The sequence below is a fragment of the Mytilus californianus genome, unplaced genomic scaffold (genome assembly GCF_021869535.1).
Source record: "Mytilus californianus isolate M0D057914Y unplaced genomic scaffold, xbMytCali1.0.p SCAF_22, whole genome shotgun sequence".
Taxonomy (NCBI): Eukaryota; Metazoa; Mollusca; class Bivalvia; order Mytilida; family Mytilidae; genus Mytilus; species Mytilus californianus.
In genome coordinates this window covers 7,927,496-7,999,584 of record NW_026262671.1, presented here as the reverse complement: position 1 = coordinate 7,999,584, position 72,089 = coordinate 7,927,496, and the positions used below count along the sequence as shown (strand labels likewise).

Sequence of the window (72,089 nt, the reverse complement as noted above, 5' to 3'; positions counted from 1 at the left end):
CCTTTCCTTTGTGATATGGAACCTTGTGGTACAATGTCAGAGAGATCCATACACTTACACACAAGTTATTGTCTGGAAGTTACAAAAATGCTTATTTTTGGCCCCTTTTTGGCCCCTAATTCCTTAACTGTTGGTACCATAACCCCCAAAATCAATCCCAACCTTCCTTTCGTGGTATTGAACCTTATGGTAAAATTTCATGGAGATCCATTCACTTAAACTAAAGTTAGAGTGCGAAAACCAATGTGTCTTCGGACGACGCCAGACGACGACGACGACGACGACGACGACGCCGGACGACGACGACGCCAACGTCATACCAATATACGACCAAAAATTTTTTAATTTTTGCGGTCGTATAAAAATCTAAACGCATGTTTAGATTCAGCATATCAAAGAACCCCAATAATTCAATTTTTGCTAAAATCAAACTAAGTTTAATTTTGGACCCTTTGGACCTTAATGTAGACCAATTTAAAAAACGGGACTTAAAATTAAAAATCTAAATACACAGTTAGATTTGGAATATCAAAGAACCCCAATAATTCAATTTTTGATGAAATCAAACAAAGTTTAATTTTGGACCCTTTTGACCTCAATATGAACCAATTTGATAGCGGGGCCCACAAATAAAAAGTCTAAATTCATGGTTAGATTCAGCATATGAAAGAACCCCATATATTCAATTTTTGTTGAAATAAAAAAAAGTTTAATTTTGGACCCCAACTTGGACCAACTTGAATACTGGGCCCATAATCAAAAATCTAAACACATGTTTAGATTTAGCATATCAAAGAACCCTAAGAATTCAATTTTTGTTAAAATCAAACTAAGTTTAATTTTGGACCCTTTGGACCTCAATGAAGACCAATTTTAAAAAATGGGACCCAAATTAAAAATCTAAAAACACGGTTAGATTTGGCATATCAAAGAACCCCAATAATTCAATTTTTGATGAAATCAAACAAAGTTTAATTTTAGACCCTTTTGACCTCAATATGAACCAATTTGATAGCGGGGCCCACAAATAAAAAATCTAAATACATTGTTAGATTCAGCATATCAAAGAACCTCATATATTCAATTTTTGTTGAAATCAAACAAAGTTTAATTTTGGACCCCAATTTGGACCAACTTGAAAACTGGGCCCATAATCAAAAATCTAAATACATGTTTAGATTCAGCATATCAAAGAACCCCATATATTCAATTTTTGTTGAAATCAAACAAAGTTTAAATACTGGACCCTTTGGACCTCAATGAAGACCAATTTTAAACTAGAGGCTCTCAAGAGCCTGTGTCGCTCACCTGTATTTACTGATGCTTTGGAAATCATGTAAAATAAGGTTAAAATCATAATTAATAGTATTAGATATAAGTTATTATAATGATATCTAAGATAATAACAAAAAACTTCAAAATTTTTGTAAAATTACTAACTCAGGGTCAGCAACCCAACAACGGGTCGTCGGATTTGTCTGAAAATTTCAGGGCAGGTAAATCTAAATCTGATGACCATTTTTGCCACCTGTCAGATTTGCTCTAAATGCTTTAGTTTCAGAGATATAAACCAAAAACTGCATTTTACCCCTATGTTCTATTTTTAGCCATGGCGGCCATCTTGGTTGGTTGGCGGGGTCATCGGACAAATTTTTTAAACTAGATACCCTAATAATGATTATGGCCAAGTATGGTTAAATTTGTATCAGTAGTTTCAGAGAAGAAGATTTTTGTAAAAGATTACAAAAATTTACAAAAAATTGTTAAAAATTGATTATTAAGGGCAATAACTCCTAAAGGGGTCGACTGACAATTTTGGTCATGACAACTTATTTGTAGATCTTACTTTGCTGAACATTATTACTGTTTACAGTTTATCTCTATCTATAATAATATTCAAGATAACCAAAAACTGCAAAATTTCCTTAAAATTACCAATTCAGGGGCAGCAACCCAACAACAGGTTGTCAGATTTATCTGAAAATTTCAGGGCAGATAGATCTTGACCTGATAATCAGTTTTACCCTATGTCAGATTTCCTCTTAATGCTTTGGTTTCAGAGATATAAGCCAAAATCTACATTTTACCCCTATGTTCTATTTTTAGCCATGGCGGCCATCTTGGTTGGTTGGCGGGGTCATCGGACACATTTTTTAAACTAGATACCCTAATGATGATTGTGGCCAAGTTTGGTTAAATTTGGCCCAGTGGTTTCAGAGGAGAAGATTTTTGTAAAAAGCAAACGACGACGGACGACGACGACGGACGACGGACGCCAAGTGATGAGAAAAGCTCACTTGACCCTTCGGGTCAGGTGAGCTAAAAATGGGACCCAAATTAAAAATCTAAAAACACGGTTAGATTTGGCATATCAAAGAACCCCAATAATTCAATTTTTGATGAAATCAAACAAAGTTTAATTTTAGACCCTTTTGACCTCAATATGAACCAATTTGATAGCGGGGCCCACAAATAAAAAATCTAAATACATGGTTAGATTCAGCATATCAAAGAACCTCATATATTCAATTTTTGTTGAAATCAAACAAAGTTTAATTTTGGACCCCAATTTGGACCAACTTGAAAACTGGGCCCATAATCAATAAAATGCTCTGCAGGGCGCAGCTTGATACGACAGCAGAGGTCGAACCCTGAACAGTTAGGGGAAGTATGGACACAACATTCAAGCTTGATACAGCTTTGGATTTGGATTGTGATTAAATATTTGACACAGCATAGGTTTCTAACACAGATTGAATGTGGTCTAAGAACTTAAAAATTTTAAATTGGACATTCACCTATTATGGTCCAATATCCAAAATCTAAATACATGGTTAGATTCAGCATATCAAAGAACCCCAAGAATTCAATTTTTGATGAAATCAAACAAAGTTTAATTTTGGACCCTTTTGACCTCAATGTGGACAAAGTTGAAAATGGGGCCCAAAAATCAAAAATCTAAATACATGGTTAGATTCAGCATATCAAAGAACCCCATATATTCAATTTTTGTTGAAATCAAACAAAGTTTAATTTTGGACCCCGATTTGGACCAACTTGAAAACTGGGCCCATAATCAAAAATCTAAATACATGTTTAGATTCAGCATATCAAAGAACCCTAAGAATTCAATTTTTGTTAAAATCAAACTAAGTTTAATTTTGGACCCTTTGGACCTTAATGTAGACCAATTTGAAAACGGAACCAAAAATTAAGAATCTAAATACACGGTTAGATTCGGCATATCAAAGAACCCCAATAATTCAATTTTTGATGAAATCAAACAAAGTTTAATTTTGGACCCTTTTGACCTCAATGTGGACAAAGTTGATAACGGGGCCCAAAAATCAAAAATCTAAATACATGGTTAGATTCAGCATATCAAAGAACCCCATATATTCAATTTTTGTTGAAATCAAACAAAGTTTAATTTTGGACCCCGATTTGGACCAACTTGAAAACTGGGCCCATAATCAAAAATCTAAATACATGTTTAGATTCAGCATATCAAAGAACCCTAAGAATTCAATTTTTGTTAAAATCAAACTAAGTTTAATTTTGGACCCTGTGGACCTTAATGTAGACCAATTTGAAAACGGAACCAAAATTTAAGAATCTAAATACACAGTTAGATTCGGCATATCAAAGAACCCCAATAATTCAATTTTTGATGAAGTCAAACAAAGTTTAATTTTGGACCCTTTGGACCTCAATGTGGACCAATTTAAAAACGGGGCCAAAAATCCAAAAACTAAATACACGGTTAGATTCAGCATATTAAAGAACCCCATGAAATCAAGAATAAAACCCCATTGAAATTGGTCAAGAAATAAGCAATTTATAGGAAGTATCTTCTTTTGCACAATCCTGTGCTATTAAATATTTCTTGCTATTGCGCAATACTGTACAATTGACAATTTCTTGCTATTGCGCAATATTGTGCTATTGGATATTTCTTGCTATTGCGCAATACTGTGCAATTGAAGATTTCTTGCTATTGCGCAATACTGTGCAATTGAAGATTTCTTGCTATTGTGCAATACTGTGCAATTGAAAATTTCTTGCTATTGCACAATACTTATTATATAATAATTTACACATCCTGTTTGGTGTGTATCTCCTACCATATCATTATTATTTGATTTTAAATATAAATCAGAAATAACCAACTTAAAATGGAAAATTTTAAAAGAAACAAAAAAGGAAAAAAAGAAAAAAAGGAAAAAAAAATAAATCCCCCCCCCAAAATTTTTTGAACCCCCATTATGATTCATCACCCCCAAACTCAATCCCAGCCTTCCCTTTGTGGTATGGTACCTTGCAGTACAATTTCAGAGAGATCCATACACTTGAACACAAGTTATTGTCTGGAAACTAGAAAAAAATGTGTTTTTTGGCCCCTTTTTGGCCCCAAATTCCTAAACGTTTAGGGCAATTACCCCCAAACTCAAACCCAGCTTTCCCTTTGTGATATGGAACCTTGTAGTACAATTTCAGAAAGATCCATACACTTACACACAAGTTATTGTCATGAAACTAGAAAAATGCTTGTTTTTTGCCCCTTTTTTGGCCCCTAATTCCTAAAATTTGGAGGCAATTACCCCCAAAATCAATCCCAGCATTCCTTTAGTGATATGGAACCTTGTGGTACAATGTCAGAGAGATCCATACACTAACACACAAGTTATGTCTGGAAGTTACAAAAATGCTTATTTTTGGCCCCTTTTTGGCCCCTAATTCCTTTACTGTTATTACCATAACCCCCAAAATCAATCCCAACCTTCCTTTTGTGGTATTGAACCTTGTGGTAAAATTTCATAAAGATCCATTCACTTAAACTAAAGTTAGAGTGCGAAAACCAAGTGTCTTCAGACGACGCTGGACGACGCCTGACGACGACGACGAGGCCGGACGACGACGACGACAACGACACCAACGTCATATCAATATACGACCACAAAATTTTTAGGCGGTCGTAGAAAAATCTAAATACATGTTTAGATTCAGCATATCAAAGAACCCCATATATTCAATTTTTGTTGAAATCAAACAAAGTTTAAATACTGGACCCCATCTTGGACCAACTTGAAAACTGGGCCCATAATCAAAAATCTAAACACATGTTTAGATTCAGCATATCAAAGAACCCCAAGAATTCAATTTTTGTTAAAATCAAACTAAGTTTAATTTTGGACCCTTTGGACCTCAATGTGGACCAATTTAAAAACGGGGCCAAAAATCCAAAAACTAAATACACGGTTAGATTCAGCATATTAAAGAACCCCATGAAATCAAGAATAAAACCCCATTGAAATTGGTCAAGAAATAAGCAATTTATAGGAAGTATCTTCTTTTGCACAATCCTGTGCTATTAAATATTTCTTGCTATTGCGCAATACTGTACAATTGACAATTTCTTGCTATTGCGCAATATTGTGCTATTGGATATTTCTTGCTATTGCGCAATACTGTGCAATTGAAGATTTCTTGCTATTGCGCAATACTGTGCAATTGAAGATTTCTTGCTATTGTGCAATACTGTGCAATTGAAAATTTCTTGCTATTGCACAATACTTATTATATAATAATTTACACATCCTGTTTGGTGTGTATCTCCTACCATATCATTATTATTTGATTTTAAATATAAATCAGAAATAACCAACTTAAAATGGAAAATTTTAAAAGAAACAAAAAAGGAAAAAAAGAAAAAAAGGAAAAAAAAATAAATCCCCCCCCCAAAATTTTTTGAACCCCCATTATGATTCATCACCCCCAAACTCAATCCCAGCCTTCCCTTTGTGGTATGGTACCTTGCAGTACAATTTCAGAGAGATCCATACACTTGAACACAAGTTATTGTCTGGAAACTAGAAAAAAATGTGTTTTTTGGCCCCTTTTTGGCCCCAAATTCCTAAACGTTTAGGGCAATTACCCCCAAACTCAAACCCAGCTTTCCCTTTGTGATATGGAACCTTGTAGTACAATTTCAGAAAGATCCATACACTTACACACAAGTTATTGTCATGAAACTAGAAAAATGCTTGTTTTTTGCCCCTTTTTTGGCCCCTAATTCCTAAAATTTGGAGGCAATTACCCCCAAAATCAATCCCAGCATTCCTTTAGTGATATGGAACCTTGTGGTACAATGTCAGAGAGATCCATACACTAACACACAAGTTATGTCTGGAAGTTACAAAAATGCTTATTTTTGGCCCCTTTTTGGCCCCTAATTCCTTTACTGTTATTACCATAACCCCCAAAATCAATCCCAACCTTCCTTTTGTGGTATTGAACCTTGTGGTAAAATTTCATAAAGATCCATTCACTTAAACTAAAGTTAGAGTGCGAAAACCAAGTGTCTTCAGACGACGCTGGACGACGCCTGACGACGACGACGAGGCCGGACGACGACGACGACAACGACACCAACGTCATATCAATATACGACCACAAAATTTTTAGGCGGTCGTAGAAAAATCTAAATACATGTTTAGATTCAGCATATCAAAGAACCCCATATATTCAATTTTTGTTGAAATCAAACAAAGTTTAAATACTGGACCCCATCTTGGACCAACTTGAAAACTGGGCCCATAATCAAAAATCTAAACACATGTTTAGATTCAGCATATCAAAGAACCCCAAGAATTCAATTTTTGTTAAAATCAAACTAAGTTTAATTTTGGACCCTTTGGACCTTAATGTAGACCAATTTAAAAAACAGGACCCAAAATTAAAAATCTAAATACACGGTTAGATTTGGAATATCAAAGAACCCCAATAATTCAATTTTAGATGAAATCAAACAAAGTTTAATTTTGGACCCTTTTGACCTCAATATGAACCAATTTGATAACGGGGTCCACAAATAAAAAATCTAAATACATGGTAAGATTCAGCATATGAAAGAACCCCATATATTCAATTTTTGTTGAAATCAAACAAAGTTTAATTTTGGACCCCAATTTGGACCAACTTGAAAACTGGGCCAAAAATCAAAAATCTAAATACATGTTTAGATTCAGCATATCAAAGAACCTCATGTATTCAATTTTTGCTAAAATCAAACAAAGTTTAATTTTGGACCCTTTGGACCTTAATGTAGACCAATTTGAAAACTGGACCCAAAATTAAAAATCTAAATACACTGTTAGATTCGGCATAACAAATAAATAAATGTGATCAAAGATTTTACAAATCTAATGCGCCATACTGTGCAATTAAAGATTACTTCTTGAAATTTTTCAATATTTGAAATTTGAAAAAAAAATAATATTTGAAGAATAATTCTTTTTAATTTCTGAAATCTGAAATGAGAAAAAATTGACCCCCCACAATTTCTTTTTATCCCCCTCCCCCCCCTTTTTTCCCCAAAAAAATTCTTTCCCTCAAGATATGGTCATAATCTCAATTCAAATTTCCAATGGAGTTGGCAACCATAATTACCCATTTAAATTTACCATAGTGCTAACTTAATCTATTTTATAATAGAATTAAAAATATAGTGTCAAATCTTTCATATGGATTTTTTTGTAAAAAAAAAAAGATGCAAATTTTGCAGATATTTTTACTGGTCTTCCTTTATAAATATGTATTTCTTTAAACATAATTTAAAAGCAGTGTAAGGGAAGTAACCAAAATGTTGTATTTGGATTACCTCCCTTACACTGTTTTAAATTATCTTTATTGTTCATTAACCATTACTTTATACATAATTTAAAAGCAGTGTAAGGGAGATAATTTCAATGATGTATTTGATTTATCTCCCTTACACTGCTTTAATTAAATTATGTTTTGTACTAAAGTATTTGTCCATTAACCAGGACAACCTTGTTTTTCCCCCTTTTTTGCCCCTAATTCCTAAACGGTTTGAGCCATAACCCCCCAAAGCAAATCCTAACCATCCCTTTGTGGTATGGAAACTTGTAGTATAATTTCAGAGAGATCCATACACCGTTCCACAGTTATTGTCTGGAAACTAGAAAATGCTTATTTTTGGCCCCTTTTTGGCCCCTAATTCCTTAACTGTTGGTACCATAACCCCCAAAATCAATCCCAACCTTCCTTTTGTGGTATTTAACCTTATGGTCAAATTTCAAAAAGATCCATTCACTTAAACTAAAGTTAGAGTGCGAAAACCAATGTGTCTTCGGACGACGACGCCGGACGACGACGACGACGACGCCAACGTCATACCAATATACGACCACAAAATTTTTTTGCGGTCGTATAAAAATGACAAATGGATTAGACACAAGTTTTTCAACACAAGGTTGCACGTATGCAGACTAGAACAAAACCAAAAAATTTAATTTTCACGAAAAAATACAAGTTTTCATCAATCCAAAAAAACTGATACCCATGAAAATAAATGAATCCACAGTAACTGTTATTGCTAAAGACAAAAGCCTGAAATTTCTACAAAAATCAGTGGAGCAGACCCAAAAACATAAACTCAATCTGTTAAACATCAAAGTAGACTCACATACTTGAAGCAACTAAATATGTGAAGGTGTTAAGAAAAAAGTCTGTATAACTGTTGTGAAATAATGGATAAAGATAACACTACATGTAAAATCACAAAACTTCATATCATACCCTTAAATCCATTGTCATTATCATCTACATGTACTGCCTCTTCATCTCTTTCCTCATCATCACTCTAAAAATTAAAAAGAAAAAGTTAAGATAATAAAATTGAGAATGGAAATGGGGCATGTGTCAAGGAGACAACAACCCGACCAAAAAGTAGAAAACAGCCGGAATCCACCAATGGGTCTTTAACACAGTGAGAAAATCCCGCACCCAGAGGCGTGCTTGTGTAACAAAAAGTACAAAGTCAATTGAAATCTACAAAGATTATTATAATATTGATAATCAAAGTTGTTAATAATGTGATCCAGACAATTTTACATGAACATCAACACATGTATGAAAACTATAACATAAAATCATTTCTTTATCAAGGTTTTACTCAAAACAGCATTGTTGAAAGAGTTTTCAAGAATTCATGTGACTTACTTAACTACATGATATTGAATTGTCAACCTAACAGGGCTCATTAATCTTTTTAGCCATCTAGGTATTTGTATAGACATCATTTTTTTTCACTATATAAACTCTTGTTACAATAAGGCATACATTTTTTGACAAGAAATTCCATCTGTTGAATTGAACATAAATCATTTTTGTCAAATGTGAGTACACATCACATGCATGGACAGGAACAATATTTTCACTTACTTGTTAATCTTTCAATAACTACAACATTCATAAAATTTTTAATAAATAATTGCCTTTGGACAAAAAAATAGTTCATCTATGCTTACAATTTGTTTTGATTGAAGGAAATTGCAAAGTAAACATTTTAATTGTTGCACACTTTTAATCAGAAGGGATAACACTAATTAACCAGAGATCAAATGATCTGAAAACAGATTGCCAATCATCAAAGGTGATACTTGGGCCATTTACGTATCAATTAAATCTCTTTGGCTAACTCGGCTGTGAATTTTTATGTGCTGGTTTGTTGTTTTATGTATCCGTTTTTATGCTAGAGACTATACTAAATTGAGGTAAATTATATGGCCTTCCAAATACTGTTTCGATTCCTAACATCACTGAAGAGACATTAATTGTCGAAATCCGGATATGGTGTACAAATTTGTGCACTTCATGTTTGCGCTATACCATCTTTTCTGCAAGTTTATTGTTTTCTGTTTGGTAATAAATTAATAATAAGATCTATTTTGTTACATCTTGTGATCCGTTTATTTGGCAATCGCCAATAGCAGTAAGCAGGGTTTAAGAACATCAGTTGTTCGACCTGCTAGTCAAATGCATTTTGTTAAAATATACTTTTTTACTCATTTGGTCTTTTAGAAAATGTTGTTTGTGTTGTATTATTTAGACCCCTCTACCAAGAAATTTGTTTTGCATGCACACGTATAAAAATTGCGGTTTTTATCCAACGCAATCATAGGTTTGAACATTGTTTTCAATTTAGACTTGTTTACAGCTACTATTTGAATATACATTTTAAAGCTCGGCTATTTTATTTATTAACTGGGAATACAATGAAATATACATAATTTTTTCATAACCATTTTGCAAATCCCAGTTTCTACAAACCAGATGTCTAATGCAAATTGCACAAACCAATAGCAATATACATTTAACCACTCAGTTTGCTATATAATCAGGATGCATTTATTTTATCTGTCAAATCTTTATATTTTGTTTCCTGCATGCCGTGGATGCCTTCAAATACTCAACTCATTATTGAAGCTGTATGAACTCATGGTAGATGTTGTACAGATAAACTTAAGTCCAATTTCCATTTGAAGTGAAACCCTGTGGCATGCAACTTATAAGAAGGTTTGGTATATTTTTCTAAAGAGTAACACACCAGCTTCATTGTACGGTGTTTATATTTCACAACTCGTTCGCTATGCCAGTATCTGTTGTGACGTTTTTGATTTTAACGAACGTAATCTATGTATCACTGGTAAATTATTAAGCCAGGGATTGCGTTACCACAAATTACTTAAAACCTTTACTAAATTCTTCCACAGATATAAAGATTTGGTTCTGAAGTTCGGTTGTACCTGTAGAAAACTTATTTCAAACTGGATTGCACATCCTCATTTTTCACGGCAATATTGTTTACCGTGCCCGGAAATTTAGAAATGATCCTGGTAAACTTATTCTTAAAGGTTACCAATTCAACACTATAATTAGATAATTAAATATTGTTTTTATTGGTACTAATATTGATTTTGTTATCAGTAAATTAAAAGCAAACTAAATATTATTGTTATATACATATACACATTCATGGATCTACAATCTGTTGATACCTGTATCTTGGCATTGCACGAGGTCATGTTTTTCTCTGACTGTTTATGATGTCTTTACACTAAATCCATTGGATGTTGGATGTGTACGGATTGATAATTTAGTCTTAGATGCATGATTTTTTTTATTAGTTGTTAGTTGCTTTGAACTAGCTGTCAGTAACTGCGAGTACTCTCAGATCTGTACTTAGGTGTATTTTTGTTGTTTGAATGTACAACTATCCGGCCACGTCCACTTGTATTTGTAGTATTTGTATTTTATCCATCCGATGAGTTAAGCCTCTTTCAACTGATTTTTATAGTTCATTCTTATATTGTACTGTTACACCACTGTCCCAGGTTAGGGGGAGGATTGGGATCCCGCTAACATGTTTAACCCGCCACATTCTATATGTGCCTGTCCCAAGTCAGGAGCCTGTAATTCAGTGGTTGTTGCTGTTGATCATATGCGTAATTTGTTTATTGTTTTGTACAGTTGTTGTAGTGTTTTGTTGCACCACTGACCCAGGATTAGGGAGATGGTTGGGATCTAGCTAACATGTTTAACCCCGCCACATTCTATATGTGCCTGTCCCAAGTCAGCAGCCTGTAATTCAGTGGTTGTCGTTTGTTTATGTGTTACATATTTGTTATTCGTTCATTTTTGTACAGAAATTAGGCCGTTAGTTTTCTCGTTTGAATTGTTTTACATTGTCATTTTGGGGCCTTTTATAGCTGACTGTGCGGTATGGGCTTTGCTCATTGTTGAAGGCCGTACAGTGACCTATAGTTGTTAATTTCTGTGTCATTTGGTCTCTTGTGGAGAGTTGTCTCATTGGTAATCATACCACATCTTCTTTTTTATACAGACATCGCCATCTATGACATTTGAGTGCTTTAAAAATGATGCCTGATCATATCTTACTAGCATGTTTCATTATGCTTCAGACAGAAATCCATTGCCAATATCGTTAAGAAATAGTACAAATATGCTCCGTGTTTAAGGCCGTACCTTGACCTATAATGGTTTACTTTTATAAATTGTAACTTGGATGGAGAGTTGTCTCATTGGCACTCATACCACATCTTCCTATATCTACTTAACTTCTTATCTAGCACAGGCAATCATACAGTTCACTACTACACACAGCTGATTAGTTAGCTACTGCAGCTGATTTGTAGGTTAACTACCAGAGATAATTTGCAGTGTGAGAATTTTTACAGCGGTGTAATCAGTACTCTAATCAAATATGAAATTATTAAGCAATTACTGTATAGAAATAAAAAATAAAAAAATGTGGATAGTGTCCACATGTGGACACAGATGATGCCCCCGCTTGCATATCATATAGTTATAAAGGGACATAACTGAAGACCGGTAAAAGTGGCGCTACCCAAATTTGAACTTGATCTGAGTTTTGCGGTAATAAGCATTGTGTATCAGTTTCATAACATTTGGTTGAGGCAAACTTAAGTTAGAGAACGGAAACTAAAAATTTTGCAATTTTTCCTTTTATAAAGGGGCATAACTCTAGATCGGTTAAAGTGATGCCACCAAAATTCAAACTTGATCTGTGTTTTGTGGTAATAAGCATTGTGTATAAGTTTCATAACATTTGGTTAAGGCAAACTTAAGTTAGAGAACGGAAACTAAATATTTTGCAATTTTTCTTTTTATAAAGGGGCATAACTCTAGATCGGTTAAAGTGACGCCACCAAAATTCAAACTTGATCTGTATTTTGTGGTAATAAGCATTGTGTATAAATTTCATAACATTTGGTTGAGGCAAACTTAAGTTAGAGAACGGAAACTAATTTCGGGACGTATGTACGTACGTACACACGGACAAGGGTAAAACTTAATGCCCCCTCCGCTACGGTGGGGGCATAAAAATGCATTTAACTCAAAATTGTTTGAATTTTTATATTCCTGATTTTAATCCAGTTATGGTCACTAATTAATCCAATAAAATATGTTGAAACACAAAATTTTGTTATAATTATATATAATCTCCTAAAAATTCCAATATATATTCCAATTTATATACATGAATAATGCCACAGCTTCACTTTAACAGTTCCTCATGGTATTTGAAAAAGCAGTCATTCTTAATGCAAAGTTTTACATTGCACTGTTTGCAGCCAATTGAAACTTCATGTCTTCTATTTTGCTTGAGATATTGTTTGCATCTGCCTGGTTTTTCAAACTGAAAGGGCCAGTGTGCCAGTCCACAGTTTCCAGTCACTGGTGGAGCTTTTCATCTCAACTGCAGTTGTTTCAACCCACACTTTGTCAGGTTTTGTTAATATGCTTTTACGTGCATATGAATTTGTTTCTTCCGCTAATTTTTCAACAAGTGCAAAAGGAAAGAATTTGTGAAAGAAATCTATTGCTTTCTTTTCCTTTTCGAGATTAAAAGCTGCCCCAAACGGTTGTGAAAACTCAGTGACTGGGGGTTTATACAAATTATTTGTCCAAATGTCATTATCTAACTCCGGTTCCTCGTCCTCAGATGACTTGCTTTCTATTTCCGATAAACTGATATCACTGCCAACACTTCCAACTTCACTTTCGTCAATATCAGACTGCGTAAACCCTTCAAACTCATTCCGCAAACAAAAACATGTGTAAAAAACAATGTATTTTAATGTAAACATATTACCTTTTAATGAAAAGGAATATAGGAGGAGAAAGTTTATTCATTTGTAAAACCGAATTTGATTGGTTCATTTCGGTATTGTCCAATCTAAAGGGTTTTAACAGTGGTATATTTTACGGGAATATCCGTCACCGCGACTGCGCATGCCGTTGTTTACAGAGGATAGATCAGTCACTGCGAATACACAGATGATTTGGCAAGCAGATTTATCAGTCACTACGAACTAAACGGTGATAAATACTGCGTATATATCCGTCAGTGGTAGATAAAGAGTTAATTCTTTCAAACACAAAATAACATAATTTCTTCACCTAAAGCTTTCAAACTTTTGTGTTTTCTATCATGATTTTCTTTATAGAGAGTTGATTCTCACAAGAAAGCTATCAAACCAAGATTTCCAAGTGGTGAAGTTGAACATTTCCCATAAATTTTATGGAAGCCATCATGAGTTGGTAAACTGTTATGAAATATCCTTTTCACAGATGACAAAGGATAAGTTTTCAAATGTAGTATAAACTACACTCCTGTACATTTTTTCCAAAAAGTACACTACCAAATTAGATTATCACAATCTTTGTGCTAACATGATCAACATGATGGGTGCCACATGTAGAGAAGGATCTGAATACTTTCCCAGAGCACCTGAGTTCACCCCCTGTTTTTAATGGGGTTTGTGTTGCTTAGTCTGTAGTTTTCTATGTTGTGTTTTGTGTACTGTTTTTTGTCTGTTGGTCCTATTCTTTTTAGCAATAGTGTTGTTAAGACCATTTAATGTGACTTAACAATTAGAATTATTCCTGAATTTGTACTTAAAGGAGCAAGAAAATGGTTTCAACATGTGGGGCATGACATGCTAAAGCAACTGAGTTTACCATTAGTTTTGTTTTAAAGGGGAGTGTGTTGCCCTTGCTTCAGTTTTTAGTTTTGTACTATGTAATTTTTAAATTTCAATATCTCTGTTGTTTAAACCAGTAACAGTGTTGTCTATCCTTTGTCAAGACAAACAAGTTTCTTTATCAAATTTTCACAGTCGATCAAGTTTCAAGATTAGAACATTTACCTTACCAATGGTTTATCAATTTGGTGATGTCTTAGGGTAGGTTAAGAAGCAATTACCAATGCACATTTTTGTAATACTATAGCATTTGATATTTATCAATGCATTTTATAGCAGTAGCATGACAGGTGTTGAATGTGAAGCACCTGTGATCATCCTTGTAAATTGTACCATCAAGTACACAGCGATCATAATGATAAACTTTGCCTTGAATTAAAAACACCCTACATATTCTTATTTCAGATTCAAAGTGACAATTATACATTTTAAACATACTCTCCGGGTCTTTTAATGCCGCTTAAATGTGTCATCATCCATTACATCTCCACTTATCAGTTATGATCCTAGTTCCTTGTTTAGTTCAGCAGCTGGTTACTGCACATTCTCCAAACTTGAAATCTCCTGATAAATATAAAATCAATCATTTTGAATTAATTATTCAATTATAGTTTGGTTACCTAATAGTAATACATAAACAATTGTCAATTGTCATGAAGGTTAAGAATTTAAACATGCTTCTGATTATTTAAAAAAAAAAACTTGATTCTCCATGTCCTTTTTAATGACTATTTACTCAGTGTAATTGTACCATGAAGTACACAGCTATCAAATTGTTGAACTTTGCCTTGAATTGTTATCATAGTTATACATTGTAAGTTTAAAAAGAGACAGTTTTACAATGGTCTATACTCTTCAACAATAAAATTAAGAATGGATATGGGGAATGTGTCAAAGAGATAACAACCTGACCAAAGAGCATAAAACAGCCAAAGGCCATCAATGAATCTTCAACACAGCTAGAAAATCCTGCACCCAGAGGCATGCTTCAGCTGGCCCCTAAACAAAAATGTGTACTAGTTCAGAGATAATGGACATCATACTAAACTCCAAAATATATAAATGAACAAAAAATAAAAATCATACAAGACTAACAAAGGTCAGAGGCTCTTGACATGGGACAGGTGCAAAAATGCGGCAGGGTTAAACATGTTTTGTGAGATCTCAACCCTCCCCTATACCTCTAGCCAATGAAGAAAAAACAGACGCACAGCAAAACACACAGGAAAACTCAGTTTAAAAGATGTCAGAGTCTGTTGTCACAATAGGTAACAAAAGAAACTAAACAAAATGACAATGATACATAAATTAAAATTTGTAAGGGTTCCGCAGAACCCAGCGTCTTGCCTACTTGAGCTGTTAACCGCAGGCTCTTAAAAAATGAGGAAAAAAATTAATAAAAATATTCCTCTCTATATTATCTTTTGATTGTAAGTAGCTTCTGTCCAAGTTGGGTAAAAATCCAGGATAGTTTATGAATCTAATAAATGTTTTAAAAACTTAAACTGCAGACTGTATGTAATGTTAACTGGAAGAAAAACTAAGTCCATTTATAAGTCTGTTGTCAGAATAGGTAACAAAAGAAACTAAACAAAATGACAATGATACATAAATTAACAAAGGACTACTAGCAGTTACTGACATGCAAGCTCCAGCCCTCAATTTAACTGATTGAAAGATTATGTCTTCGTCATATGAATATCTAGCAAAATCTCTCCCATTAGTGGTTAAGTATCATACTATCATAAAATATACGAGAACATAACACGTATCATGCCAACAACTGGTTTTAGAATAGACTGATAAGGAACGACTTGTAATCAAAGCACCAAGGGGGCTATAGGCAGTTAATTAAAAAACCCCAAGGCAAATGTGGCAGAAGCTTAAGTTAAGATGAATATTGTGGAATAATTGGATTAATTATTTATCTCAGCTATTTCAAGTTAAAAAAATGTTTGTACCTTAATGTTTTCCCTATCCAATCCAACCATTTTCAAGTTATTTTTAATTTATCTTTAATATGTTTCCTTTAAAATGAGCCTTAAATGAAAATTTTATAGGCCCAGAAATAACTCAAAAAATAAATAAAGTAAATTTATCTAGACTTATTTTTTGCATCAATTAAATTCTATAATAAACATTGATTGATTGATTGTTGGTTGCTTAACGTCCAGTGGCAAATATTTCATGCATTTTCAGGACGAGAACAAATTAACAATAAATACAATAGGTAGGTTCTGTAATAGGGGCGTCCAGGATTAAGGTCGGAGAAATTTAGACTACCACGGGAAATGAGGGTATATTGGATAGGGACAGAAATTTAGCCTTGCAACAGGCTAGGTCACCTACGGACCCCTCAAAGCGTTGTTGCAAGGGTTCTGAACGTGCAAAGAGCGTAGCACTCCCTTCACACGAGGCATCGGATTTAACTACCCCATTCTGACTGGACATGGCTGCAAATTTGTACATCCCGCACAGCCAAACGGACGCCCCACTTTAGCAAGGGTTTTACTGCCAGTCGAAGGAAGACCAATGGTGACCATACTTCTATTCCCCAGTCACCCTTGGGGGCTATAATAAACAAGAGTTAATTGAAACAGGATACTGTTACGAAGTCTCCCAAACAAAGCTCCTATAATTGGTCATTCCCATGGTCGCCTGACATTGGGCCGAGTCCAGTACAAATTGGTTTGGTCAAGTAAAGTGATATGCATATGTGACGCCTAGGAGATTGACCCTGTATGTCATTTAAACATTCTTGAGTTAACGAACAGGAATATATATGGTTTAGGGGTGGGGATCTCGACCGTTTTCAAGTTCTCAAAAGGTGAGGGTTGATCCCCATGGGACTCTCCCTTTATTTCATTTGATTTGTTTTAATGCCCAATACAAAAATATATATGGTTTCGGGGTGGGGATCTCGACCGTTTGCAAATTTTCAAAAAGAGGAGTGGGGTGACCCCCATTGACTAATCCCCTATATTTTATTTTATTAGTTTTATTGTCCCATACAAGAATATATATGGTGTAGGGGTGGGGATTTCGACCGTTAACAAGTTCTCAAACCGGAGTGGGAAGGGTTAAACCTGTGGACTCCCCCTATATTTCATTTTATTTGTTTTATTGTACCATACAAGAATATGTATGGTTTAGGGGTGGGGATCTAGACCATTAACAAGTTCTCAATCAGGAGGGGGTGGAGTTGACCCCCTGTGGACTCCCCCTGTATTTCATTTTATTTGTTTTATTGTGCCATGCAAGACTATGTATGGTTTAGGGGCGTGGATCTCAACTGTTAACAAGTTCTTAACAGAAAGGGGTGGGGTTGACCCCCAGGGACTCCCACTATATTTCATTTGATTTGTTATATTGTCCCATACATGAACATATATGGTTTAGGGGTGGGGATTCTCGACCATTTACAAGTTCTTAAACAGAAGGGATAGGGGTGACACCTGGAACCTCAAATTATAGCGATGTTCGCCGTGACGTCACCAAAAAGTCACGTGACTAATTGGATGGCAACATATTGTTTACATGTTGAGGCTCATTACGAGAGTTAATTAATGATCAACTGTTCATTACGATGGTTCTGTCGTGTTGTGTTATTAATTGTACAAGTAGATTTGGACAATTTAGTTTCTATCGTGTGCCTAAAAAACCTTTGGAAAAAAGAAAATTGTGGATAGAAGCAATTAAACGAGAGGGGGAGAATGGAACTGTATGGGAACCCTCAGATTACGACCGTGTATGTTCTCGTCATTTCATCACTGGTAAGTTTAAAATTTAAATCTTAATATTTTGTTATGATCTTTAACATTTAAATATTCATTATGTTGAAATAATTTCCATTGTATAACCTGTTTAAACCTCGATTTCTACACCACAAGACAAGATAAGTGACATCTCACATGTCATGGAACTCTGGCATTACACTTTTTTTTTTGCAAAATGTCAATGATTTCGTACATGAATACATATTGGCTAATGCAATATTTTTTGTTGTTTACAACAGAAAAGTCAATACAGGAAATCTGGACACAATTTTGTTTAATAAAATCTATATTAAATATATTCAAAACTTTTTTACATGTACATTTCTGGCCTAAATCTCACTCACTTTACTAGTGTAAAAAATAAAATGTGATATGATTGCCAATGAGAAATCTCTACACCCAAGACAAAATTTTGTTGAATGTTGGTATAAGCTAGATTTTATAAATGTTATATATTTTTCAGGCCAAAAAAGTAATGACCAAGAGAACCCAGATTATGTCCCATCTATTCATATGGGTACCATAGACATGCAGACAGATGGTCCACAGAGATTTGCAAGATATGAGAGGTACCAAAAAAGAGATGATGAAAGGAAGACAGCAGCAGTAGCACTTCAAGAGATGTCACTGAATGTTCCGCCAACACCAGGTACACTTATTATTTCATATTTATAAACATATCAATTATATGATATATTAATAATTTGTGTGAATTTTTTTATTGCATCATTTTGTTTTCATAAAAATTAATCTTAATATACTTATATATATTTTACTTTGATCTTTTATACTATTTAATACTCCTAATTAACCTAGTTACCTTTGATCATGTTAATTATAGTAATTCATTAATTGTAAAATTATTTTTTGTTAATGATGATTAAAACAGTAAACCATCAAAGAAAATGTGTATACAAATTACTTGTTAATCACATAATGTATGAAATCAATTAATTCATCAGTTAATGGTAACACAAATTTCAATATAACCATATTTTGCCAATTTTTCCCCTGTTATCAGATTTATTTTATATGTTAGTATGAAATATTATTAATGACTGTCATTGCCTTTGTTTGAGATATTAAAAATGTGTATCTTCTTTTTTCAGAAAAACCTTCAGTCCATGATAGCTGTATTAAGACCATTGCTAGCCTGCGTTTAGAAAATCAACAACTTTATACAGAGCTAAATAGGTTGCAATGTGACAACACACATCTGAAAACAGAACTGCTCAACCTAAAATTTGAAGATAGTGCAGTGGCTACGGACAGCAAGACAACATTTTATACGGGTATTCCTTCTAAAGCTTTATTTATGTGGGTTTTGAGTTTTTGTTCAACTGTGCTTCCTTCGTCTCGTGTCGTCTCTCCAAAAGGTGTGTTACTGTGCCTACTCATTAAGCTGAGACTAAATCTACATTTAGAAGACATTGCTTTCCGCCTGAATATTTCAAAGACAACTGTGTCAGACATTCTCAATCAAGGATTACCTGCCTTAGCCAAGAAGTTGAATTTTTTAGTACAGTGGCCAGACAAAGACAGTCTAATCAAAAACATGCCAGTAATTTTCAAAAAGACTTATCCTCAATGTGTAAGCATCATAGATTGTTTTGAGGTTTTTATAAATCGACCAGGTCACCTTACAGCAAGAGCTCAAACATGGTCCAACTACAAACACCATAACACCATTAAGTTTCTTGTTTCGATCACACCAACTGGTGCCATATCCTATGTTTCACGTGCATTCGGTGGAAGGACATCAGATAAGGTAATTACTCAACGCAGTGGGTATCTAGACAAATTAGAACATAATGACCAAGTTTTAGCTGACCGTGGATTTCTTATTTCTGAAGAATTAGCTAGTCATGGAGCTACCTTGATCATCCCAGCATTTACTCGGGGAAAATCTCAACTAAGTGCAAAAGAGATTGAACTCACAAGACAGATTGCTCATGTACGCATACATGTTGAACGTGCCATAGAAAGAGTAAAAAACTTTAACATTCTTAGTACCAACATGAACCTTCATCTTGTACCACATTCAGACAGTATTGTGACTATTTGTTCTTGTATTTGTAATTTACAACCAGCTCTTGTTTCCTAATTTGTATAAATGTGTATTCAAAAAGAAATTTGAAGATATTGTATAGTGTTCATTTATTTTTGTACAAAATCATATCATAGTCATCATAACATCTATATATAAGAATATTCATTGAATCAAATTAAATATAATATATGATAATGTATAAACATATGTACATGTGCAATAGAAAACTTTAACAATTTGAGTTGTAATTTTTCTAGATCAAATTAGTTCATCATGTTCAGAACAAAGTAAAGTGTTATAAGATCCTGTTTTTTCAGGCTGAAATTTGTGTAATATAACTTAATCAATAATAGTAGCTTTTATCATATTTATCTTAAACAATAGCCTTTTCTGAAATAGTAGCTCTTGTCAAAATTTATCACAAAAAGTAATACATGTACATGTATGATGTAGTAGTAACATAACTTATGCTTAAACCTAAATAGTAGCTTTTCCAATGTCTGATGTTACTGGTTTTTTTTTCTCAGATGAAAACTTATTTACCATATTATAATGTTATATATATAACAAACATTATTTACTTGTTAGATAGTGCTCATTTGTCACAATATAAAACATAAGCATGTTATTTGTACTGTTATCTATATCATGTATATATGTACTTTTATTTTTCCCATGAAAAATAAATGATATAATTACAACAACTAATGTCTATTATTAAAAAGTTGATTGAATGCCTTTTTGACATCTGCTGTTTCAAAGTCTTTTGATTATGGTTCACAACTAATACAGTACCATTTACCCCTTGGCTTTCTTCTAACGTTGACACATTTATAATGGAACCATTGGTATGGGCATTCTCGGTTGTCACATTTAATCATTCGGCCATATTCTGGTTCTGCGCAAAGACACCATGTAGACGGCTGGTCATTATTGTTCATAGTTTCAGTGGTGCATGTTGACTGTTGTGTAACTGGCATATTGTTTAACTTCTGTGTAATTAGTTCATGTATAACATGGTCTTTGACAAAGGAGTCACATTTACTTAGCAGAGTTTTACAGAAGTCTAAGTCCAAGTTCAACCTAACAATAACCATACTTGGTGGATCACATTTGGTATACACAACAAAGTCACTATAACTGCTTTCTGTAAGGTACATTTGAAGTTGTACTTGGGTGTAGTAACGGTGGTTCTGTTTCAGTTGCAGCATATTGTCCAAACAAAAGTTAGAGTCTTTGGCAGGAACTTTGTCAATAGGTGTGTCTTTATGCTTAAACGGGCACTTGACTTCAAGGGTACCTTTACCACAGCAATCACAAGTAGTTATTCCGTCTGGACTTGCTCCAACAAATGGATGCTTGGAGTTAACAAAGAATCCTGCAAGTTTACATTCAAAGTTTATATGTGTGGTTTTCTGGTGACTGATATAGGCTATACGGGCTTCATCTTCGTGTTCAATACCCCAACGGACTGCATCTTTTCTAGATAGGTCATAGCTGTTGTAGCCACAAACTCGTCTCACTAAATTATCTGGTGATGTTTGTTCTCTCATGCGAAGTACATCATGTGCTTTAGAGGCAGTTACGCGCCCTTTCCTATGTTCGAACCATAACGGGCTCACTGCCTGATTGCGTGTTGCTTCTTCAAGGTGATAGGCCTGAGAATCTGTGACGGTGTATTTATGATAAGTGTCATTAATGTATTCTGAATTTGGAGCAGTATCAGGCTGATGAAGGCTAGTTAATAGTTTTGGAAATTTGTCTGTGGGTTGTGGTTTCTTTACTGGAGGTAGCATTTCTATACCTGGTATAGTAACGGAGGTAAAAAAGACTGACTTTGGTGCAATGGCATAAAGAAGTTGAAGGTCTGATGTTGATGGTAAAGGTGATGAGCCATGAGCATGAACATTAGGGACATCTTTCTTGCGTCTGCCTTTTATTTGGTCATAAATTTCTGTCACTGTTGCTGGAGTGACCTACAAAAACATAACTTATTAGAATTTTTTTCATTACTGAATGGAAATTAAATAACTGACAATCTAAATAGAGCAAATTCAAATAATTTATGTTAAAAAAACAAAAGAGCAATCGAACAAATTATTTTTATCATATTCATGATATTATATTCCACCAATTACAAAATCAGTTGGTTATTTTAAAACTACAAGTAATGCATAACCTTGAAAGCATGAGTGCTGAGGTCTTCAATTCAACGCCATATATTTTACATATTTTTAATTCAAGCATCACAGCAGGTCCATTTAAGAGGAAACTTTGTGTCTGGCATACAAAATTATAACCATGTAATCTTACAATATTTTTTATGAATATTTTGGCATTTCCTAATTATGGTTGAGAGTATAAGTTTAAAGACTGTACTTTTCAATTTGAGGTTATATGAAATGCAAAAAAAATTTGAACAATAAAAACAAAGTTGCAATAAATGTAATACCTCTTTCCGAAATTTGCTATTCCACTGACAAGCTGTACTGGTAGATGATGTCTTTGTCATACCAATTTTTACACCCATTTCCACCTTAAATAAAAGTGCTCCGACATGGCTGCATACTTCACCCAACCTACAATGGAAAACAAAGTTTTAACAACAATGATAAAAGACTACAAATTATTTGCACTTCATTACATCAGGGAATCAGAGATCTATATTTATTGATGACAAGAAGCATGAAATAGCACAATATAATCATCAGGAAAAAAAAGACATCATTTAGTCTCTTGTGGAGAGTTGTCTCATTGGCAATCATACCTCATCTTCTTTTTTATATGTACATTGACAATGACTTACAAGATATACATATATTCTCTTAAAATAAATTGTTCAAAAATTGTTTTACTGTGTTCCTTGACGTGCTTGAAATTGCAAGTTTGACATTAAATACTGACACATATGTAAATATTCTTTACGACAAAAACTGGAATTTTTCTTTAAAGATTAATATTTACTACAGAAACTTTATATACATTAAGTATGCAATACATTGACACCTACCCTGCCATGCAGGTACAATGGGCACAATAGACAGTTCCTGTCTTCTTCTCTAAATAAACCCAAGGCTCATGTGGCTTGTCTCTGGCCCTTTGTGAGGGTGTGACTTTAGACGACAGTGCAACATATGGACAGTCATTCGAAATCTGATGTGACAATACAACACGGACATGACCACTTACAACATATCTGCAATGATTAAAACATAAAATAATTTAATTTAAAAAAAAAAAAAAAAAAAATCACCTCATACAATGAACATGATACAAATCAAATATATTTTACTGTCAATTAATGATACATGTGAAAGACTCTTCATTTAAACTTAAGATTTATAGAAACACGGTACTGGTAGGAATGGTCAAAGCAAATGTCTTTAGATATTGAATTCATGTCAAATTATTTTTCATTTAAAAATAATAATATACATTCTTGGCATACAGGTCCATAAAAATGTGTATTACTCTCATAATGTTTTTTTTTTTTAATAATATTTCTATCAAAATTTAATTTTTCTTTTGCTTTCAGTTTTTGTTACTTTATATTACAAGTGTGAAGTAATCACTCTTAAGGTTTTATTTAATATATACTACAACACTGATTACAGTACTATAACTCAGGTAAATTTCCATTGATAGTTGGGCATGTCCATATAAGGATACCACGTGGTGTAAACAACGCGTCACCTGTAAATAATGTGTATTGCAGTACAGGTGGGGGAATTCAGACTTTTCCGCGATAATAAAAGCAAACTGAAGGTTGAAATACGGCAATAATTAATGTTTATGTACTTACTTGTATGCCTCTAATGATTTATATGCCTTCATGGACTCTTTCGTAAAGATTGATGGAGTATCTATCAGATACAGGTAGATGTCCCCAAATGTGAGATCTGGCCATGTGTTCGGGTCAGTGCTCCATTTCTCAGTCAAAACATATGGATCAGGTAAACTTTTGGTACCGGCATCATAAAATAACTTTGTTGAATATCTATTCTTAGCGTCATTTGGAAGGGAATGGTAATAAGTCGAAAATTTGGACTTTCCATCGTTATCACTTGCAATTTTGTCATCCATTTTTCTTTTGCCATCCAAAAATTTTCCGTGACGTCACATCCGGAAATCCCGAACATCGCTATTTTCATTTGATTTGTTTTATTGTCCCATACAAGTATATATATGGTTTAGGGGTGGGGATCATAACCGTTTACAAGATAAAAACACATTTTCAAATTGAAGGGGGTGGGATGACCCCCAGGGACTCATCCTATATTTTATTTTATTTTATTTGTTCTATTGTACTGTTATCATTACTGAAGATTGTGTGTGTCTATCACTTACTGTTTTCAAGTAAATGTCACTAGAACACACCCGCGAAATCGCGGGCATTTAGTGTGTGGTTGAAAGTATGTAAACTGTTGTGGAATGAATTTTTGTAAAAGATTTTATGACTGGAGAATTTCAGGAGAGGTATCAAAAGCTATAGGTACTTGGTGAAAGGACAATTTTGTTTAGCCCTACCCCTTTTTTCCAAAGTCCGTTATTTTTTGGTTTCTCACAGTTTTTCTGTATACTATGAACATACATATACTATAAATAAAGTGTATTTGCTATTTACTATCAATTCCTAATTGTAAACCTATCCTAGGCGGTATAGTCATTTATATAGAGACTCTCTATATAATATATCAGTGACAGCCGCAGAAAGTAAACTTTGAATTGATAGTATATAGCAAATACACTTTATTTATAGAATATGTATGATCATGGTATACAGAAAAACGTGAAAATATTTGTCCTGTCCCCAAGTATTTATGTGTAATATTTTATAAACAGTCCTAAACGGAAGTCTTGTCTATGACTTAAAAGTCTGTCCGATGACGAAACAATATACGTACGCCTTTATTTTCGTTTTCCTCCCAAAATATATCAAACTGAATAATCATAAGCGAGGATGACAAATGCGACTATGCATGGTACCTACAAGACACAGAGGCATGACGATTAATTTATTATGGAAGGAAGAGAAGCGACACACAAAATGAGGACTTCTCATTTAAATATATAGATTTGAAAATTGAAAAAAATTGTAAACCCCTCCCTTATTTAGGCCCTAAAAATACCCCTAAATACACCCCAATGCACAAACGAAAGATTGATAACTCTGCTAGACATGTTAGTCTAACATTTTATGAAACCCAAGTAAATCTGACAAGCAGTCAGTGGACTCAGTCCGACTTGTCTCGAGGACGAGTTGTCCACATTTCTTAAAACATCCCATCAACGACGATTTTCGGATCTTTTTCATTTATATAAAACAACATTCATAAAAACAACAACTGCCAAGGTCAGTGATAAACGGTATAATCATATAATATTATAAAAGAAAGTAATTTAAATGTGCATACATTTAATTGAAATAAATAAAATAATCACAATCTTCTTAAACGAAAAGAACATCATTATTAGCAAAACTTACTTTAAAACACCAGAATACTTACCTTACGTTTTGTATAAGTTAAAATTACTGCCAACTTAGACATCTACATATAACTTTATTTCCTTTATCATAGAGATTAAATGTACATGAAAAATATTCCTGCGCCTTTGGCCATTTGAAAAATGTAAACGACTTGTAATTACAGATTTTCGGCGATGAAATATTTCATACAATTGTTCTTTGACGTCTTAGCCAAAAGCACATGGGATGATAAACTACGTACGGATTTCTATTGAGCACTACTTCCTATGTGCAACTTCAAAAGTTTTGGGTAGTTCGACAATCATTTAAGGTTTTTCTGGTCATATTTTTTGTATTCCAGAATTGAAAGCATGAAAAAAGTGCCATATTAGTTATTAATAACATATTAGCCAGCTAGATAATAACAATAGCACCTTTTACACCATTCAGTGAGAAGATCACAAATCTAGGGTGGTAGCATAAGGCAGCTTAACTGCCTAAAAATCTTAATTTGTATATATACAGTCCGCCAAAAGTTAAGCACCACCTAAATATAACTGGCAATATTTTTTTAACTATTGCGAACACAATATTTATGTTTGGTGTTATGAATTGCCTATAACATACACTAAGAAAATTCATTATGACAAAAAAAATAAACTCCGATAAACAGGACAGGCAATTTTTTATTAAAGGTCATCTGCACTTTTTCGAATACACTGTTTCGATGCCTTTAAATCATCTTCCTACTGTCCCGCGTACAGGTGAAATTTGGCCTTCACCAAGTTACTGTGAAATATGGCAAGGGGTAAGTTATATGTGACTAAACCTTGACAAGCAATTGACATGTCAAATGCCGGTAGGAGCACTAGTTGCATAGGTAACCATTTCAATGTTAAACACACCGTCATTGTCAGATTTTTACAACGTCATGTTGACACAGGAACTGTAAATGATAGACCAAGGTCCGGAAGACCCCGTTAAACTACCGATTGTGATGACAGACTCATTATTGGTTGTGCTAAAGCCAACCCATTTACTCCTGCCCCACAACTTAGACACCACTGGCATCAAGGTGGTAATGTTAGTGTTTGAATATTGGTCCGTCGACTTCATAGAGGCTACCTAAGAGCACGTCGTGTTGTCAAGAGACCTGCCCTAACAGCCAGGCACTGTATAATCAGGTTTTAAAGTGCTAATGACCATCTACGCTGGAACATGAGAAGCTGGCAAAATGTTCATTGGTCAAATGAGAGTCAGTTTCTGTTACGACCAATAGACGGCAGAATACGAGTTTGTCGTGGAAATAAAACTGCTAATGACCAAAACAACATTTGCCCAACAACTGCATACGTTGCTGGATTCTTCTCATACTGTTGTAAGGTGGGTATGCATATTCTGCAGGGTAACATGAACGGACAGACATACAGGGATTTGGTGCTTAGAAACATTGTAGTCCCTCATTTTGATAATCCTCCACTTGCTTCAAGACCCTTGCGCATGTACGACAATGCTAGACCACACAGGGCAAGTATTGTAACCGAGTACAAAGAGTACAAAGAGCAAGAAGCCATTGACACTATCTTTTGGCCTTCCGTGTCTTCAGATATGAACCCTATCGAACATGTCTGGGATGCCATTGGAAGAAATCTCAATCACAGAGATCCACCTTTGCAAAATCTTAGCGATTTAAGAAGCGCAATTGTTGCTGAATGGAATAAATTTGCTCAAGTAAAGTTCAGAAGGCTTGTACAGAGTTTGAGACTCCCTGTTATGGATCTGTACCGGAAGAGAAGGTGTTACACATCCTATTGACTCAAATATTGACATTAAATTTGCCGAACATACCAAATATTATTTGTAGAGACTTTTAATGATATTGGGTAATTAATTGTGGTAAAAAAATAAAATGACAGTGAAACTTAATTCCATTTCTGATTTGTGTAATTTTCACTATTTCTATGAACGCAAATTTCAAATGCATAGAACCTGCATACGTGAACAAACTTAAGTCTATGGTTTGTTTATGGTATATGTAAGCAAAATTGCTACATGAACATTTTCTCTTTTTAGATGCAATAAAAAATTTCGATGCAATAAAAATAGGTAGTGCTTAACTTTTGGCGAACTGCATATTTAATTATACAACTTAAAGTCATAACTAAAATCTTCCAGCATGGTTAGTAAATGTTTCAGATATATGGTGTCAAAGATAACTAGTGCCACAGATTAAAGCTAGTTTCCTAAAGCAATGACATATTCAAACCCTGCTTTCCAAATTGTGTGAAGTCTTTCACTTCCTTCTTAAACTTGGGTGAACTGTTGTTTCTGTTGCTCAGTTTTTAGTATTCTATGTTGTGTTTCATATCCTGTTGGTAGTTGGATGCTTAAAATTTTTTTATTTTGTGTTTTAGTTTAAAATAGTCTACAAATGCAAAAGGATGTTACATGTTGAGATAGATCTGCTTACCCTTCTGGAGCAACTGAGATTATCCCAGTTTTTGGTGTTGTTTGTGTTGCTCAGTCTTTAGCACTCTAATTTATGTTTCATATCCTGTTGGAAGTTGGACAGTTAAAATGTTTTATTGTGTGTTATAGTTTAATACGGTCTACAAATGCAAAAGGATGTTACATGTTGAGATAGATCTGCTTACCCTTCTGGAGCACCTGAGATCATCCCAGTTTTCGGTGTTGTTTGTGTTGCTCGGTCTTTAGTTTTTTTATGAAGTGTTTTGTGTACTGTTGTTTGTCTGCTGGTCTTTTAATTAGCCGTAGCATTATCACTTTATCTTCAACCTATGAGATGGAATGTTCCTTTGGTATCTTATAAAAAAGTGAAAAAAGATGAATTAAAAAAGAAGGACCAAAGATACCAGAGGGATAGTCAAACTCATAGATCGAAAACAAACTGACAATGCTATGGCCTATAACACCCTACTTATACTTATTTCAGTTTCAAGGTAACAATTATATATTTCAAACATACTCTCCTGGTCTTTTAGTGCCGCTTAACTGTGTCATCATCCATTACATCTCCACTTATTAGTTATGAAAATAGTTCCTCTTTTAATTCAGTAGCTGGTTACTGCACAGTCTCCAAACTTGAAATCTCCTGATAAATATAAAATCAATCATTTTGAATTAATTATTCAATTATAAGTTTGGATTTCTAATATTTGTACATAGACAATTGTCAATTTTTAGGAATTCAAACTAAATTGCTTATGTTTATCAACAAAAAAAATAGAACTTTATTCACCATGTCCTTTTTAATGACTTGTTACTCAGTGTAAATTGTACCATGAAGTACACAGCGATCAAATTGATAAAGTTTGCCTTGAATTGTTATCATAGTTATACATTGTAAGTTTAAAAAGAGAAAGTTTTATAATGGTCTATACTCTTCAACAATATTTATTTATTTATTGGTGTTTTAAAGCCATTTTTAAGCATCGCTTTTGGGCTATTTCATGGCGGCCAGTTTTTATTGGTGGAGGAAGCTGGAGTACCGGGAGAAAACCACCGACCTTCGATAAGAAAACTGACAATCCTAGTCAATTAAGATTGGAGTCGAGTGCACCTGCATGAGCGGGGTTCGAACTCACAACCTCAGTGTTGACTGGCTAGTGATTACAGTAGTAACTACTTAGACCACTCGGCCACCAAGGCCCATCTCTTCAACAATAAAAGTAAGAATGGATATGGGGAATGTTTTAATGAGATATCAACCTGACCAAAGAGCAGAAAACAGCTGAAGGCCATCAATGGGTCTTCAACACAGCCAGAAAATCATGCACCCTCAATCGTGCTTCAGCTGGCCCCTAAACGAAAATGTGTACTAGTTCAGTGATAATGGACATCATACTAAACTCCAAAATATATAAATGAACTAAAATTAAAATCATACAAGACTAACAAATGCTAGAGGCTCCTGACATGGGACAGGTGCAAAAATGCGGCAGGATTAAACATGTTTTGTGAGATCTCAACCCTCCCCTATACCTCTAGCCAATGTAGAAAAAACAGACGCACAGCAAAACGCACAGCAAAACTCAGTTTAAAAGAAGTCAGAGTCTGTTGTCACAATAGGTAACAAAAAAAAACTAAACAAAATGACAATGATACATAAATTAACAAAGGACTACTAGCAGTTACTGACATGCAAGCTCCAGACCTCAATTAAACTGATTGAAAGATTATGTCTTCATCATATGAATATCTAGCACAATCTCTCCCATTAGTGGTTAAGTATCATACTATCATAAAATATATGAGAACATAACCCGTATCATGCCAACAACTGGTTTTAGAATAGACTGATAAGGAAAGACTTGTAAAAATCTTAATTTGTATAATACGACTTGAAGTCATAACTAAAAGCTTCCAGCATGATTAGTATATGTTTCAGATATATGGTGTCAAAGATAACTAGTGCCTCAGATTTAAGCTAGTTTCCTAAAGCAATGACATATTCAAACCCTGCTTTCAAAATTGTGTGTAGTCTTTCACTTCCTTAATAAACTTTGGTGAATTGTTGTTTGTGTTGTTCAGTCTTTAGTATTCTATGTTGTGTTTCATATACTGTTGGTAGTTGGATGGTTAATTTTTTTTTATTTTGTGTTTTAGTTTAATATGGTCTACAAATGCAAAAGGATGTTACATGTTGAGATAGATCTGCTTACCCTTCTGGAGCACCTGAGATCATCCCAGTTTTCGGTGTTGTTTGTGTTGCTCGGTCTTTAGTTTTTTAATGAAGTGTTTTGTGTACTGTTGTTTGTCTGCTGGTCTTTTAATTAGCCGTAGCATTATCACTTTATCTTCAACCTATGAGATGGAATGTTCCTTTGGTATCTTATAAAAAAGTGAAAAAAGATGAATTAAAAAAGAAGGACCAAAGATCCCAGAGGGATAGTCAAACTCATAGATCGAAAACAAACTGACAATGCTATGGCCTAAAACACCCTACTTATACTTATTTCAGTTTCAAGGTCACAACTATATAATTCAAACATACTCTCCTGGTCTTTTAGTGCCGCTTAACTGTGTCATCATCCATTATCTCTCCACTCATTAGTGATGAAAATAGTTCCTCTTAATTCAGTAGCTGGTTACTGCACAGTCTTAAAACTTGAAATCTCCTGATAAATATAAAATCAATCATTTTGAATTAATTATTCAATTTTAAGATAAGATTTCTATTATTCGTACATAGACAATTGTCAATTTTTAGGAATTCAAACTAAATTGCTTATGTTTATCAACAAAAAAAATAGAACTTTATTCACCATGTCCTTTTTAATGACTTGTTACTCAGTGTAAATTGTACCATGAAGTACACAGCCATCAAATTGATAAACCTTGCCTTGAATTGTTATCATAGTTATACATTGTAAGTTTAAAAAGAGAAAGTTTTACAATGGTCTATACTCTTCAACAATATTTATTTATTTATTGGTGTTTTAAAGCCATTTTTAAGCACTGCTTTTGGGCTATTTCTTGGCGGCCAGTTTTGATTGGTGGAGGAAGCTGGAGTACCAGGAGAAAACCACCGACCTTCGATAAGAAAACTGACAATCCTAGTCAATTAAGATTGGAGCAAGTGCACCTGCATGAGCGGGGTTCGAACTCACAACCTCAGTGTTGACTGGCTAGTGATTACAGTAGTAACTACGTAGACCACTCGGCCACCAAGGCCCATCTCTTCAACAATAAAAGTAAGAATGGATATGGGGAATGTTTTAATGAGATATCAACCTGACCAAAGAGCAGAAAACAGCTGAAGGCCATCAATGGGTCTTCAACACAGCCAGAAAATCATGCACCCTCAATCGTGCTTCAGCTGGCCCCTAAACGAAAATGTGTACTAGTTCAGTGATAATGGACATCATACTAAACTCCAAAATATATAAATGAACTAAAATTAAAATCATACAAGACTAACAAATGCTAGAGGCTCCTGACATGGGACAGGTGCAAAAATGCGGCAGGATTAAACATGTTTTGTGAGATCTCAACCCTCCCCTATACCTCTAGCCAATGTAGAAAAAACAGACGCACAGCAAAACGCACAGCAAAACTCAGTTTAAAAGAAGTCAGAGTCTGTTGTCACAATAGGTAACAAAAAAAACTAAACAAAATGACAATGATACATAAATTAACAAAGGACTACTAGCAGTTACTGACATGCAAGCTCCAGACCTCAATTAAACTGATTGAAAGATTATGTCTTCATCATATGAATATCTAGCACAATCTTTCCCATTAGTGGTTAAGTATCATACTATCATAAAATATATGAGAACATAACCTGTATCATGCCAACAACTGGTTTTAGAATAGACTGATAAGGAACGACTTGTAAAAATCTTAATTTGTATAATACAACTTGAAGTCATAACTAAAAGCTTCCAGCATGATTAGTATATGTTTCAGATATATGGTGTCAAAGATAACTAGTGCCTCTGATTTAAGCTAGTTTCCTAAAGCAATGACATATTCAAACCCTGCTTTCAAAATTGTGTGTAGTCTTTCACTTCCTTATTAAACTTGGGTGAACTGTTGTTTGTGTTGCTCAGTCTTTAGTATTCTATGTTGTGTTTCATATACTGTTGGTAGTTGGATGGTTATTTTTTTTTTATTTTGTGTTTTAGTTTAATATGGTCTACAAATGCAAAAGGATGTTACATGTTGAGATAGATCTGCTTACCCTTCTGGAGCACCTGAGATCATCCCAGTTTTCGGTGTTGTTTGTGTTGCTCGGTCTTTAGTTTTTTAATGAAGTGTTTTGTGTACTGTTGTTTGTCTGCTGGTCTTTTAATTAGCCGTAGCATTATCACTTTATCTTCAACCTATGAGATGGAATGTTCCTTTGGTATTTTATAAAAAAGTGAAAAAAGATGAATTAAAAAAGAAGGACCAAAGATACCAGAGGGATAGTCAAACTCATAGATCGAAAACAAACTGACAATGCTATGGCCTAAAACACCCTACTTATACTTATTTCAGTTTCAAGGTCACAACTATATAATTCAAACATACTCTCCTGGTCTTTTAGTGCCGCTTAACTGTGTCATCATCCATTACATCTCCACTTATTAGTTATGAAAATAGTTCCTCTTAATTCAGTAGCTGGTTACTGCACAGTCTTAAAACTTGAAATCTCCTGATAAATATAAAATCAATCATTTTGAATTAATTATTCAATTTTAAGATAAGATTTCTATTATTCGTACATAGACAATTGTCAATTTTTAGGAATTCAAACTAAATTGCTTATGTTTATTAACAAAAAAAATAGAACTTTATTCACCATGTCATTTTTAATGACTTGTTACTCAGTGTAAATTGTACCATGAAGTACACAGCCATCAAATTGATAAACTTAATTTGCCTTGAATTGTTATCATAGTTATACATTGTAAGTTTAAAAAGATTGATTTATTGATTGTTGGTTGCTTAACGTCCAGTGGCAAATATTTCATGCATATTCAGGACAAGAACAAATTAACAATAAATACAATAGGTAGGTTCTGTAATAGAGGCGTCTGGGATTGAGGTCGGAGAAATTTAGACTGCCACTGGAAATGAGGGTATATTGGATAGGGAGAGAAATTTAGCCTTGCAACAGGTCACTTACGGACCCCTCAAAGAGTTGTTGCTCAATGTAGAAATAAAATGCTCCGCAGGGCGCAGCTTGATACGACCGCAAGGGTCGAACCCTGAACAGTTGGGGCAAGTATGGACACAACATTCAAGCTTGATACAGCCTTGCATTTGGATTGTTATTAAATATCTGACACAGCATAGGTTTCTGACACAGAATGAATGTGGTCTAAGAACTTAAAAATTTTAAATTGGACATTCACCTATTATGGTCCAATATCCAACATCTAAATACATGGTTAGATTCAGCATATCAAAGAACCCCAAGAATTCAATTTTTGATGAAATCAAACAAAGTTTAATTTTGGACCCTTTTGACCTCAATGTGGACAAAGTTGATAACAGGGCCCAAAAATCAAAAATCTAAATACATGGTTAGATTCAGCATATCAAAGAACCCCATATATTCAATTTTTGTTGAAATCAAACAAAGTTTAATTTTGGACCCCGATTTGGACCAACTTGAAAACTGGGCCCATAATCAAAAATCTAAATACATGTTTAGATTCAGCATATCAAAGAACCCTAAGAATTCAATTTTTGTTAAAATCAAACTAAGTTTAATTTTGGACCCTTTGGACCTTAATGTAGACCAATTTGAAAACGAAACCAAAAATTAAGAATCAAAATACACGGTTAGATTCGGCATATCAAAGAACCCCAAGAATTCAATTTTTGATGAAATCAAACAAAGTTTAATTTTGGACCCTTTTGACCTCAATGTGGACAAAGTTGATAACAGGGCCCAAAAATCAAAAATCTAAATACATGGTTAGATTCAGCATATCAAAGAACCCCATATATTCAATTTTTGTTGAAATCAAACAAAGTTTAATTTTGGACCCCGATTTGGACCAACTTGAAAACTGGGCCCATAATCAAAAATCTAAATACATGTTTAGATTCAGCATATCAAAGAACCCTAAGAATTCAATTTTTGTTAAAATCAAACTAAGTTTAATTTTGGACCCTTTGGACCTTAATGTAGACCAATTTGAAAACGGAACCAAAAATTAAGAATCAAAATACACGGTTAGATTCGGCATATCAAAGAACCCCAATAATTCAATTTTCGATGAAATCAAACAAAGTTTAATTTTGGACCCTTTGGACCTCAATGTGGACCAATTTAAAAACGGGGCCCAAAATCCAAAAACTAAATACACGGTTAGATTCAGCATATTAAAGAACCCCAAGAATTCAAGAACAAGAGTGCACACACTGAAATGTCTCGCCTTCTTTTTTAATCATTGATATTATGTTGATAGTCCTAAATATAAAGCTTTCTTACAACTGTCACATAAACTTAACATTAACCAAGAAAACTAAACATTGACCAATGAACCATGAAAATGAGGTCAAGGTCTGATGAACCATGCCAGGCAGGCATGTACAGCTAACAATTCTTCCATACAACAAATATAGTTGACCTATTGCTTATAGTTTAAGAAAAACAGACCAAAACACAAAAACTTAACACTGAGCAATGAACTGTGAAAATGAGGTCAAGGTCAAATAAAAACTGCGCGACTTACATAAAGATCATAAAATATTTCCATACACCAAATATAGTTGACCTATTGCATATAGTATTAGAAAAAAAGACCAAAACTCAAAATCTTAACTTTGACCATTGAACCATGAAAATAAAGCCAAGGTCAAATGACACCTGCCAGCTAGACATGTACACCTTACAATCATTCCATACACCAAATATAGTTGACCTGTTGCTTGAAGTGAAAGAAAAACAGACCAAAACAAAACTTAACATAAGTAATGAACCATGAAAATGAGGTCAAGGTCAAATAAAACCTGCCAGACTGACATGTACATCGTAAAATATTTCCATACACCAAATAAAGTTGACCTACTGCATACAGTATTAGGAAAACAGACCAAAACACAAAAACTTAACATTTAGCAATGAACCGTAAAAATGAGGTCAAGGTCAAATAAAACTTGCCAGACAGACATGAACATCATACAATATTTCCATACACCAAATACAGTTGACCTATTGCAAACAGTATTAGAAAAACAGACCAAAACACAAAAACTAAACTATGACCACTGAACCATGAAAATGAGGTCAAGGTCAGATGACACCTGCCAGTTTGACATGTACCCCTTACTATCATTACATACACCAAATATAGTAGACCTATTGCTTATAGTATCTCAGATATGGACTTGACCACGAAAACTTAACCTTGTTCACTGATCCATGAAATGAGGTCGAGGTCAGTTGAAAACTATCTGACGGGCATGAGGCCCTTGCAAGGTACGCACATACCAAATATAGTTATCCTGTTACTTATAATAAGAGAGAATTTAACATTCCAAAAAATTTGAACTTTTTTTTCAAGTAGTCACTGAACCATGAAAATAAGGTCAAGGACATTGGACATGTGACTGACAGAAACTTCGTAACATGAGGCATCTATATACAAAGTATGAAGCATCCAGGTCTTCCACCATCTAAAATATAAAGCTTTTAAGAAGCTAGCTAAAGCCTCCGCCTCCGCCGGATCACTTTTCCTATGTCGAGCTTTCTGGGACAAAAGTCGCAGGCTCGACAATAAAACCCCATTGAAATTGGTCAAGAAATAAGCAATTTATACGAAGTATCTTCTTTTGCACAATACTGTGCAATTAAATATTTCTTGCTATTGCGCAATACTGTACAATTGACAATTTCTTGCTATTGCGCAATATTGTGCTATTGAATATTTCTTGCTATTGCGCAATACTGTGCAATTGAAGATTTCTTGCTATTGCGCAATACTGTGCAATTGAAGATTTCTTGCTATTGTGCAATACTGTGCAATTGAAAATTTCTTGCTATTGCACAATACTTATTATATAATAATTTACACATCCTGTTTGGTGTGTATCTCCTACCATATCATTATTATTTGCTTTTGAAAATAAATCAGAAATAACCAACTTAAAATGGAAGATTTTAAAAGAAAAAAAAAAAGGAAAAAAAGAAAAAAAAGGAAAAAAAAAAAATCCACCCCCCCAAATTTTTTGAACCCCCTTATGATTCATCACCCCCAAACTCAATCCCAGCCTTCCCTTTGTGGTATAGTACCTTGCAGTACAATTTCAGAGAGATCCATACACTTGAACACAAGTTATTGTCTGGAAACTAGAAAAATGTGTTTTTTGGCCCCAAATTCCTAAAATATTTAGGCAATTACACACATCATCAATCCCAGCCTTCCCTTTGTGGTATGGTACCTTGCAGTACAATTTCAGAGAGATCCATACACTTACACACAAGTTATTGTCCTGAAACTAGAAAAATGCTTGTTTTTTGCCCCTTTTTGGCCCCTAATTCCTAAAATATTGAGGCAATTACCCCCATCATCAATCCCAGCCTTCTCTTTGTGGTATGGTACATTGCAGTACAATTTCAGAGAGATCCATACACTTGAACACAAGTTATTGTCTGGAAACTAGAAAAATGCTTATTTTTGGCCCCTTTTTGGCCCCCAATTCCTAAACGTTCTGGCAATTACCCCCAAACTCAATTCCAGCTTTCCCTTTGTGATATGCAACCTTGTAGTACAATTTCAGAAAGATCCATACACTTACACACAACTTATTGTCATGAAACTAGAAAAATGCTTGTTTTTTGCCCCTTTTTTGGCCCCTAATTCCTAAAATTTTTAGGCAATTACCCCCAAAATCAATCCCAGCATTCCTTTTGTGATATGGAACCTTGTGGTACAATTTCAGAGAGATCCATACACTAACACACAAGTTATGTCTGGAAGTAACAAAAATGCTTATTTTTGGCCCCTTTTTGGCCCCTAATTCCTTTACTGTTGGTACCATAACCCCCAAAATCAATCCCAACCTTCCTTTAGTGGTATTGAACCTAGTGGTAAAATTTCATAGAGATCCATTTAATTAAACTAAAGTTAGAGTGCGAAAACCAATGTGTCTTCGGATGACGCATGACGACGCCGGACGACGACGACGACGACGATGACGCCAACGTCATACCAATATACGACCACAAAAATTTTTTTGCGGTCATATAAAAACAGACGCACAGCAAAATGCACAGGAAAACTCAGTTAATAAAATGCTCCGCAGGGCGCAGCTTGATACGACTGCAGAGGTCGAACCCTGAACAGTTGGGCCAAGTATGGACACAACATTCAAGCTTGATACAGCTCTGAATTTGGATTGTGATTAAATATTTGACACAGCATAGGTTTCTGACACAGAATGAATGTGGTCTAAGAACTTAAAAATTTTAAATTGGACATTCACCTATTATGGTCCAATATCCAAAATCTAAATACATGGTTAGATTCAGCATATCAAAGAACCCCAAGAATTCAATTTTTGATGAAATCAAACAAAGTTTAATTTTGGATCCTTTTGATCTCAATGTGGACAAAGTTGATAACGGGGCCCAAAAAATCAAAAATCTAAATACATGGGTAGATTCAGCATATCAAAGAACCCCATATATTCAATTTTTGTTGAAATCAAACAAAGTTTAATTGTGGACCCCGATTTGGACCAACTTGAAAACTGGGCCCATAATCAAAAATCTAAATACATGTTTAGATTCAGCATATCAAAGAACCCTAAAAATTCAATTTTTGTTAAAATCAAACTAAGTTTAATTTTGGACCCTTTGGACCTTAATGTAGACCAATTTGAAAACGGAACCAAAAATTAAGAATGTAAATACACGGTTAGATTCGGCATATCAAAGAATCCCAATAATTCAATTTTTGATGAAATCAAACAAAGTTTAATTTTGGACCCTTTGGACCTCAATGTTGACCAATTCAAAAACGGGGCCCAAAATCTAAAAACTTAATACACGGTTAGATTCAGCATATTAAAGAACCCATTGAATTCAAGAATAAAACCCCATTGAAATTGATCAAGAAATAAGCAATTTATATGAAGTATCTTCTTTTGCAGAATACTGTGCAATTGAATATTTCTTGCTATTGCGCAATACTGTACAATTGGCAATTTCTTACTATTGCGCAATATTGTGCTATTGGATATTTCTTGCTATTGCGCAATACTGTGCAATTGAAGATTTCTTGCTATTGAGCAATACTGTGCAATTGAAGATTTCTTGCTATTGTGCAGTACTGTGCAATTGAAAATTTCTTGCTATTGCACAATACTTATTATATAATAATTTACACATCCTGTTTGGTGTGTATCTCCTACCATATCATTATTATTTGCTTTTAAATATAAATCAGAAATAACCAACTTAAAATGGAAAATTTTAAAAGAGAAAAAAAAGGAAAAAAAGAAAAAAAAAGAAAAACAAAAAACCCCCCCCCAAATTTTTTGAACCCCCTTATGATTCATCATCCCCAAACTCAATCCCAGCCTTCCCTTAGTGGTATGGTACCTTTCAGTACAATTACAGAGAGATCCATACACTTGAACACAAGTTATTGTCTGGAAACTAGAAAAATGATTATTTTTGGCCCCTTTTTGGCCCCCAATTCCTAAACATTTCGGGCAATTACCCTCAAACTCAATTCCAGCTTTCCCTTTGTGATATGGAACCTTGTAGTACAATTTCAGAAAGATCCAAACACTTACACACAAGTTATTGTCATGAAACTAGAAAAATGCTTGTTTTTTGCCCCTTTTTTGGCCCCTAATTCCTAAAATTTTGAGGCAATTACCCCCAAAATCAATTACAGCCTTCCCTTTGTGATATGGAACCTTGTGGTACAATGTCAGAGAGATCCTTACACTTACACACAAGTTATTGTCTGGAAGTTACAAAAATGCTTATTTTTGGCCCCATTTTGGCCCCTAATTCCTTAACTATTTGTACCATAACCCCCAAAATCAATCCTAACCTTCCTTTCGTAGTATTGAACCTTATGGTAAAATTTCATGGAGATCCATTCACTTAAACTAAAGTTAGAGTGCGAAAACCAATGTGTCTTCGGACGACGCAGGACGACGGCGACAACGACGACGACGACGACGCCAACGTCATACCAATATACGACCAAAAAACTTTTAATTTTTGCTGTCGTATAAAAAGAAGTCAGAGTCTGTTGTCACAATAGGTAACAAAAGAAACTAAACAAAATGACAATGATACATAAATTAACAAAGGACTACTAGCAGTTACTGACATGCAAGCTCCAGACCTCAATTAAACTGATTGAAAGATTATGTCTTCATCATATGAATATCTAGCACAATCTCTCCCATTAGTGGTTAAGTATCATACTATCATAAAATATATGAGAACATAACCCGTATCATGCAAACAACTGGTTTTAGAATAGACTGATAAGGAACGACTTGTAAAAATCTTAATTTGTATAATACAACTTGAAGTCATAACTAAAAGCTTCCAGCATGATTAGTATATGTTTCAGATATATGGTGTTAAAGATAACTAGTGCCTCAGGTTTAAGCTAGTTTCCTAAAGCAATGACATATTCAAACCCTGCTTTCAAAATTGTGTGTAGTCTTTCACTTCCTTATTAAACTTGGGTGAACTGTTGTTTGTGTTTCTCAGTCTTTAGTATTCTATGTTGTGTTTCATATACTGTTGGTAGTTGGATGGTTAATTTTTTCATTCTGTGTTTGAGTTTAATATGGTCTACAAATGCAAAAGGATGTTACATGCTGAGATAGATCTGCTTACCCTTCTGGAGCACCTGAGATTATCCCAGTTTTTGGTGTTGTTTGTGTTGCTCAGTCTCTAGTATTTTATGTTATGTTTCATATCCTGTTGGAAGTTGGACGGTTAAAATTTTTTTATTTTGTGATTTAGTTTAAAGTAGTCTACAAATGCAAAAGGATGTTACATGTTGAGATAGATCTGCTTACCCTTCTGGAGCACCTTAGATTATCCCAGTTTTGGTGTTGTTTGTGATGCTCAGTCTTTAGTATTCTAATTTATGTTTCATATACTGTTGGAAGTTGGACGGTTAAAATTTTTTATTGTGTTTTTTAGTTTAGTATGATCTACAAATGCAAAAGAATGTTGCATGTTGAGATAGATCTGCTTACCATCTGAAGACCCTGAGATCATCCGAGTTTTTGGTGTTGTTTGTGTTGCTCGGTCTTTAGTTTTTTTATGAAGTGTTTTGTGTACTGTTGTTTGTCTGCTGGTCTTTTAATTAGCCGTAGCATTATCACTTTATCTTCAACCTATGAGATGGAATGTTCCTTTGGTATCTTATAAAAAAGATGAATTAAAAAAGAAGGACCAAAGATACCAGAGGGATAGTCAAACTCATAGATCGAAAACAAACTGACAATGCTATGGCCTAAAACACCCTACTTATACTTATTTCAGTTTCAAGGTCACAACTATATAATTCATACATACTCTCCTGGTCTTTTAGTGCCGCTTAACTGTGTCATCATCCATTACATCTCCACTTATTAGTAAATAAAATAGTTCCTCTTTTAATTCAGTAGCTGGTTACTGCAGTCTTAAAACTTGAAATCTCCTGATAAATATAAAATCAATCATTTTGAATTAATTATTCAATTATAAGATAAGATTTCTAATATTAGACATAGACAATTGTCAATTTTTTAGGAATTCAAACTAAATTGCTTATGTTTATCAACAACAAAAATAGAACCTTATTCACCATGTCCTTTTTAATGACTTGTTACTCAGTGTAAATTGTACCATGAAGTACACAGCCATCAAATTGATAAACTTTGCCTTGAATTGTTATCATAGTTATACATTGTAAGTTTAAAAAGAGAAAGTTTTACAATGGTCTATACTCTTCAACAATAAAATTAAGAATGGATATGGGGAATGTGTTAAAGAGATAACAACCTGACAAAAGAGCAGAAAACAGCTGAAGGCCATCAATGGGTCTTCAAAACAGCCAGAAAATCATGCACCCTCAATCGTGCTTCAGCTGGCCCCTAAACAAAAATGTGTACTAGTTCAGTGATAATGGACATCATACTAAACTCCAAAATATATAAATGAACTAAAATTAAAATCATACAAGACTAATAAAGGCCAGAGGCTCATGACATGGGACAGGTGCAAAAATGTGGCAGGATTAAACATGTTTTGTGAGATCTCAACCCTCCCCTATACCTCAAGCCAATGTAGAATCGAAGCGTGAAAGCGCTGTAAAGGCAGTTAATTACAGGTTGTATGTATTTTTAGTCCAGTTATATCATTATCTTGCATAGTACAGTGTACTTATCAGAGGTGGCTTTCAGTATTTAAGATTTAGAATTCTCTAATGATATTGAACAAGTTTTATGAATGTCATATTCTGAGCACGATATGAAGGCGATTGTTCTCACTTGTTTATGAACTAGTGCATTATGTCCAGTTTGTACCTTTTTTATCTATGTTTATAGTCAAATACTGTTTAAAATAGTTAGGCATTTTCTTTTTAGTAATAAGTAAATGTTATCAACTGTATTTTATTCAACTTTGCAAATGTGGTTTGTTACTGGCAAGTATGGATGATAGTTGTTTCATTGGCAATCATAACACATCTCCTTATTTATATAATGATCTATATTCAACGACCTCAGGTACAAAAAAAAATGTATGTAACTAAACAATGATGGGAAACATTTGACTTCTTTCTTTTATATAAACTTTTGATTTGGTACCATAGAACTATGTAGAATAAATGTACATTGCAACATGTCAACTCTTTCAATGACAATACTTTTTTTAGAAACTATAACTCCAAGTAAAATTATATTTCCAAGTATAAAGTAATTTATGATTGAAAAAAGGAGTTCTTAATTAAGAAATAAACTGATTTGCTGAGCGCAGCATGATACACCCGCAGAGGTCCAACCCTAAACAGTTGGGGCAAAAATGGACACAATATTCAAGCTTGATACAGGTCTGAATTTGGATTGTAATTAAATATTTGACATATTATAGTTTCTGAATAAATGTAGTCAAAGAACTTGAAATCGGTTATATGAACTGAATTTATATTCAATTAAAGATTTCTTGCTGTTGTGCAATACACTGTGCTGTTGCGCAATACTTAATAAATCTGTTGCCAGACTATAAACAAATAAAGTTCAATTTCTTCTCAATGTCATATTTGAAATTTATGAAAATCAATAGCGAGATTACATCAATAGCTTTAAATAATTCACCAAAGTTTCATGCGAACTGCTTAAAGCATTTTTGAGTTGTTGTCCAAAAACTGGAAAATACCCCCTTTTTTAATGAATAAAACCCCATAACTCAGAAATGTAAAATCTAAAATTTATAAAATTCTAAAGGGAGCTTACGGATTGATAATTTAGTCTTAGATGCAAGATTTTTTTATCAGTTGTTTGTGGCTTTGAACTAGCTGTCAGTAACTGCGAGTACTCTCAGATCTGTACTTTTTGTTGTTTGGATGTACAACTACCCGGCCACGTCCACTTGTATTTGTATTTATCCATCTGATGAGTTAAGCCTCTTTCAACTGATTTTTATAGTTCGTTCTTATATTGTACTGTTACACCACTGTCCCAGGTTAGGGGGAGGGTTGGGATCCCGCTAATATGTTTAACCCCGCCACATTCTGTATGTACATGTATGTGCCTGTCCCAAGTCAGGAGCCTGTAATTCAGTGGTTTTCCTTTGTTTATGTGTTGCATATTTGTTATTTGTTCATTTTTTGTACATAAATTAGGCCGTTAGTTTTCTTGTTTGAATTGTTTTACATTGTCATTTCGGGGCCTTTTATAGCTGACTGTGCGGTATGGGCTTTGCTCATTGTTGAAGGCCGTACTGTGACCTATAGCTGTTAATTTCTGTGTCATTTGGTCTCTTGTGGAGAGTTGTCTCATTGGCAATCATACCACATCTTCTTTTTTATATTTACATCAACAGATATAAACAATTCACAAAAGTCAAGGTGAGACAACAAAACGTAGTTGTAAGATCTCTGAAATGTTTTACATGGTACAAGTTTTTCTCATTGTAGGAGATTGTACGGTGACAGTAACACCTATAACTGCTTAAACCCATTTCTTATGCACTTTGGTTCGATAAACTCACTGAATATCATACCACATCTCCTTAATTTTATATGCATTACAATTTACATGTGCATGTAATTGTAAATATATATATCAGAACAAAATTCATTGCGTCACTTTTATTTATGCATCCTTTGGCACAATACAAGTTCTAAAATTACACAACATGAAACAACTAAATGTTATTTCAGATGAAAGTTTTGTTTCAGTTCCATTCATAGGATTTATTAGAATTTTGTATGTTTTGCCAAGTCCAATAATTCGCTCTATCACTACAAACTGCTCAGAGTCTGAAAAGACCAGTTTTTACTTGACTAGTCTCGACATTGTCTCGACAGTACTTAACTGTACTTAATTGTACTCTACTAGGTCTCGACTTTACTTAATTAGTCTGATTCAGTACTTGATGATCTTGGTGTAGTCTGAAATGGTCTCGACCAAGGCTCGACCAGTCTCGACCTGTCTCAACTAGTCTGGACCTTCAAATTTAGTCTTCACTGCAAGGATCCGGAAATTTTTCCACACAATTTCGGTCATTTTGAGATGATTGAAAAGTTGGTGCCCCTTTCCAAATTGTCGATATCAACTTGACTAGATTCATAGCATCAACGAACTTGTATTGCTGTTTCATCGCATTTACTAAGTAAATGTCTTACCATTACCATGAAGAACAGTTTAGGGAAGGCAATAGTTTAAAATTGAAATGATTTTAATGACTCAAAATGGTAAATCTCTCAGACATTGCTTACGTTTCTTTCGATTTGACAAAAGTTAAAACCGGAAGTTTGCGATAAAGTTAAAGTACGAATAATTCCGGGATTTGTTTTGTTTATCAAATTGACAGGAAATCACCGGCTTTTTATGTTTTTTTTATTTTATTACCTTAATAAAATGCTTCGCTGGGGCGCAGCTTGATACGACCGCAGAGGTCGAACCCTGAACAGTTGGGGCAAGTATGGACACAACATTCAAGCTTGATACAGCTCTGAATTTGGATTGTTATTAAATATTTGACACAGCATAGGTTTCTGACACAGAAAGAATGTGGTCTAAGAACTTGAATTTTTTTAATTTACCTATTATGGTCCAATGTCCAAAATCAAAATACATGGTTAGATTCAGCATATCAAAGAACCCCATATATTCAATTTTTGTTAAAATTAAACAAAGTTTAATTTTAGACCCCAATTTGGACAAACTTGAAAACTGGGCCCATAATCAAAAATCTAAACACATGTTTAGATTCAGCATATCAAAGAACCCCAAAAATTCAATTTTTGCTAAAATCAAACTAAGTTTAATTTTGGACCTTAATGTAGACCAATTTAAAAAACGGGACTTAAAATTAAAAATCTAAATACACGGTTAGATTTGGAATATCAAAGAACCCCAATAATTCAATTTTTGATGAAATCAAACAAAGTTTAATTTTGGACCCTTTTGACCTCAATATGAACCAATTTGATAGCGGGGCCCACAAATAAAAAATCTAAATTCATGGTTAGATTCAGCATATCAAAGAACCCCATATATTCAATTTTTGTTGAAATAAAAAAAAGTTTAATTTTGGACCCCAACTTGGACCAACTTGAAAACTGGGTCCATAATCAAAAATCTAAACACATGTTTAGATTCAGCATATCAAAGAACCCCAAGAATTCAATTTTTGTTAAAATCAAACTAAGTTTAATTTTGGACCCTTTGGACCTCAATGAAGACCAATTTAAAAAACGGAACCCAAATTAAAAATCTAAAAACACGGTTAGATTTGGCATATCAAAGAACCCCAATAATTCAATTTTCGATGAAATCAAACAAAGTTTAATTTTGGACCCTTTTGACCTCAATATGAACCAATTTGATAGTGGGGCCTACAAATAAAAATTCTAAATACATGGTTAGATTCAGCATATCAAAGAACCTCATATATTCAATTTTTGTTGAAATCAAACAAAGTTTAATTTTGGACCCCAATTTGGACCAACTTGAAAACTGGGCCCATAATCAAAAATCTAAATACATGTTTAGATTCAGCATATCAAAGAACCCCATATATTCAATTTTTGTTGAAATCAAACAAAGTTTAAATACTGGACCCTATCTTGGACCAACTTGAAAACTGGGCCCATAATCAAAAATCTAAACACAAGTTTAGATTCAGCAAATCAAAGAACCCCAAGAATTAAATTTTTGTCAAAATCAAACTAAGTTTAATTTTGGACCCTTTGGACCTCAATGTAGACCAATTTAAAAAACAGGACCCAAAATTAAAAACCTAAATACACGGTTAGATTTGGAATATCAAAGAACCCCAATAATTCAATTTTAGATGAAATCAAACAAAGTTTAATTTTGGACCCTTTTGACCTCAATATGAACCAATTAGATAAGGGGGTCCACAAATAAAAAATCTAAATACATGGTTAGATTCAGCATATCAAAGAACCCCATATATTCAATTTTTGTTGAAATCAAACAAAGTTTAATTTTTGACCCCAATTTGGACCAACTTGAAAACTGGGCCCAAAATCAAAAATCTAAATACATGTTCAGCATATCAAAGAACCTCATATATTCAATTTTTGCTAAAATCAAACAAAGTTTAATTTTGGACCCTTTGGACATTAATGTAGACCAATTTGAAAACTGGACCCAAAATTAAAAATCTAAATACACTGTTAGATTCGGCATAACAAATAAATAAATGTGATCAAAGATTTTACAAATCTAATGCGCCATACTGTGCAATTAAAGATTACTTCTTGAAATTTTTCAATATTTGAAATTTGAAAAAAAAATAATATTTGAAGAATAATTCTTTTTAATTTCTGAAATCTGAAATGAGAAAAAATTGGCCCCCCACAATTTCTTTTTATCCCACCCTCCCCCCCCCCCTTTTTCCCCCAAAAAAATTCTTTCCCTCAAGATATGGTCATAATCTCAATTCAAATTTCCAATGGAGTTGGCAACCATAATTACCCATTTAAATTTACCATAGTGCTAACTTAATCTATTTTATAATAGAATTAATAAAAATATAGTGTCAAATCTTTCATATGGATTTTTTTGTAAAAAAAAAAGATGAAAACATTTGCAGATATTTTTACTGGTCTTCCTTTATAAATATGCATTTCTTTAAACATAATTTAAAAGCAGTGTAAGGGAAGTAACCAAAACATTGTATTTGGATTACCTCCCTTACACTGTTTTAGATTATCTTTATTGTTCATTAACCATTACTTTATACATAATTTAAAAGCAGTGTAAGGGAGATAATTTCAATGATGTTTTTGATTTATCTCCCTTACACTGCTTTAAATTATGTTTTGTACTAAAGTATTTGTCCATTAACCAGGACAACCTTGTTTTTCCCCCTTTTTTGCCCCTAATTCCTAAACGGTTTGAGCCATAACCCCCCAAAGCAAATCCTAACCATCCCTTTGTGGTATGGAAACTTGTAGTATAATTTCAGAGAGATCCATACACCGTTCCACAGTTATTGTCTGGAAACTAGAAAATGCTCATTTTTGGCCCCTTTTTGGCCCCTAATTCCTTAACTGTTGGTACCATAACCCCCAAAATCAATCCCAACCTTCCTTTTGTGGTATTTAACCTTATGGTCAAATTTCAAAAAGATCCATTCACTTAAACTAAAGTTAGAGTGTGAAAACCAATATGTATTCGGACGACGACGCCGGACGACGACGACGACGCCGGACGACGACGACGACGACGACGACGCCAACGTCATACCAATATACGACCACAAAATTTGTTTGCGGTCGTATAAAAAGTGTTTGAATGTAACAGACAATAGTTGCACTCGTTTAATTTAGCATGAAATCAATTTGCATTTTACGATTAAATATTAAATTTGCTGAAGACAATTTCACGCATGCGTAATATATAGTAAATAAAGCACATGAAAAAATACTTTTTTCCGTAAATTTAGATTTAATTTTTAAATCAGTTTTGATGATTGTCTTTGCTGAAAAGTAATTAAATAATGAATACACTTGTCAGTGAATTTCAATTTTTGTTAAGATATTATTCTGAGCTTGTGATCACTATCAGGTGTGAATTAAAACCACAGGTAAAGTGATTAGCGATCATTAGCCAATGTTTCCCGGAGGCATTGATATAGATATTAGGAGGGCCCTCAGGATTACCAAACAACTGGAGTGGCAGTTTTATTACAGGAAAGGGATTATAAACAAAAACAAATGATCACAACTTACACAAGACAGTGCAAAATGGCGATTAAGAAATCCGATTTCAAACATTGAGTCAATGAAATGACCTAAATCCCAATTACTCGTTTAGGACAAATAGTTTCATCTTAGGACATGACTGGCATATATGACCGTTTCCGGACCCTTGCTTCACTGGTATAAATCATCCCATCTAACTAAATTAAATAAAGATCTTACAAAATTCCAGTTTATTTGTTAGTTTGATTCATTGCTGTGAAATGAAAGAATTTAATTAATGGGTAAAAAAAAAATAATTAAATTCAGATAGGCATCTTTAATTTTTTCTATAACTTTTTCAAATCAACTTGGATTTTCATCTTACTATACAGCTACCTTAGTAATATATTAATCTTACTGAATCCCAGGTTGTTAAGAAGTTTGGTGTATTGCTCTCAAATTAAAGAATTAAATTAATCTAGGTCCAAAAAGCTAGGATTTGCAGTTCAGACAAAATAGAGATAGTACACTTAAATTTCTTTTATAACTTTTTCAAATCAACTAGGATTTTCATCAAACTATACAGCTATCTTAGTAATATATTGATCTTACTGAATCATAGGTCATTATGTAGTTAGGTGTATTGTGGTCAAATCTAAGGATTAAATTAATCTAGGTCAAAAAAGCTAGGATTTGCAGTTCAGACAAAATAGAGATAGTACACTTTAATTTTTTTTATAACTTTTTCAAATCAACTTGGATTTTCATCTAACTATACAGCTACCTTGGTAATATATTGTTCTTACTGAATCAAAGGTTATTATGTAGTTTGGTGTATTGCTGTCAAATTCAATCTAGGTCAAAAAGCTAGGATTTGCAATTTTGGACAAAATTCAGATAGTACACTCTAATTTTTTTATAATTTTTTCAAATCAACTAGGATTTTCATCAAAAATAAGATAAATGAAGCTTCACGCATAGATTAATTTCTTGTTTGTTCAGAAATAAGGTCACATATATATTCAGCAGATATAAGACCTGCACTTATTTCGCATACAGATCACCAAGCTATATCGCTAAAGGTAAAAGGGAGATCACAATCAAAAGGGAAAGGATATTTTAAAATTAATAATAGTATCTTGGATAATATAGAATACAAAAAAATAATAAAAGGTCTTATTATGAAATATAAAAATAAAACAAAACTTACTGATAATATAGGACTACAATGGGATCTGTTCAAAATTGAAGTTCGAGAACATACTGTTGCATACTGTAAAAGAAAAGCAAATCAAAATATAAGTGAAATACACATATTGGAAAATAAGATTAAAAAATTAAATGAAAGTATAAACAGAAATTGTAAAGATGATGTTATTACACATTTTCAAGAAGAATTAATTTATAATGAATGTAAACTAAGAAAACTTTATGAAATAAAAAGTAAAGGAGCTCAAATAAGGTCAAGGATACAATGGGTAGAAGAAGGAGAGAAAAGGGGTTAGAAAAAGCTAGACAAACTAGAAAGACTATAACTGCCTTGAAAGATGACAAAGGAGTTGTACAGACAGAATCTTCTAAAATTTTACAAATAGAAAAAGAATTCTATCAAAATATTTATAATAGTACAAATCCAGATGTGAAATCCATAGATAATTATATTAATGATACAAATATTGATCATAAATTAAATACACAAGAAAGTGAGATAATGGAAGGTACTTTAACCATTGAAGAATGCACGAATTCATTATTCAAGATGAAATTGAACAAATCACCAGGAATTGATGGAATAAGTGTTGAGTTCTATAGAACCTTTTGGGATGAATTAAAAGAATTTGCTGTATCTACATTTAATTATTCATATAAAAAAGGGGAGTTAACGAGTTCTCAAAAATTAGGAGTTATTTCTCTTATACATAAAAAGAATGATCCGCTTTGTTTAAATAATTATAGACCCATAACTTTATTAAATATTGATACAAAATTAATTGCATATTCATTGGCTCAGCGCATTAAAAATATCCTACCAAAAATTATTCATAAAGATCAAAATGGCTATGTTAAAAATAGATATATAGGTTATAATATTAGACAAATCCAGGATATAATTGATTATGCAGAAAGATTTAATATAGAGGGGGCACTACTATTTTTAGATTTCTCAAAAGCATTTGACTCTTTAGAATGGGATTTTATGATTTCAGCTTTAAAAAAATTTGGATTTCAAAATTCTATGCTTAAATGGATTAAGACTTTATACACAGATATTAAAAGCGCAGTAATAAATAATGGATGGATATCTGAACCCATTAACATTCAACGTGGAATCCGACAAGGATGTCCGTGCAGTGCGATAATTTTTGTTATAGCAGTAGAGATATTAGCCTGTAAGATAAGGCAAGACCATAATATTAAAGGCTTTGAAATTAAGATAGATGGGAAAACACATTCATTAAAAATCAGCCAACTTGCAGATGACACGACACTTTTTCTAAAAACACAAAAAGACATTTCAAAAGTTTTAAATATGATTGAAATCTTTGGCACATTATCAGGGCTTAAATTAAACAGATTAAAAACAGAAGGCATTTGGTTGGGAAAACATAAACACTGTAAAGAAAAATACGAAAACATCAACTTTACAGACAAACCAGTGAAATGTTTAGGAGTTTTTTTTGGTTGTAATAAAAATGTGTGTCAAAAACTCAATGCTGAAAAACAATTAGAAAAATCTGAGAAAATAATTAAAAACTGGGAGAAAAGAAATCTAACATTATTGGGAAAAATAACAGTTATCAAATCACTGATTCTACCCAATATTACTTTTTTAGCATCTGTTTCACACATAGAAAAAGAATATATTGATAAATTTAAAAAAATTATTTATCAATTTTTATGGAAAAGCAAAATAGAAAAAGTTAAACGTAAAGTATTAAGCTATGAATTGCTAGATGGTGGTCTAAAAATGATTAACATAGATAAATACATAGAATCCATCAAAATTGGATGGATTAAAAGATTAATATATGGAGATTTAGCCAACTGGAAAGTTATACCATTATTTTATTTTAATAAATTTGGCAAGAACTTCCTTATCTTTCATATGAACATTGATGGTATTAACTCAATTCCAGGTTTAAATAAGTTGCCAGAATTTTATTTGAATGTAGTAAAAGCATGGGTAAAAAACAAAAAAATAGAGCAGCCTAAAAACTTTGTATCTATTCGTCAACAAGTAATTTGGGGAAATCAATTCATTAAGATAAAAAAAAAAAGTCTTTTATTTCAAAACTGGATAAATAGCAATATCATCTATGTAAACGACATTATAGATGAAAATGGTAACATATTGGAGAAACATATTTTGCAAAAGCTCAGGATTAAATATAATTGGATGTCAGAATTTTCTCAATTGAAGAAAGCCTTTCCAAAAGAATGGCTTAATATTTTACAACAAGAAAATTCAAAGAAAACTAAAGTAAAAACAAATAATGTTTTATACATTAAGAATAATTGCAATTATATAGAAAAATTAGAAAATTTAGACACTAAAAAAATTTATAATATATTTATTCAGAATGAGATTGAAATGCCTGTTGGTTTTAACCGATGGAAAACAGTGTTAAAAATTGAGTATATTCATAGTTCAACATGTAATATATTAAAATTTGTTCATCATTATTTGAAAGAAAATAAGTATAAAGTGTTTCGTTGGAAACTGTTACACTTTACTCTACCTTGTAAAACTTTATTAAAACAGTGGAATATCTGCAATACTTCAAATTGTCATTATTGCAATACCACTGAGGATTATGATCATATGTTTTTGAAATGTCACTTTCTTGATGACTTCTTAAGTAAAATAAAAAATCTTCTTGAAAAACTGAATATTGATAATAATATTCTAACATTGAAGAATTTAGTATTCGGTTATAAAATTAATGATGAACAATATTATGAAATCAATTATTTGATTACATTAATAATGTTTTGTATATATAAAGCTAATTACATGTCTGAACAGAAAACAGAATCTATAAATGTGTATGCTGTATTTAAAGCAGAATTTATGTATAGTTACAAACTGCAGGCAAAATGTAAGAATACAAAATATAAATGTATTCTAGATAAAACTGCCAAATTGTTAAAATAATTTCTTTGTTTGAGAAGTATATGATCTAGCAAAAATAAATAGATGAATAAATTAATAAAAGAGATAAATTTTACGAATTACACATCTGGAACTGATCAAGTAATATAAATTTTACCTTTCATCGCTACTGTACATGTACATGTGATGATTGAAATGATTGATAACGAGACTATTTACCGTTACAAAAAGAAGATTAAAAAATGAAATATTTATTTAATCTTAATCTTCTTTATACTATAGAAAATTTTTAATTCAGACATACCTGTGAATATGCTATATCACATCTGTTTATTTTTTTATTTTTTAAGTCATGGCCGGTGTGACAATATTTGTTTCAAAACCAGGAAGATGTTTGATAGAAAAACAATTCACCCGTACGTTTACGGAGAAAATATGAAAAATTTCCGGAAACAATACCCAAAAATCAATTATTGCTAGATGATATATATAGTAAATTGTTAAACAAATAAGTACCATTGATATATACTTGTTAATTTCATTGCTGATAATTTTATAATTTAACTGTTAAATTAAAACTAATGTTAATTTAATATAATGATGCTTACCAGAAACAACCCTGGATTTCTGGTATTTACAAACAGGGACTCTTTACTGGAATGCTGGACTAGTGAAGTACATTGTTAACAGCAGAAAGTGCAATTAGTTGTTGTTGAATAAAAAAAAAAAAAAAAAAAAAAAAAGGATTTTCATCAAACTATACAGCTATCTTAGTAATATATTGATCTAACTGAATCATACGTCATTATGTAGTTTGGTGTATTGCTGTCAAATTTAAGGATTAAATTATTATAGGTAAAAAAAGCTTGAATTTGCAGTTCGGACTATATTCAGATAGTACACTTTAATTCATTTTATAACTTTTTCAAATCAACTTAGATTTTCATCTAACTATACAGCTACCTTGGTAATATATTAATCTTACTGAATCCCAGGTTGTTAAGAAGTTTGGTGTATTGCTGTCAAATTTAAGAATTAAATTTATCTAGGTCCAAAGAGCTAGGATTTGCAGTTCAGACAAAATAGAGATAGTACACTTTAATTTTTGTTATAACTTTTTCAAATCAACTAGGATTTTCATCAAACTATACAGCTATCTTAGTAATATATTGATCTTACTGAATCAAATGTCATTATGTAGTTTGGTGTATTGCTGTCAAGTTTAAGAATTAAATTAATCTAGGTAAAAAAAGATTGAACTTGCAGTTCGGACTATATACAGATAGTACACTTTAATTTATTTTATAACTTTTTCAAATCAACTAGGATTTTCATCAAACTATACAGCTATCTTAGTAATATATTGATCGTACTGAATCATGGGTCATTATGTAGTTTGGTGTATTGCTGTCAAATTTAAGGATTAAATTAATCTAGGTCAAAAAGCTAGAATTTGCAGTTCGGACTATATTCAGATAGTACACTTTAAATCTTTTTATAACTTTTCCAAATCAACTTGGATTTTTATCAAACTATACAGCTACCTTGGTGATATATTGATCTTACTGAAAAAAAGGTCATTATGAAGTTTGGTGTATTGCTGTCAAATTTAATCTAGGTAAAAAAAGCTAGGATTTGCAATTTTGGACAAAATTCAGATAGTACACTTTAATTTTTTTATTACTTTTTCAAATCAACTTGGATTTTCATCAAACTATGCAGCTATATTAGTAAAAAATGTAATATATGGATCTTACTGAATCACAGGTCATTATGTAGTTTGGTGTATTGCTGTCAAATTTAAGAATTAAATTAATCTAGGTCAAAAAAGGTTGAAATTGCAGTTTGGACTATATTCAGATAGTACACTTTAATTCTTTTTATAACTTTTTCAAATCAACTTAGATTTTCATCTAACTATCCAGCTACCTTGGTAATATATTAATCTTACTGAATCCCAGGTTGCTAAGAAGTTTGGTGTATTGCTGTCAAATTTAAGAATTAAATTAATCTAGGTCCAAAAAAAGCTAGGATTTGCAGTTCAGACAAAATAGAGATAGTACCCTTTAATTTTTTTCATAACTTTTTCAAATCAACTAGGATTTTCATCAAACTATACAGCTATCTTAGTAATATATTGATCTTACCGAATCAAAGGTCATTATGTAGTTTGGTGTATTGCTGTCAAATTTAAGAATTAAATTAATCTAGGTAAAAAAAGATTGAACTTGCAGTTCGGACTATATTCAGATAGTACACTTTAAATTTTTTTATAACTTTTTCAAATCAACTAGGATTTTCATCAAACTATACAGCTACCTTGGTTATATATTGATCTTACTGAATCAAAGGTCATTATGTAGTTTGGTGTATTGCTGTCAAATTAAATCTAGGTAAAATAAAATGCTCTGCTGGGCGCAGCTTGATACGACCGCAGAGGTCGAAACCCTGAACAGTTGGGGCAAGTATGGACACAACATTCAAGCTTGATACAGCACTGAATTTGGATTGTGATTAAATATTTGACACAGCATAGGTTTCTGACACAGAATGAATGTGGTCTAAGAACTTAAATTTTTTTAATTTACCTATTCAAACCATATCATTATTATTTGCTTTTATATATAAATCAGAAATAACCAATTTAAAATGGAAAATTTTAAAGAAAAAAAAAGGGAAAAAAAAATCCCCCCCCAAATTTTTTGAACCCCCTTATGATTCATCACCCCCAAACTCAATCCCAGCTTGCCCTTTGTGGTATGGTACCTTGCAGTACAATTTCATAGAGATCCATTCACTTGAACACAAATTATTGTCTGGAAACTAGAAAAATGCTTGTTTTTTGGCCCCTTTTTGGCCCAATATTCCTAAACATTTAGGGCAATTACCCTCAAACTCAAACCCAGCTTTCCCTTTGTGATATGGAACCTTGTAGTACAATTTCATAATTCACTTACACACAAGTTATTGTCATGAAACTAAAAAAATGCTTGTTTTTTGCCCCTTTTTTAGCCCCTAATTCCTAAAATTTTGAGGCAATTACCCCCAAAATCAATCCAAGCATTCCCTTTGTGATATGGAACCTTGTGGTACAATGTCAGAGAGATCCATACACTAACACACAAGTTATGTCTGGAAGTTACAAAAATGCTTATTTTTGGCCCCTTTTGGCCCCTAATTCCTTAACTGTTGGTACCATAACCCCCAAAATCAATCCCAACCTTCCTTTTGTGGTATTGAACCTTATGGTAAAATTTCATAGAGATCCATTCACTTAAACTAAAGTTAGAGTGTGAAAACCAATGTGTCTTGGGACGACGACGACGCCAACGTCATACCAATATACGACCACAAAATTTTTTTGCGGTCGTATAAAAATAAGATGTGGTATTATCACCAATGCAGGTGTGTGGAAATGTGATGCCCTACTTGCCCGACTCGTACATTTGAACACTTAAACAAATACCACAAACATCATTTATATTGTGATACAAATCAGTTTTAAGAATCATACAAGCTTACAGTAAAATACTTCAATAATTATTGGGAAATTCAGAGCAAGCAACTTTTTAACGGACATGTAAAATTTACAGTTTTTCTTGCCCATAGACAAGAGTTCACAACAATTTCCACACCCCTGCAATGTGACAATTATTCATAAGACACTAAATAACATAGATGTGAGCAACTAGAGGTCATTGTATGGCTTTACAAGTTAACTGCATGCTTACATGGAAATTGACAAACTTACCAGTTGCTGACCATTGTAACTGATGGTACATTTAATAGAGGTTCTGGTAACTGGTTCATCTCCATCATTATATTAGCCAAGCGTACTGGCAATTCTCGTCTCAAAAATTCAAAGGATGATTGTTCTGTACCGGTTTTTGTCCCTTTAAATAAAAAATGTAATGAATTAAGACCAAAAAAAATGTTCTTCCTATCTTATTGTTAAATTAAATTTGTCTGAAACATTTATTTTTATTTATATTGTAGAGAAAAAATTTCAACATATGACTGTCTCAAACTTTAGAAAGTGCATGACATTTGAATATTTGACTTCTAAATCTAACAGTTTATAAAGTCTTCTTACAATTGAAAAGTTGATTTCTATTCTAACAGTTTAAAAAGGCTTCTTACAATTGAAAAGTTGACTTCTAAATCTAACATTTTATAAAGTCTTCTTACAATTGAAAAGTTGACTTCTAAATCTAACATTTTATAAAGTTACATATCTCTGGAACAACAACCAAATAAATTCACAAAATCTATTTAGGGAGCTAAACAAGTGGCATAGAAATAGAAATATTCTGTATTCTTATCTATAGAAAACTGTATTTTGAACTTTATTATTAATAAGTAATATCGTTGATCCAGTGTTTTTTTAATGTAATGTAAATAAAATGCTCCGCAGGGCACAGCTTGATACGACCGCAGAGGTCGAACCCTGAACAGTTGGGGCAAGTATGGACACAACATTCAAGCTTGATACAGCTCTGAATTTGGATTGTGATTAAATATTTGACACAGCATAGGTTTCTGACACAGAATGAATGTGGTCTAAGAACTTAAAAATTTTAAATTGGACATTCAACTATTATGGTCCAATATCCAAAATCTAAATACATGTTTAGATTCAGCATATCAAAGAATCCTAACAATTCAATTTTTGTTAAAATCAAACTAAGTTTAATTTTGGACCCTTTGGACCTTAATGTAGACCAATTTGAAAACAGAACCAAAAATTAAGAATCTAAATACACGGTTAGATTCGGCATATCAAAGAACCCCAATAATTCAATTTTTGATGAAATCAAACAAAGTTTAATTTTGGACCCTTTGGACCTCAATGTGGACCAATTTAAAAACGGGGCCCAAAATCCAAAAACTTAATACACGGTTAGAATCAGCATATTAAAGAACCCCAAGAATTCAAGAATAAAACCCCATTGAAATTGGTCAAGAAATAAGCAATTTATATGAAGTATCTTCTTTTGTACAATACTGTGCAATTGAATATTTCTTGCTATTGCGCAATACTGTACAATTGACAATTTCTTGCTATTGCGCAATATTGTGCTATTGGATATTTCTTGCTATTGCACAATACTGTGCAATTGAAGATTTCTTGCTATTGCGCAATACTGTGCAATTGAAGATTTCTTGCTATTGTGCAATACTGTGCAATTGAAAATTTCTTGCTATTGCACAATACTTATTTTATAATAATTTACACATCCTGTTTGGTGTGTATCTCCTACCATATCGTTATTATTTGCTTTTAGATATAAAACAGAAATAACCAACTTAAAATGGAAAATTTTAAAAGAAAAAAAAAAGGAAAAAAAAAATATCCCCCCCCCCCCCCCAATTTTTTGAACCCCCTTATGATTCATCACCCCCAAACTCAATCCCAGCCTTCCCTTTGTGGTATGGTACCTTGCAGTACAATTTCAGAGAGATCCATACACTTGAACACAAGTTATTGTCTGGAAACTAGAAAAATGCTTATTTTTGGCCCCTTTTTAGCCCCTTATTCCTAAACGTTTTGGGCAATTACCCCCAAAATCAATCCCAGCATTCCCTGTGTGATATGGAACCTTGTGGTACAATTTCAGAGAGATCCATACACTTGAACACAAGTTATTGTCTGGAAACTAGAAAAATGCTTATTTTTGGCCCCTTTTTGGCCCCTTATTCCTAAACGTTTTGGGCAATTACCCCCAAACTCAATTCCAGCTTTCCCTTTGTGATATGGAACCTTGTAGTACAATTTCAGAAAGATCCATACACTTACACACAAGTTATTGTCATGAAACTAAAAAAATGCTTGTTTTTTGCCCCTTTTTTGGCCCCTAATTCCTAATATTTTGAGGCAATTACCCCCAAAATTAATCCCAGCATTCCCTGTGTGATATGCAACCTTGTGGTACAATGTCAGAGAGATCCATACACTAACACACAAGTTATGTCTGGAAGTTACAAAAATGCTTATTTTTGGCCCCTTTTTGGCCCCTAATTCCTTAACTGTTGGTACCATAACCCCCACAATCAATCCCAACCTTCCTTTTGTGGTATTGAACCTTATGGTAAAATTTCATAGAGATCCATTCACTTAAACTAAAGTTAGAGTGCGAAATCCAATGTGTCTTCGGACGACGCCGGACGAAGCCAGACGACGACGACGACGACGCCAACGTCATACCAATATACGACCGCAAAATTTTTTTGCGGTCGTATAAAAAGCTAGGATTTGCAATTTTGGACAAATTTCAGATAGTACATTTTAATTTTTGTTAAAGCTTTTTCAAATCAACTTGGATTTTCATCAAACTATACCGCTACCTTGGTTATATATTGACCTTACTAAAACAAAGGTCATTATGTAGTTTGGTGTATTGCTGTCAAATTTAATCTAGGTCAAAAAAGCTAGGATTTGCAATTTTGGACAAAATTCAGATAGTACACTTTAATTTTTTTATTACTTTTTCAAAACAACTTGAATTTTCATCAAACTATGCAGCTATATTAGTAATACATGTAATATTTTGACCTTACTGAATCATAGGTCATTATGTAGTTTGGTGTATTGCTGTCAAATTTAAGAATTAAATTAATCTAGGTCAAAAAAGGTTGAATTTGCAGTTTGGACTATATTCAGATAGTACACTTTAATTCTTTTTATAACTTTTTCAAATCAACTTGGATTTTCATCAAACTATGCAGCTATATTTGTAATATATTGATCTTACTGAATCAAAGGTCAGTATGTAGTTTGGTGTATTGCTGTCAAGTTTAAGAATTAAATTAATCTAGGTAAAAAAAGCTTGAACTTGCAGTTCGGACTATATACATATAGTACACTTTAATTTATTTTATAACTTTTTCAAATCAACTAGGATTTTCATCAAACTATACAGCTATCTTAGTAATATATTGATCGTACTGAATCATAGGTCATTATGTAGTTTGGTGTATTGCTGTCAAATTTAAGGATTAAATTAATCTAGGTCTAAAAAGGTAGAATTTTCAGTTCCGACTATATTCAGATAGTACACTTTAAATCTTTTTATAACTTTTTCAAATCAACTTGGATTTTCATCAAACTATACAGCTACCTTGGTTATATATTGATCTTACAGAAAAAAAGGTCATTATGTAGTTTGGTGTAAAACTGTCAAATTTAATCTAGGTCAAAAAAGCTAGGATTTGCATTTTTGGACAAAATTCAGATAGTACACTTTAATTTTTTTATTACTTTTTCAAATCAACTTGGATTTTCATCAAACTATGCAGCTATATTAGTAATACATGTAATATTTTGACCTTACTGAATCACAGGTCATTATGTAGTTTGGTGTATTGCTGTCAAATTTAAGAATTAAATTAATCTAGGTCAAAAAAGGTTGAATTTGCAGTTTGGACTATATTCAGATAGTACACTTTAATTCTTTTTATAACTTTTTCAAATCAACTTGGATTTTCATCAAACTATGCAGCTATATTTGTAATATAATGATCTTACTGAATCAAAGGTCAGTATGTAGTTTGGTGTATTGCTGTCAAGTTTAAGAATTAAATTAATCTAGGTAAAAAAAGATTGACCTTGCAGTTCAGACTATATACATATAGTACACTTTAATTTTTTTTATAACTTTTTCAAATCAACTAGGATTTTCATCAAACAATACAGCTATCTTAGTAATATATTGATCGTACTGAATCATAGGTCATTATGTAGTTTGGTGTATTGCTGTCAAATTTAAGGATTAAATTAATCTAGGTCAAAAAAGCTAGAATTTGCAGTTCGGACTATATTCAGATAGTACACTTTAAATCTTTTTATAACTTTTTCAAATCAACTTGGATTTTCATCAAACTATACAGCTACCTTGGTTATATATTGATCTTACTGAATCAAAGGTCATTATGTAGTTTGGTGTATTGCTGTCAAATTAAATCTAGGTAAAAAAAGCTAGGATTTGCAATTTTGGACAAATTTCAGATAGTACATTTTAATTTTTTTTTAAACTTTTTCAAATCAACTTGGATTTTCATCAAACTATACAGCTATCTTAGTAATATATTGATCTTACTGAATCATAGGTCATTATGTAGTTTGGTATATTGCTGTCAAATTGAAGGATTAAATTAATCTAGGTCAAAATAAAATGCTCCGCTGGGCACAGCTTGATACGACCCCAGAGGTCGAACCCTGAACTGTTGGGGCAAGTATGGACACAACATTCAAGCTTGATACAGCACTGAATTTGGATTGTGATTAAATATTTGACACAGCATAGGTTTCTGACACAGAATGAATGTGGTCTAAGAGCTTAAAATTCTCTTAATGTACCTATTCAAACCATATTATTATTATTTGCTTTTATATATAAATCAGAAATAACCAATTTAAAATTGAAAATTTTAAAGAAAAAAAAGGAAAAAAAAATCCCTCCACAAATTTTTTGAACCCCCTTATGATTCATCACCCCCAAACTCAATCCCAGCCTTCCCTTTGTGTTATAATGTATGGTGCCTTGCAGTACAATTTGAGAGAGATCCGTACACTTGCACACAAGTTATTGTCCGGAAACTAGAAAAATGCTTGTTTTTTTTTGCCCCTTTTTGGCCCCAAATTCCTAAACATTTAGGGCAATTACCCCCAAACTCAAACCCAGCTTTCCCTTTGTGATATGGAAACTTGTTGTACAATTTCATAAAGATCCATAAACTTACACACAAGTTATTGTCCTGAAACTAGAAAAATGCTTGTTTTTTTTTCCCTTTTTGGCCCCTAATTCCTAAAATTTTGAGGCAATTACCCCCAAAATCAATCCCAGCATTCCCTTTATAATATGGTACCTTGCAGTACAATTCCAGAGAGATCCATACACTTGAACACAAGTTATTGTCTGGAAACTAAAAAAATGCATATTTTTGGCCCCCTTTTGGCCCCTTTTTCCTAAACATTTAGGGCAATTACCCCCAAAGTCAATTCCAGCTTTCTCTTTGTGATATGGAACCTTGTAGTACAATTTCAGAAAGATCCATACACTTACACACAAGTTATAGTCCTGAAACTAGAAAAATGCTTGTTTTTTTGCCCTTTTTTGGCCCCTAATTCCTTAAATTTTGAGGCAATTACCCCCAAAATCAATCCCAGCATTCCTTTTGTGATATGGAACCTTGTGGTACAATGTCAGAGAGATCCATACACTAACACACAAGTAATGTCTGGAAGTTACAAAAATGCTTATTTTTGGCCCCCTTTTGGCCCCTTATTCCTAAACGTTTTTGGCAATTACCGCCAAACTCAATTCCAGCTTTCCCTTTGTGATATGGAACCTTGTAGTACAATTTCAGAAAGATCCATACACTTACACACAAGTTATTGTCATGAAACTAGAAAAATGCTTGTTTTTTGCCCCTAATTCCTAAAATTTTGAGGCAATTACCCCCAAAATCAATCCCAGCATTCCTTTTGTGATATGGAACCTTGTGGTACAATGTCAGAGAGATCCATACACTAACACACAAGTTATGTCTGGAAGTTACAAAAATGCTTATTTTTGGCCTCTTTTTGGCCCCTAATTCCTTAACTGTTGGTACCATAACCCCCAAAATCAATCTCAACATTCCTTTTGTGGTATTGAACCTTGTGGTAAAATTTCATAGAGATCCATTCACTTAAACTAAAGTTAGAGTGTGAAAACCAATGTGTCTTCGGACGACGACAACAACACCAACGTCATACCAATATACGACCACAAAAATTTTTTTGCGGTCGTATAAAAAGCTTGAATTTGCAGTTTTGACTATATTCAGATAGTACACTTTAATTCTTTTTATAACTTTTTCAAATCAACTAGGATTTCCATCAAACTATACAGCTATCTTAGTAATATATTGATCTTACTTAATCATACGTCATTATGTAGTTTGGTGTATTGCTGTCAAATTTAGGGATTAAATTAATCTAGGTCAAAAAAGCTTGAATTTGCAGTTTGGACTATATTCAGATAGTACACTTAAATTCTTTTTATAACTTTTTCAAATCAACTTAGATTTTCATCTAACTATACAGCTACCTTGGTAAAATATTAATCCTACTGAATCCCAGGTTGTTAAGAAGTTTGGTGTATAGCTGTCAAATTAAATCTAGGTAAAAAAAAAGCTAGGATTTGCAATTTTGGACAAATTTCAGATAGTACACTTTAATTTTTTTTTAAACTTTTTCAAATCAACTTGGATTTTCATCAAACTATGCAGCTATATTAGTAATATATTGATCTTACTGAATCATACGTCATTATGTAGTTTGGTGTATTGCTGTCAAATTTAAGAATTAAATTAATCTAGGTCACAAAAGGTTGAAGTTGCAGTTTGGACTATATTCAGATAGTACACTTTAATTCTTTTTATAACTTTTTCAAATCAACTTGGATTTTCATCTAACTATACAGCTACCTTGGTAATATGTTAATCTTACTGAATCCCAGGTTGTTAAGAAGTTTGGTGTATTGCTGTCAAAGTTAAGAATTAAATTAATCTAGGTCCAAAAAGCTAGGATCTGCAGTTCAGACAAATTAGAGATAGTACACTTTAATTTTTTTTATAACTTTTTCAAATCAACTAGGATTTTCATCAAACTATACAGCTATCTTAGTAATATATTGATCTTACTGAATCATAGGTCATTATGTAGTTTGGTGTATTGCTGTCAAATTTAAGAATTAAATTAATATAGGTAAAAAAAAGAATGAAACTTGCAGTTCGGACTATATTCAGATAGTACACTGTAATTTTTTTTATAACTTTTTCAAATCAACTAGGATTTTCATCAAACTATACAGCTATCTTAGTAGTATATTGATCTTACTGAATCATAGGTCATTATGTAGTTTGGTGTATTGCTGTCAAATTTAAGGATTAAATTAATCTAGGTCCAAAAAGCTTGAATTTGCAGTTCGGACTATATTCAGATAGTACACTTTAATTCTTTTTATAACTTTTTCAAATCAACTTAGATTTTCATCTAACTATACAGCTACCTTGGTAATACAGTCGAACCTTGTTGTGTCAAACTCGGTTGTGTCGAAAACTTGGATGAGTCGAAGTAATTTCTCGGTCCCGGTAAAATTCCTGTTTGATCAATGCATAATTACCTCTGATGAGCCGAACTCGGTTGATTCAAATACTTGGTTATGTCGAGTAAATTTTATAGTCCGGTCGATATAAAATTAATGTAAATTGACGCCGATGTCTCGAAATTCGAAAGTAAGAATTTTCGAAAGATGCAGACCTAATGATAAAAACTCAAATAGGAGGTATTTCTTATGCAACCTAATCATTTTCAAAAGAGATTAAAGCTCAGTAAACATACTTATTTGTATAACAGTTAAATTGACATGTTTATGGTTGCCGGTAATTAACACCTTTGTTGATTGTACAAGCGGAACTTAAGTGTGCTGAACATATTTCACATGAGATAAAAACGAAACGAATTTAAATGACACTAGCCAAGATTAAATCAATCGTTAGAATTAAAACTCATTAATTACAATAAATAAAGGATTAAGACAATTATGATAAATTCATGATAATTTAATGTACAACAGACAACCTCATCAGAGACCGTCCAGAACATATATTTCGTTCCGCGAATGATTTCATAATTTATAGTGACTGACCTTCATAAATATTTGTGTAGACTATTGATTTTATTTGTGCAAGATTTGTATCTGTTCTTGTGTGCTTGAATATTATGAAGGACCAACAATGGCGATTGCATACACAATTATAAAGTGTGTCATATCGAAAAAAGGCACGCTGTTCAAAGTATCTAGTTTCCGCAAATCTCATACCGTATTTCTTGCATTCCAAATTTTTGATGACACACTCGACCTCGGATTAGTCGAACCTCGGATGAGTCGAATACTTTGGTCGGTCCCTTTCGACTTCGACACAACGAGGTTCGACTGTATATTAATCTTACTGAATCATAGGTTATTAAGAAGTTTGGTGTATTGCTGTCAAATTTAAGAATTAAATTAATCTAGGTCCAAAAAGCTAGGATTTGCAGTTCAGACAAAATAGAGATAGTACACTTTAATTTTTTTTATAACTTTTTCAAATGAACTAGGATTTTCATCAAACTATACAGCTATCTTAGTAATATATTGATCTAACTGAATCATAGGTCATTATGTAGTTTGGTGTATTGCTGTCAAATTTAAGGATTAAATTAATCTAGGTCCAAAAAGCTTGAATTTGCAGTTCGGACTATATTCAGATAGTACACTTTAATTCTTTTTATAACTTTTTCAAATCAACTTAGATTTTCATCAAACTATACAGCTACCTTGGTAATATATTGATCTTACTGAATCAAAGGTCATTATGTAGTTTGGTGTATTGCTGTCAAATTAAATCTAGGTAAAAAAAAGCTAGGATTTGCAATTTTGGACAAATTTCAGATAGTACACTTTAATTTTTTTTTAAACTTTTTCAAATCAACTTGGATTTTCATCAAACTATGCAGCTATATTAGTAATATATTGATCTTACTGAATCATACGTCATTATGTAGTTTGGTGTATTGCTGTCAAATTTAAGAATTAAATTAATCTAGGTCAAAAAAGCTTGAATTTGCAGTTTGGACTATATTCAGATAGTACACTTTAATTCTTTTTTATATAACTTTTTCAAATCAACTTAGATTTTCATTTAACTATACAGCTACCTTGGTAATATATTAATCTTACTGAATCCCAGGTTGTTAAGAAGTTTGGTGTATTGCTGTCAAATTTAAGAATTAAATTAATCTAGGTCCAAAAAGCTAGGATTTGCAGTTCAGACAAAATAGAGATAGTACACTTTATTTTTTTTTATAACTTTTTCAAATCAAATAGGATTTTCATCAAACTATACAGCTATCTTAGTAATATATTGATCTTACTGAATCATAGGTCATTATGTAGTTTGGTATATTGCTGTCAAATTGAAGGATTAAATTAATCTAGGTCAAAATAAAATGGGCACAGCTTGATACGACCTCAGAGGTCGAACCCTGAACTGTTGGGGCAAGTATGGACACAACATTCAAGCTTGATACAGCACTGAATTTGGATTGTGATTAAATATTTGACACAGCACAGGTTTCTGACACAGAATGAATGTGGTCTAAGAACTTAAAATTCTTTTAATATACCTATTCAAACCATATCATTATTATTTCTTTTATATATAAATCAGAAATAACCAATTTAAAATGGAAAATTTTAAAGAAAAAAAAGGAAAAAAAAAATCCCCCCACAAATTTTTTGAACCCCCTTATGATTCATCACCCCCAAACTCAATCCCAGCCTTCCCTTTGTGTTATAATGTATGGTGCCTTGCAGTACAATTTCAGAGAGATCCGTACACTTGCACACAAGTTATTGTCCGGAAACTAGAAAAATGCTTGTTTTTTGGCCCCTTTTTGGCCCCAAATTCCTAAACATTTAGGGCAATTACCCCCAAACTCAAACCCAGCTTTCCCTTTGTGATATGGAAACTTGTTGTACAATTTCATAAAGATCCATAAACTTACACACAAGGTATTGTCCTGAAACTAGAAAAATGCTTGTTTTTTTGTCCCTTTTTGGCCCCTAATTCCTAAAATTTTGAGGCAATTACCCCCAAAATCAATCCCAGCATTCCCTTTATGGTATGGTACCTTGCAGTACAATTTCAGAGAGATCCATACACTTGAACACAAGTTATTGTCTGGAAACTAAAAAAATGCATATTTTTGGCCCCCTTTTGGCCCCTTTTTCCTAAACATTAAGGGCAATTACCCCCAAAGTCAATTCCAGCTTTCTCTTTGTGATATGGAACCTTGTAGTACAATTTCAGAAAGATCCATACACTTACACACAAGTTATTGTCCTGAAACTAGAAAAATGCTTGTTTTTATGTCCTTTTTTGGCCCCTAATTCCTAAAATTTTGAGGCAATTACCCCCAAAATCAATCCCAGCCTTTCCTTTGTGATATGGAACCTTGTAGTACAATTTCAGAAAGATCCATACACTTACACACAAGTTATTGTCATGAAACTAGAAAAATGCTTGTTTTTTGCCCCTAATTCCTAAAATTTTTAGGGAATTACCCCCAAAATCAATCCCAGCATTCCTTTTGTGATATGGAACCTTGTGGTACAATGTCAGAGAGATCCATACACTAACACACAAGTTATGTCTGGAAGTTACAAAAATGCTTATTTCTGGCCCCTAATTCCTTAACTGTTGGTACCATAACCCCCAAAATCAATCCCAACATTCCTTTTGTGGTATTGAACCTTGTGGTAAAATTTCATAGAGTTCCATTCACTTAAACTAAAGTTAGAGTGTGAAAACCAATGTGTCTTCGGACGCCGACAATGACGACGTCGACGACAACAACACCAACGTCATACCAATATACGACCACAAAAATTTTTTTGCGGTCGTATAAAAAGCTTGAATTTGCAGTTCAGACAAAATAGAGATAGTACACTTTATATTTTTTTATAACTTTTTCAAATCAACTAGGATTTTCATCAAACTATACAGCTATCTTAGTAAAATATTGATCTTACTGAATCATAGGTCATTATGTAGTTTGGTGTATTGCTGTCAAATTGAAAGATTAAATTAATCTAGGTCAAAAAAAGCTTGAATTTGCAGTTCGGACTATATTCAGATAGTACACTTTAATTCTTTTTATAACTTTTTCAAATCAACTTAGATTTTCAACTAACTATACAGCTACCTTGGTAATATAATAATCTTACTGAATCCCAGGTTGTTAAGAAGTTTGGTGTATTGCTGTCAAATTTAAGAATTAAATTAATCTAGGTCCAAAAAGCTTGGATTTGCAGTTCAGACAAAATAGAGATAGTACACTTAATATTTTTTTATAACTTTTTCAAATCAACTAGGATTTTCATCAAACTATACAGCTATCTTAGTAATATATTGATCTTACTGAATCATAGGTCATTATGTAGTTTGGTGTATTGCTGTCAAATTTAAGGATTAAATTAATCTAGAACAAAATAGAGATAGTAGATTTTAAAACTGTTGCACTCCTGACATCAAAGAAATGGCTCAAAAAGATAAATTCCTTATTTATCAGGCTACTCTTTGGGTGCAATCTTGTATCTAGTATAGTATCTTTTGAAAAATAAAACAGAACAATATGTTGGCTTTTGTATTTATCAGGTGTGAGTCTTTAAACTTCAAAGTTGCACTCCTGACACTCATAGGGAGGCCTTATTTACTTGACTCTCACACATTATTTATACCAATAATCAGGTAAATGAAGTATTCATTTTGGAAAGGACAAATTTGTTTTACAGGATTGACTTTTGTTTATGTTTAGGTGTGATTCATTTATTAAAAAAAAACCATTCTATTCCTCAGTAGTACTAATTTATGTGTTGCACTCCTGACAGGGCACTACTTTTTTTCAAAACACATCTGTATCAAAATGGTTCAATGGAAAAGCTTCATTCTAAGCTAAATTCATCACTAAGACATAATAGTTGTAAAACAAATTAGAATTTAAGGCACATACCTCCATACAATAATTTGTTGTGTCTTTAAAAAAAAGTATTTTTTCAAAATGTCACAAAAAAGTGTTGCACTCCTAACAATTTTGGTATCTTTTTTTAATGTCATTTTTTAAATACTTGAGATTTTCCAAAGATATTTTGCAGTAATATTCTACACATCAAACCACATCATTTGAAATTACTTTATTCAATCAAATGATCAGTATGATCATGATGATTGATAAATATTGTTTTATATGCAGGGAACCATTTATTTTGACTTTGCCCTAAACAGGAAGTTGTTTAGTGATGAATCTAAAAACGCATCACACAGTAAAGCTGACTACCATGACTTATATAAACCCTGAAACCAAATTTCAGAAATCCTTGTAGTGTAGTTCCTGAGAAAAATTTGACGAAAAATTTTCAACTTGGCTATCATGGGTAAAATGATACAAGTGTTTGGTAAACAGGAAGTTGTTGAGTGATGAATCTAAAAACGCATCACTCGGTAAAGCTGACTTATATAAACCCCCTATTTTACCCTTATGTTCTATTTTTATACATGGCGGCCATCTTGGTTGGTTGGCCAGGTCATTGGACACATTTTTTAAACTAGATACCCTAATGATGATTGTGGCCAAGTTTGGTTAAATTTTGGCCAAGCAGTTTTAGAGGAGAAGATTTTTGTAAAAGTAAACGACGGACGACGACGACAGACGACAAGTGGGCCAGGTGAGCTAAAAAATTAAATCCCATAGGGTTCTATAGTAAACCCTCCTTCCTTTTTGCCCCTCAATTTACCCCTTTAAAAACTCCATAGCACAAACAAAACCCTAGCTCTTACATATTTGGAACCCCTAAGTTAATCTGACTAGTGTTTTTGGAGAACAGGTGTGAACAAGTTCAAACTTAAAAGCAGCTGAAGAGGAAGAGGAAAAACTGAGCAAAACCAATTAGTCTCCAAACATTGTTTGGGAGACTTAATTATGGTCCTGTTTAAACACTGTTGAACTAGTTTTGTGAGATCTCAGTCCTCCCCCTATACCTCTAGTGAATGTGGAGTATACAGACACAAAATACCCAGAAAAAAACTGAGAAATTGTTTTAAAGTCAATGAACTGTTATCACAGAGATACATTGTCTCGCCTTTTTTTTATTTTGATTATGCAAATGTTGAAATTAATATACTGTGAAAGTACTTTTATTCATGGGGAACCAATTTTCGTGGTTTTCATGGGTGACTTTATCAACGGATTTAAGTGTCCAACGAAATATAACAACTGTTGTCAAAATGGAAAGATCCCCATGTAAGTTTGACTACAGATATAATCTAGAGAATATATTGCATATCCACAAATCTGAGACTACTATTCTAGTAATCACAGGGCAAACAGACTATGAACTACAACTGCAGGAAGGATCATACCCATTTAATCTTTAATAAAATGCTCCGCAGGGCGCAGCTTGATACGACCGCAGAGGTCGAACCCTGAACAGTTGGGGCAAGTATGGACACAACATTCAAGCTTGATACAGCTCTGAATTTGGATTGTGATTAAATATTTGACACAGCATAGGTTTCTGACACAGAATGAATGTGGTCTAAGAACTTAAAAATTTTAAATTGGACATTCACCTATTATGGTCCAATATCCAAAATCTAAATACATGGTTAGATTCAGCATATCAAAGAACCCCAAGAATTCAATTTTTGATGAAATCAAACAAAGTTTAATTTTGGACCCCGATTTTGACCAACTTGAAAACTGGGCCCATAATCAAAAATCTAAATACATGTTTAGATTCAGCATATCAAAGAACCCTAAAAATTCAATTTTTGTTAAAATCAAACTAAGTTTAATTTTGGACCCTTTGGACCTTAATGTAGACCAATTTGAAAACGGAACCAAAAATTAAGAATCTAAATACACGGTTAGATTCGGCATATCAAAGAACCCCAATAATTCAATTTTTGATGAAATCAAACAAAGTTAAATTTTGGACCCTTTTGACCTCAATGTGGACAAAGTTGATAACGGGGCCCAAAAATCAAAAATCTAAATACATGGTTAGATTCAGCATATCAAAGAACCCCATATATTCAATTTTTGTTGAAATCAAACAAAGTTTAATTTTGGACCCCGATTTGGACCAACTTGAAAACTGGGCCCATAATCAAAAATCTAAATACATGTTTAGATTCAGCATATCAAAGAACCCTAAAAATTCAATTTTTGTTAAAATCAAACTAAGTTTAATTTTGGACCCTTTGGACCTTAATGTAGACCAATTTGAAAACGGAACCAAAAATTAAGAATCTAAATACACGGTTAGATTCAGCATATCAAAGAACCCCAATAATTCAATTTTTGATGAAATCAAACAAAGTTAAATTTTGGACCCTTTGGACCTCAATGTGGACCAATTTAAAAACGGGGCCCAAAATCCAAAAACTTAATACACGGTTAGATTCAGCATATTAAAGAACCCCAAGAATTCAAGAATAAAACCCCATTGAAATTGATCAAGAAATAAGCAATTTATAGGAAGTATCTTCTTTTGCACAATACTGTGCAATTGAATATTTCTTGCTATTGCGCAATACTGTACAATTGACAATTTCTTGCTATTGCGCAATATTGTGCTATTGGATATTTCTTGCTATTGCGCAATACTGTGCAATTGAAGATTTCTTGCTATTGCGCAATACTGTGCAATTGAAGATTTCTTGCTATTGTGCAATACTGTGCAATTGAAAATTTCTTGCTATTGCACAATACTTATTAGATAATAATTTACACATCCTGTTTGGTGTGTATCTCCTACCATATCATTATTATTTGCTTTTAAATATTAATCAGAAATAACCAACTTAAAATGGAAAATTTTAAAAGAAAAAAAAAAGGAAAAAAAGAAAAAAAAAGAAAAAAAAAATCCCCCCCCCCCAATTTTTTGAACCCCCTTATGATTCATCACCCCCAAACTCAATCCCAGCCTTCCCTTTGTGGTATGGTACCTTGCAGTACAATTTCAGAGAGAGCCATACACTTGAACACAAGTTATTGTCTGGAAACTAGAAAAATGCTTATTTTTGGCCCCTTTTTGGCCCCCAATTCCTAAACGTTTCGGGCAATTACCCCCAAACTCAATTCCAGCTTTCCCTTTGTGATATGGAACCTTGTAGTACAATATCAGAAATATCCAAACACTTACACACAAGTTATTGTCATGAAACTAGAAAAATGCTTGTTTTTTGCCCCTTTTTTGGCCCCTAATTCCTAAAATTTTGAGGCAATTACCCCCAAAATCAATTACAGCCTTTCCTTTGTGATATGGAACCGTGTGGTACAATGTCAGAGAGATCCATACACTTACACACAAGTTATTGTCTGGAAGTTACAAAAATGCTTATTTTTGGCCCCTTTTTGGCCCCTAATTCCTTAACTGTTGGTACCATAACCCCCAAAATCAATCCCAACCTTCCTTTCGTGGTATTGAACCTTATGGTAAAATTTCATGGAGATCCATTCACTTAAACTAAAGTTAGAGTGCGAAAACCAATGTGTCTTCGGACGACGCCGGACGACGACGACGACGACGACGACGCCGGACGACGACGACGCCAACGTCATACCAATATACGACCAAAAAATTTTTAATTTTTGCGGTCGTATAAAAACTTAAACTGTACAACTTTTGATCTTTTCATTCTCAAAAAAAAAAAGTTTTATAATAAAAATTTCATGCTGGATTTGCTTTTGAAAAGTACTTATTTTACAATTCAAGGTATGTTTATATCATTTGTTTATATAACTGTTTTCTTTATGGGACATGTTTGCCTAATTAACACCTTTGATGGTCTTTAATCTGTTGATCACTCCATCTCGGGTTAATTAGAGTCATCACTACAATTTACCCAGGTGCAACAATTTATATCTTTATACTTTGCAGTTTCCTTCAATCCAGACAATTTGTAACCTTTGTTTCTAAATCTAATGGCTTCAATTCTTCAATTTTTTTTTTTTTTTAGAAAACTAAAATCCACGAACTTTAAAATCCATGAACATGTAAATTTTGCCCAAACCTAGAAAATTGACACCCACGAATTAAAGTACTTTCACAATAGCAATACTTTAACATCTTACCTAAGTTATACTAATATTCAAAGTCAATGAACCATGACTGAGGTACATGGCTAAACAATCTCCATGTAAATGAGATGTGCCAATGCTAACACAACTGCATACTAAATACCGAAGACTAATTATAAGTCGTTCCCTTAAAACAAACCTAAACAAAAACATTAACTTGTAAACTATGTAAAAGTTTCAAAGTCAACCATGAAGAGGGGGTAGGGCTATATAATCTCCATGGAAACGATACATGCAAATGCCAATAAATTTGCATACCAAATATCATTGACTTAACATTAGCAGTTTATCTTAAACTGATTTAATCACAAACTAATACATATATGCATGTAAACTAAGCAAAAGTTAAGTCGATAAACCATGACTGAGGGGGCGTGGCGAAATATTCTTCAAAGAAATGAGATATGCCAATGCTTATACAACTGAATACCAGTTAACATTGGCCTACCACTAATGGTTCCCATTGAACTGACCTAATCACAAACTAATACATGTTAACTCAGCAAAGTTTTTAAAGTCCATAGACCATGACTAAGGGGGCGGAGCCAAATGATCTCAATGGAAATGAGATAAATGCCAATGCTTATACAACTGTACATACCAAATATGATTGACCTACCACTAGTGGATCACCATAAACTAACCTAATCACAAACTAATACATGTAAAATAAGCAAAAGTT

The 72,089-nt window shown here is 33.0% G+C and overlaps 2 protein-coding genes and 1 long non-coding RNA gene across 4 annotated transcripts; 1 reads left to right on the top strand and 2 right to left on the bottom strand.

Annotated features, from left to right (window-relative positions):
- The first annotated feature begins 17,970 nt into the window (after positions 1-17,970).
- Positions 17,971-20,953, top strand: LOC127732223 (uncharacterized). The gene is made up of 3 exons (XM_052241310.1): positions 17,971-18,166; positions 18,633-18,818; positions 19,279-20,953. Exons 1-3 carry the CDS (start codon positions 17,980-17,982, stop codon positions 20,271-20,273), a joined length of 1,368 nt encoding a protein of 455 aa, XP_052097270.1. The 5' UTR covers positions 17,971-17,979; the 3' UTR covers positions 20,274-20,953.
- Positions 20,310-24,358, bottom strand: LOC127732222 (uncharacterized). Its single transcript, XM_052241309.1, has 4 exons — positions 24,022-24,358; positions 23,230-23,415; positions 22,672-22,798; positions 20,310-22,195 (listed from the first exon to the last, which is right to left on the bottom strand). Exons 1-4 carry the CDS (start codon positions 24,300-24,302, stop codon positions 20,990-20,992), a joined length of 1,800 nt encoding a protein of 599 aa, XP_052097269.1. The 5' UTR covers positions 24,303-24,358; the 3' UTR covers positions 20,310-20,989.
- A 29,842-nt stretch (positions 24,359-54,200) lies between these two features.
- Positions 54,201-70,936, bottom strand: LOC127732224 (uncharacterized). 2 transcript variants are annotated; one of them, XR_007996136.1, is made up of 4 exons: positions 70,596-70,936; positions 60,702-61,173; positions 60,032-60,378; positions 54,201-54,263 (listed from the first exon to the last, which is right to left on the bottom strand). It is a non-coding gene; the product is annotated as an uncharacterized LOC127732224 (long non-coding RNA). The 2 variants fall into 2 exon arrangements; XR_007996135.1 differs by lacking the exon at positions 60,032-60,378 and having other exon boundaries at positions 54,201-54,603.
- Positions 70,937-72,089: the final 1,153 nt, after the last annotated feature.

Coding starts and splice junctions, on each gene's coding strand:
- LOC127732222 (XM_052241309.1), bottom strand. CDS start 24,302: ATGGATGACAAAATTGCAAGTGATAACGATGGAAAGTCCAAATTTTCG. Junction 23,416..24,021: donor AAATCATTAGAGGCATACAA/GTAAGTACATAA, acceptor TAATCATTGCAG/ATATGTTGTAAGTGGTCATG. Junction 22,196..22,671: donor ATAGCAAATTTCGGAAAGAG/GTATTACATTTA, acceptor ATGTTTTTGTAG/GTCACTCCAGCAACAGTGAC.
- LOC127732223 (XM_052241310.1), top strand. CDS start 17,980: ATGGTTCTGTCGTGTTGTGTTATTAATTGTACAAGTAGATTTGGACAA. Junction 18,167..18,632: donor TTCTCGTCATTTCATCACTG/GTAAGTTTAAAA, acceptor TATATTTTTCAG/GCCAAAAAAGTAATGACCAA. Junction 18,819..19,278: donor GAATGTTCCGCCAACACCAG/GTACACTTATTA, acceptor TTCTTTTTTCAG/AAAAACCTTCAGTCCATGAT.